Source organism: Quercus lobata, chromosome 3 (assembly GCF_001633185.2).
Source record: "Quercus lobata isolate SW786 chromosome 3, ValleyOak3.0 Primary Assembly, whole genome shotgun sequence".
In the NCBI taxonomy this organism is placed as follows: domain Eukaryota; kingdom Viridiplantae; phylum Streptophyta; class Magnoliopsida; order Fagales; family Fagaceae; genus Quercus; species Quercus lobata.
The window spans coordinates 1,416,265-1,488,353 of NC_044906.1; the positions used below are offsets into that span (position 1 = coordinate 1,416,265).

The following is a 72,089-nucleotide window of genomic DNA, read 5'->3' on the forward strand; positions in this document are numbered from 1 at the left end:
CTATGGCACCTAAATAGCGCAAATCCACTCCGACTCGGAATCCTCTTCAAGGTTCCAGGTCATCTTCTTCTTCTGATCCTCACGTTCCTTTCCACATCTGGTTCCGTGATGAAAAGGCCAAAACGGAAATCTTTGAGAACTTCTAGAAACATGACGTTCATCTAGAACACCAAGTTATTTTGTCGGACTTTGCCGACACTTCTCTCCCCACTGTCATTTGGACTTGGGGTCGGGAATCTCTACTTGAGAAACCCTCGAGGTGTCTCGTCGTGTTTATTCAGGAGTTTTACTCCAACAAACATGGCATTAATACTTCTATACCTTAGTTTGCTACTACATTCAGAGGTACACGTATCGTAGTTACTTTGGATCTTATATCTGAGGTACTACATGTTCCTAAGGTAGCGCATCCTAACTACCCTGGTTGTGATCGTCCATGGTCTATGTCCAGAGATGAGCTTATCTCTCACTTTTGTGAGACTCCTTCCATAAGGGATGGTAAGCTAAACAGCCCACGCTAGGGCTTTGCCAAAGGCCCGAGATTCCTTAACATGGTGATGATATTCACTTTTACACTATTGTCTCACTATATCTCCATCACTAAGCCTTGTGCTCATTTTCTTCTTTCCTTGATAGAGGATCTTTCCCTTGACTTTCCCTCTCACCTCATCACATTTATCATAGATGTGTATCAAGATACCTCCACTCGTGATAAGCTTATCTTTCCTTCAATTATCACGCAGATCCTTCATCTTTTTCACATTCCCATTCCTCTCTCTCCTCTCTTCACCACCATGGATGCCATATGTGCTTGTTCTATCCGGTGGAGCGAGGCCCAGCTTCGATCGAAGCGGCCACAAATGGAGATGACAAATCCTGCAACTTCTGTTGTTTTGCCTTCTTCCTCAGCTCCTTGTACCTCTGCAGCTGGTGGTGTGACCCTCGAGGCCATCATGGCGCAACTTTAATGGATAAAGGCTGACTTTGGTGGTCATCTTGACTATCTCACATATGAGATGTGTCAGATGAACACCCAAGTTGGTCGCATTGCCCGCAGACAGGCTTGCATGGCTGGCTTTACTCCTTCTCCCTCTCTTTCTCCACAGGCCTCAGCTGATGAGGGTGATGATGTTGATGATGAGGAGGATGATGTTAGCTCTTTTGGTGATGATGAGATGATGACCTCTCAGTGACTTCCCCTTTGTCATTCGTGACAAAAAGAGGGAGTAGTTTTGGGGATTGAGAGTAGTCTTGTACTTAAAGGGAGAGTTAGTATAGGACATTTTTTATGAGGGGAGTGTATATAGATTTTGAGGGATGTAGTGAGGTTTATATGTACTTTTCTTTTCTTCTTTTTACATTAGCCTCTTGTATACTGGTCTTGTGACCATTTTATTACATACATTATACTTTGTTTTCATATATATGATGATAATGTATGTTCTTCTTCACCTACCTCTACATGTGTTGTTTCTTTTCTCTCTTTATACACATGTTTCTTTATGTATGCAATCTTTATTTCTGTTTCACGCATGATGCCTTGATGAGTTTTGTTTAAGTGTTTCAGAAAGACAGGGTGTGAAAGTCTATTGTGCCATGAACTCTCTTCTTGCAAAGTTTTTTAAGAGTTTATGTTAGGGTTAGGTTTATTTGTAATCCAAAAAGTGGTTATGAGTTTAGTGATTTAAAACTTCTCTCATGATTCATTTGTTTGTTGTAGTTTTGTCACGGATTGCCAAATGGGAGATTGTTAGGGACATATTTGATGTAATTGGTTAATCCTTTGACAAAATGCACTTTACTTATAATTGGGTAGATCTTGGATGGGTTTAAGACTTCAAGAAACATGTTGTTCAAGTCAGGTTTTAAAAGGAGAGATTGTCAAAAGGAGAGATTGTCACTACAGAACAAGTCCAATTGGGTATTGGGGTAAGGGTTCAACTGTAAGTTGGTATAAGCTACTAGGATTCCTTTACTTGTAACCGCTTGTTGTGATAATAGTGGATTCTCGGGAGTGGTGACCTTAAAATCACCCGGTGGGATTTTTGCCGTGTAGGTTTTCCTCATTCATAGATAAATTACCATGTCAATTTATTTTTTGCTGCATACTTAGTTTAATTGGTGATTTATTTTTGCTATCACGCATTTGAATATTAATTTGATTAATTAAGAAACTTGGCTAATTAATCAATTAATTCATCACAAGGGCCCAATACGTTTTTGGCCTATCAAGTGGTATCAGAGCATCCTGCCATCCATAGCATCTTGTTTCATTATATTCATGCATTTATATGGATTTCTTATGCCCCCTTGATCATGCTTGATCATCTTTATGTTTCTCGGATGAAGCTTTTTAGCTTCTTGTACCCTTTGTCAATCATGACAAGAAGGGGGAGAAATTGTGGAGAATATGTGGTTTCTTTTTGAAGATTCTACATGTTAGGGGTAGAAATACATTCCTTTGTAAGGGGGAGATGTGTTTCATTTTGTTAGGAGGAGTGCTTACTTCCTTCTTCTTGTACACCAGTCTTATGACCATGTTTACATACATTATGCTCATCTTTGATATATATTTATATGTTGATGTCTGTCTTCTTCACCTACCTCTACATGTGTTGTTTCTTTTCTCTCTTTATACACATGCTTCTTTATTTGTATGCAATCTTTTATTTCTGTCTCACATAAGATGCCTTGATGAGTTTTGTTTAAAGTGTTTTAGAAATACAAGTTGTCAAAGTCTTCCTTGCCATGAACTCTCTTCTTGCAAAGTTTTTCAAGAGTTTGTGTTAAGATAGATTTTATTGTATTAAACAAGTGAGTATGAGTTGAGTAATTTATGACTTCTCTCATATGTTCATTTGTTTGTTGTGGTTTTGTCATGGATTGCCAAAGGGGGAGATTGTTAGGACATACATGATTCACTTGTTAGAAACATATGTCACTACTTTATGTAATTGGCTAATCTTTTGACAAAACACACTTCACTTGTATTTAGGTTGATCCAAGATGTGTTTAATACTTCAAGAAACCTTGTTTCAAGTTCAAGTGTTGAAGCCATGCAAGGCTGTCCAAGATTCAAGTGCAAAAAGTGTTGTTCATTAAAGTTCGATAGCTAGCTATCTATCGAGACTTGTAGAGCTATTGAAGCTCATGGCTTGACAATAGCTCGATAGATAGGGTATATGCGAGGTTTATGAAGTTCAGTTTTTCAAGACTGTTTTTCATTCAATCCGTGATTGTATATTTGGATTTTCTTTTCTCACAATCCTAGACAAATAAAAGGATTATTTTAAGGGCCATCAAAGGTAGGAACAAGTTGAGCAAGTGTTGAGCAAATTTTTTTCAAGCAAATTGTGATCAGAGACAGAATTTTTCCTAGTTCATCTTTCTTATGAAGAAGCTGTTGTGTTCATGCACCGTATGGTTTTGTAACCAAAGAGCTTCTCGATCTTCATCGTCTAGATGAACTGAAGAACTTTGCAGCCAATAACCTTCTCTAGTTGGTGATTGAAGTCACGTACTATGAAAGTTCAAAAACGTGTATAAACACCCTTGAACGTTTAGACCCCCAAATTTCAACTTAACCAATTCAAGTAATATGTCAAACAACTAGTGTGCGGAAACTTAACATATGCTATAATATGGAATAGGTTAAAAACTATCTAAGCCATAACAAAATACAATCCACAGCAGATAATAAAAAGGCAAAGATAGAGAGGAAGGAAGATGCAAACACAAAGACAACACGCGATGTGTTATCGAAGAGGAAACCGAAGCCCTCGGCGTAAAACCTCTCCGCCGCCCTCCAAGCGGTAAACAATCCACTAGAAAATACAGTTGGGATACATGCACAGCAATAGACCCTCCAAGCCTAATCTACCCAGTGCACCTAAGCCCTCCAAGCTTCTTGCTCCAACGAGGTTGCGCCGAACCTTTTTCTTTTCTAGCTTCCCGGATTCCGCTACTAGACCGTAGCATCAACCAATGAAGATTGGTTCCTTCCTAACTGCTTCCCAGAAATCCAAACAGCTATCTCACAGTGATGATGATGGTGAGAACCAGGTTTGGTATAATGCCTCTCAAGGATTTGACAATGGAGAGGAAGAGAGTTGAGGAATTTGAAGAGACTCTAATGTATAGATTGTGGGTGAATCAATCTGGTTTTTCTTTAGGGTTTCTCTCTCAAAATTCTCTCTGGAAGCCCTCTCACAATCGTAGGTAAAAGGGGTATTTATACTGGAGTGGGAGAGGAATGTGAAACGTCAGGTTTTACAAAACAGGGGTGGCTCGCGGCTTGACCTCGCGGCTTGACTAAGTCGCGAGATCCAGTCGCAAGATAACCGTATGGCCAGTTGTCCTGTTTTGTCCTGTAGTGCTCCAGCTTGCATGACTGTTCACCTTCCAGCATGCTTGGCACGTGTGCTGCGTCTGGCGGCTTGCAGCCGCGAGTCACCCGCGAGTCCCAGCCGCGAGTCTCTGTTTTCTTGCACACTCTTGAGCAATCTTCACTCTATCTCTCACTACCCTTACATCAAACCCACCTAAATACAGGGTTACTAAATGTTGAATTACAAGCAAATTTGGCACGAAATAAAACCAATTAGATGGTTGAATAAATTCAACCTTACAATCTCCCCCTTTGGCTATTCCGTGACAAAACCCTAAAACAGACTCTAGACTTAACATGTGAGTTGGGAACAGTTGAACAAAACTCACTCACACCTAACTCTAGAAGCTGTGAAGCACTTGAGTCATATGAACATAATACTCCTGAAACACAACAATACACCATGATCATTGTAAAGCAGAAAATCGTAAAATGCATATGAAACAGGTAATATGTGATCAAGCAAAGATGGAGTTAAGAAATAAACCATGGCTTGATCAACCAAGTGAACACCACAAGGTAATGATCACAGTGCTCATTCACACTTGGAATGAACACAAGGACATACAAGTTAACAAGCACAAGGCAAGACACTTGTATGTTCAACACTCAACCAATGCATAGTACACAAGGTATATGCATCTAGGAACAATCCTACAAGGGCACAAGAGTGACAGTACATAAATCAAAATGCAAGACATTTATCATTAAAGTACTGATTTCAACATAGCATAAAGGCTGCAATAAGCAAGGTACATACCATAAAGCCTACAAACTATGCATAAAACATTAACCCTAAAAGCTTACAAAAGCACATGGGTACAAAACATAAAACATCCTGAGTAACATCATCAAAATATATTAAAGATTAAACCAAGAGTATAGGTTAAGAGTTAAAAACAACTATACACCAAAACACAGTGTATCAAACCCATATAAACATTAAATAGCCAAAACATAAGCATATATAAACAAAGTTTCTGATCTTGACAACTCCCCCTCAACACATTACTCCCCCTTAAGAGCTGCTTTTCTGCTTCTCAATCATCAATGTCATTATCAACCAGACAGAAACATCTCCCCCTTTTTGACCGGAATGGCCAAAGGGTCACTGATCAGGCTGGGTGGTGAAGCTGTCAAGTTTTGCAGACAAGACATCAATCTGGTCCTGCATGGCTCTCATCCTCTCAGAGTGCTCAGTCTGGACTTCTCTGATCCCATCAAGTCGTTCCAGAATGATTTGAAAAGTATCTGGAGGTGTATCTGAGGAAGTTGATGCTCTAGACCTTTTGCCACTCCTCCTGGGTGTTGAGATTGATGCATGCCCTGCTGCCTCTGCTTCAGTCTCCATTGGGACACCCTCTCCTTCATCACCTTCATCTTCTTCTCCTGGAAGCCTAACACTTATCCTTTTGCAGGTAAGCTTGTTAATTGCAGAGGGTGTGGACATGGGACTGATGTCTTGAGGGATTGGAACACCCTTCCTTCTAAAAATCCTCATTAGCAAACTGGGAAATATCAATTTTGGCCTAGAGGTTGTTTTTGTCTCATCCACAATGGTGTCATATATGTGGGAACTTATGTCTATGAAATTCTTTTCTTTGAGATCCATCAGAAAAATTGCTCTAGCACAGTTGATTGTAGTCAACTTCTTAATGGGATAGAGGTTAAACATCATGATTATTGTTAGACACCTCATATCCACTGGAAAGGCAGTGGTATTCAAACATTTTCCTTCTCTCTGCCCCCTATCCTTTGTTGAACTGTTTCAATAGAAACACTCCTATCCTTGTAATTGATAAATTCCTGATCTTCTAATCCTTCAAGCCCTAGCACATCATCAATGACATGTGCATCCAAGATGAATTCTTTACCTCTAACCCAGCAACTTAACTCATTCTCTTTTATCACAGCATTTGAATAAAATTCCCTAATCAGGGGTTCACACACTCCAGGGAAATCACTCAGAAGCTTTGCCCATCCTCTTTCTTCAAAACAGCTGGGGAGAAAGGTTTGTCTTAAGTCCTCCAAATCTACAAATCTTTCTTGAATAATTCCTGCTTTCATGAAATTATCCCTGTATCTCTCAAAGTGTTGAACTGACCTAAATAGTTTAGAATCCATTTTCAATCTTTTGTCAGCCTTCTTTGCAGGAGTTTTCTTCTTAGGAGGTGAGGGAGCCATCTGTGAACAATCAGAAGAGGCCACAACAGCATAGAACAATATATGTGTAAACCTAGTCAGTACCATGTAATTAACAAAAAGATTACAGCCACACAGATGAACTTGAACACTTAAACAATAAGCTACTTAGATCAACCACATGGATAAACAAGCCCAAAATAGGAAGCACAAGAACAACATGGAGAATGCAGGAGAGAATAAAATCAGTAGATATAGAAACTATCCTAAAGACAGATATATGTCATTGAGACATGTAATGGAAAAATGATATGACTCACAATCAGCAATTTAAAACTAACAGATGCTCCCAACAAATTAACACAATAGAAAATGCACATTTAGCACAGTAAAACACACATCATCAAACGGAACATTTTGAAACCACTCAGCAGCTCAAGATTAGATACAATAAAAGACACACTTAGCTAAGCACAGGATGAAGACCAAAAAGGAAACAACCAAGATCAACACAAACTTTAGCAACAACATCCGCAAGCTAAGCATGAACAATGAGCAATAGCCAAGCACAGACCCATTTCTAAATCATAAACATATGCGAAAAATCAAAGGGAAAAAACAGAAAAACAAGTAGAAATGAGTACAAAACTGAAAACCCATACCTGTGACTTGAAGAATTTGAGCAGAAAATATGCAACAATGGAGATTGGAAGTGGGAGCACGGAGTGTTTGGGAAGGAGATAGTTTAGAGAGAAGATGAACAGTCACAAATGTTCGAGGGAAAACTAAAAAAGATTTAAAAACTGCTCCTATTTCTGCCAAACACGCGTTTTTCGCGACTTGATTAAGTCGCCACACAGTCGCCAGTTCAAGCCGCCAAAACACTCAAGGACAAAAATTTGAAAAATTTTTCTAAGTGTTTTTCGCGACTGGAAGGTCTACCTGCGAGTGAGTCGCGAGCTGAGCCGCAAAAATCTCTGAGTAAGCCTTGCGACTGGACCTTCCACTGGCGAACAAGTCGCCAAAAATGACCCGCGAGGACGCGACTGAGGCTCGCGACTTGACATACCCGCGACTGAGCCGCCAAAACAGGGCAAAACTGGATTTTTGAAATTTTCAGATTTTTCAAACAAAATACTTTCCAAAAACACCTAAAACACTAAAAAATCTTTTTATGCTTGAATTAACAAAGATTGAGCATGTGAAAACACATTTCATCAAGTACAGTCACACAAATGAATATGACATTTATTGAACATAAACTTGTGTGTTGTGTGTGGATATCAACAATGAGATAGTCCTTAGTCTAATGTGAAGCTTCAATGATCAATTCAACCAAGACATACACAATTAGCACTAGATCATGTGACCCATCTCAATTATAGAAATATGTATATATGACCTCCCACAAAACTTGATAACATAACTTGGAGCTTTATATTTGACTCCACTATTAATCATAACATTTGATCTTTTTGATCTTTTGAGGAAATCACCTCTCATTGTGAGAGTGATATTTGACATTTCACTTTAATGAACAAGCCTTTGGCTTTTTGAATAACCATTTTCTTTAATATAAAGTCACTTACCCTTTTTCCTAGTCGAATACTAGAATGTGCGACAGGCTTTTGCAGCTCAATATCTCTTTTCATTTGGAGATTTACATTTGGTGAGCTCTTTTTAGCAAAACAAAAATAAAGAGTGGGAAGATATATAGACACAAGTCTATGCATGTCTCAAGATCAACAAAACCATTCACTAATCATTCATGACAAGTTTGAAGATCTATTTACAACAATCACATAGATTTCAAGATTTCTCCCACAGAGATATGAGTGCATGAAAACAAGCAATGCTCGAAAATGCACAAAGCCATTAGCACAAAGGTACAAGACAAAACAAGCTTTGAGACAAAAGCTCAACAAAGTCAATCAAGCTTTTTGATTTTCTAATTTTTATGTGATTTTTGGATTTTTGACACCAAAAGCAAAAAGATTGATAAAACAAAATTAAAAATATGCACAAGAAGACAAGCAAACAACCAACAGCAAAAACAGCAAGCAAAACAAACAAACATTGTCACAAAGCATAGGAAGTATTAATGCATGGACATGTTGTAATGCTTATGCATGAGTACCCTTTTTCACCCACACGTCACTTGCGTTTGGGGTGATTTCCTTATAGGATTGGGTACGGGAGTTAGGGCTTTCAAACCTTCGTGAGAAGCTTTCCAAGCAGTTGGTGAATGCACCAATCATCTTCATCACGTTCATCATTCCGGGATCACCATTCTGATCTCTAGACTGATCACCTGCCCAAATTCTTCTATCATTTCTAAGTCCTCCTGACCTTTGAGGAGTTGCACTATTCTTTGCTCTCAGCTTTTGGCAATTTGGTCGAGTATGCCCTTGAAGTCCGCAATAATGACACACATAAGTTGCTCTAGGACCTTTTTGTGGTCGTGGGCGTGACTTGGCACGAGATTCAGACCTGCCCACAGACTGATTACGGGGATTTAACATCCGTTGGTTTACCACATTCTTCTTTTCCTCCACCTTGAGCTTCTCATCAGTAAGGTCATCTACAACTGGATCTTTGGCCTTTACAAACTTCACTTCTTTAGTGACATTTCCAGATGAACTACTTCCTCCGGTATATCCCAATCCGGATTTGTCTGAAAAGCTCTTTTGAGATGAGATAACATCATCTAGCTTCTTGGTGGTGACCCTTTCTATTTTAGCATTTGCTTGCACAACCTCATTCTCAAGAAATCTCACTTTTGTGTAAGCTTCAGACAGCTCACCATTCAATGTTTCTATCTCACATTTGGCCTCCCTATATCGGATTAGGAGACTTTTGTAGTCCTCCTCTGCCTTCTTTATTTTTCTCACAGCAGCCTTGGCCACCCTTGTGTACTCACCCGACTTCTCCAAGAGTGAGTTATAATTCTCTTGAAGATTTGCTGTGCTTTCATCCTCTTCAGCATCTGATTCTTCAACAATTCCTAGTGATTCATCATCACTATGTTCTCCAAGGTCTCGTACAAGCAGATTCAACTCATCTGAAGACTCAATATGAGTAATAGTCATAAAAGCCGAATAGTTCCCCTCTCCATCACAGCTTTCTTCTGATTCTGAGTCAGATGAATCCGAGTCACTCAATGTCGTGGCATACACTTTGCCTTTCGATTTCAAATAATTCGGACATTCCTTTTTAAAGTGTCCATACCCGTTACATTCGAAGCAAGTTACACCTTGTGTAGGTTGGGATTCTTTTCCATCTTTCTTTTTGAATTCCCTTTTCTCCCTTCCAGAACTTTGGAATTTTCTTTTATCATCAAATTTGCCATTATTTTTGAATTTCAAGAACTTTCTGAAATTTTTGACAAGGTATGCAACATCTTTGTCAACTACATCTTCTCCCAATGAGTCTTGATCTTCCACCTTCTCATTAATGGTCTTAAGAGCAAGAGATTTACTCTTCCGTTGATTGGGCAGCGACATCTCATAGGTCTGCAGAGAACCAACCAGCTCCTGTACTTTGATGTCATCAAGGTCCTTGCTCTCTTCAATCGCTGTCACTTTAGCACGAAAACTTTCCGGCAATGATCGAAGGATCTTCCTTACAATTTTTGAATCCTCCGTTTTCTCCCCCAAGTTGAACTTACTGACAACCACCTCATTTAGCTTCCCATAGAAAGAGTCAAAAGACTCATCCTCACTCATTTTGAGCTCCTCAAACCGAGTGGTTAGCATTTGCAACTTGGTGTCTTTCACCTTCTTCGTGCCTTCATAGGTGGTTTCCAAAATCTCCCATGCTTCTTTGGCAATGGTAATGTGAGAAATCCTATGAAATTCATCTGGAGACACACCACAGAAAATAGCATTGAGTGCTTTACTGTTAGCATTAGATGCAGCAAGTGCTGCCTTATCCCAAGTGGATTTAGCTGCCTCAGGTCTGGTCCAACCAATCTCAACAGCATTCCAAACAGATTCATCAATAGAACACAAAAAAGCTCTCATGCGAACCTTCCAAAAAGCATAATTACTACCATCAAAATATGGAGGTGCATTTAGGGATTGAGACCTATCTATCTCAAAAGGGAATCAAGGATCACACAATGGTAATGAAACCAATTAACAGTGTACCCGCTCTGATACCAAATGAAAGTTCAAAAACGTGTATAAACACCCTTGAACGTTTAGACCCCCAAATTTCAACTTAACCAATTCAAGCAATATGTCAAACAACTAGTGTGCGAAAACTTAACATATGCTATAATATGGAATAGGTTAAAAACTATCTAAGCCATAACAAAATACAATCCACAGCAGATAATAAAAAGGCAAAGATAGAGAGGAAGGAAGATGCAAACACAAAGACAACACGCGATGTGTTATCGAAGAGGAAATCGAAACCCTCGGCGTAAAACCTCTCCGCCGCCCTTCAAGCGGTAAACAATCCACTAGAAAATACAGTTGGGATACATGGACAGCAATAGACCCTCCAAGCCTAATCTACCTAGTGCACCTAAGCCCTCCAAGCTTCTTGCTCCAACGAGGTTGCGCCGAACCTTTTTCTTTTCTAGCTTCCCGGATTCCGCTACTAGACCGTAGCATCAACCAATGAAGATTGGTTCCTTCCTAACTGCTTCCCAGAAATCCAAACAGCTGTCTCACAGTGATGATGATGGTGAGAACCAGGTTTGGTATAATGCCTCTCAAGGATTTGACAATGGAGAGGAAGAGAGTTGAGGAAATTTGAAGAGACTCTAATGTATAGATTGTGGGTGAATCAATCTGGTTTTTCTTTAGGGTTTCTCTCTCAAAATTCTCTCTGGAAGCCCTCTCACAATCGTGGGTAAAAGGGGTATTTATACTGGAGTAAGAGAGGAATGTGAAACGTCAGGTTTAACAAAACAGGGGTGGCTCGCGGCTTGACCTCGCGGCTTGACTAAGTCACGAGATCTAGTCGCTAGATAACCGTATGGCCAGTTGTCCTGTTTTGTCCTGTAGTGCTCCAGCTTGCATGACTGTTCACCTTCCAGCATGCTTGGCACGTGTGCTGCGTCTGGCGGCTTGCAGCCGCGAGTCACCCGCGAGTCCCAGCCGCGAGTCTCTGTTTTCTTGCACACTCTTGAGCAATCTTCACTCTATCTTACTCACTACCCTTACATCAAACCCACCTAAATACAGGGTTACTAAATGCTGAATTACAAGCAAATTTGGCACGGAATAAAGCCAATTAGATGGTTGAATAAATTCAACCTTACATACTGGGATCCGCATAATTGGTTAGTCACGTACTGAGAGCCGTGCATCAAAATGAGAGATTGTCACTACAAAACAAGTTCAATTAGGTATCGGGGTAAGGGTTCAACTATAGGTTGTTATAAGATACTGGGATTCCTTTACTTGTAACCACTTGTTGTGATAATAGTGGATTCTCAGGAGTGGTGACCTTAAAATCACCTGGTGGGGTTTTTGCCATGTAGGTTTTCCCCATTCGTAAACAAATCACCGTGTCAATTTATTTTCCACTGCATACTTAGTTTAATTGGTGATTTGTTTGTGCTACCACACATTTGCATGTTAATTTGATTAATTAAGAAACTTGGCTAATTAATCAATTAATTCATCACAAGGGATCAATACGTTTTTGGTCTATCATCAATGAAATCACTAGAGCACAGCCAAAGGAGAGAAATACGATTATTTAAATCACATAATAAACTCCAAGATTGATGTATCATTGTCCCCCCTAAAAACCAATAAATTTCCATGCATCATCGCTCCCTTTATTCACTACGACCCACTACCCCTGTTATTTCTTGGAACATAAAACATATTATCAAAATCCAAAATTTTCTTTATTTTTTTAGCCTTGCTTCATTCGCCCATGTCTCGGCAATGAACACGATGGAAGGATCTTTTGTCTAGACTAATTCACCAAGCTCTTTTCTTTATTCGTAGTTCCCAAGCCCACGATAGTTCCAAACTAGGCAATTCATTGTGTTTGATGAGGCTGATTGTCAGCTTCCGCCAATTCAAAAACGGTCCTGCCATCCTCCTTAGAAACCTGTATTTTTTTTACAAGCAACTTTGGCTGATCTTCATCCATTTTGTCTCCCACTCGTTTCCCTAACACATAGCATACATAGCAAAATCATCTGAGTTATTTTTTTCCATTTGCGTGGAACTAAATTCCCATCCAAGAGAGTATGTGTGCTGGACTCAGAAGGAATACTATGATTAGGATTCTTTGGGTTAACCTTATTAATGCAACTTAAATTTTCTCCATCAAAAGAATTAGCCAAATGGGGAATAGATCCCAAAAATAACTCACCTGGTAAGGAAAGCAATGGGGAGTCAAATTTTTGTAAGCCCAAATCAATCTCCTCTATTTGAATTTCGAAAGTGTCCTTCATTGGGGGGCGAGGGGGGGGGGGGGGGAGTGGGGAAGCCATAGACTTAGGGATATTTGAAATATCTTAAGGTTGGAAAATATTCTGTGTATGGGAAATATGGAGGATATCACCCTTTTCCACCACTATTACCATATTTGTAACCTAGGAAAAATCAAAGCTTAACACACCACCGTGAGCACTAGAAGTGCCACCATTGGGAGTAGGTGGACAACTTATGCCACCCTGAGACCTTGCACTTGACTTCTCTTTCTTCTCCTTCCTCCTAGCTTCATAGTAACTAGGTACTATGGCCACGTTTTTCCTGGACATGGGGTTTGAAGGTGCTCAGATCCATTACCCATACTCCTAGTTCTCTGAGGAAAGAGTTCCATTGCTCTCTATCCAAAGATCATAGTATTTATTGTTGTGGTTTAAGCACCCATACTAGTAGCAGATATCAGGCAAGCGTTTGTATTTAAAAGAGACCCAACACTCGGACCCTTCCTCTAGAGAGATCACCTAACCCAGCACTAAGGGAGATTAAGTTAATTATAATTTTATTTATGAATACTTAGAGTGGAAAACTTAATCCTCTATTGAACTTCCAGTTTTTCTTTTCTCAAAAAAAAAATAAAATTATATCATATTTTTATAGAGGGTTATGCTAATAGGTGCCCTTACGGCAATGGTTAATTAATTTATTTTAGAAAAGTTTTGACACCATTTTTATGGGAAATGGAAAAAATTGTCAAAAAATTAATTGCTTTTTTTTTTCCCATAAAAACTTTATGTAAATGAATTATTAATCATTACCCTAAGGGCATCTGTTAGCATTTCCCTTTTATAAATAATATAAACTAGTTGTTAACTTGTGCCTTGCATGAAAAAATTAAGAAACGTATATATTATATATGATAAATAATAAATATTAACAAATGAAATTTCAAAGAAAATGTGTATAAAAAAATCATATGAAATTTAATTAGTTTGCTTAAAGGTTGATTAACATAATTTATTCAAAATTTACTTAAAATTCATTTGTCTAAATCTAGTGAAACAATGAGTTTTGGTTGTTTTCAACTAACATATAACAATTTAGCACTTGTTATAACTCCAAAATTTAAAACCTAATAGAAATAAATATTATATTTTTAACATAAATGAATGTGAGCTTCTAAGAACTTATTTAATAACTAGCCTCATCAAACACGCTTCGCGCATGCGATGAGACTTTTTTTTTTTTTTTTTTTTAGTATCATAATTTTTCATTCATCTCAATTTAAGGTTTACTTACGCATTTAGAACTACGAATATAACCAGGAATGTCACCAGGCTAGCTTCAAAAAATGAACAAGTATTACGTTTATTTTGTAGCAAAAAAAAAAAAAAAAAAAAAAAAAAACCTATGTTTTGTATTTTATATATATAATTTTTATTTTGAGAATCTAATTTATAAGTGGATAAAGCAATTTGAAAATTAACAGGAAAGTGGCCCTATTTTTTAGGCAATATTTTAATGGGAATCAGAGTTGTATTTTTACTGGATTGTCCTTTAATTTTGTCTCTACTTAAACATAAGGGTATATGGGCATTTTTGAACCAAAAAAAAAATGAGGATCCTAAACAGAGGAAGCCCCTTAAATAGTAGTATAGATATTAAAATTAAAAAAATGAAGTCTTCCAATTTTATTTTTCTTTATCATCGTTTTTTCTTTTTCTTTTTACATGAGATTGATTGGCAACTTCTGCTGCAAGGTATATGCATTCCACTGGCTCATGACACCAATCAAATTCCTATAAGCATCCAAAAATCAGAGATAGAAAAATGCAGTCAAGCAAGAAATATCAGATCAGGTAAATTGTTGTCAATATATATATATATATATATATATATATATTGTTCAATAGGAATTTTGGTCTGTCACAATAAAAATAATATTTTGGAAAATTTTTATTTTTCTCACCTAATAAATAGTAATAGCCTTGTTTTATATCAAAAATATTGTTACAACAACAACAAAGCATTAATCTTAAAATTTGGGGGTCAGCTATAGATCTTCAACAGATTAAATTGGGTCAGCAACATTAATTCTATTCCTCCAATCTATTCTATCTAAAATCATGCTCTCTGTTACTTTCTTAATTGACATGTCCATTTTTGTTACTTCTTACCATCCCTTCGTCTTTGTTTCTACTTTTACTAAAGTTATATTTCATGTACTTTGTTTTAGTTCTACTTAAAAAATATGTAGATCAAAATTATTTTCAGCTTGTAACTATCCCACAAAGTAAGGGAGGAGGTGGTTATGTGTAGGATTTAACTTCTCCATCTTCCATACAATGTGACAAATGTCTTCTTGTTTATTATCTTCTTGACAAGTGTCTTACACATGATATTTGTTCCCAAGGCACATGTTATGCCTACCAAGTCACATATGTCATTCTTTCTACTAATATATGTGGCTTTATGCAGCAAATAATTATACATTAAATTAACAACCATATCTTGGTCTTAAAATTATTTTTATGGTATTAAAACATTATCATCATTCCAGAACCTTCCAACTCCTTGCGTAATGTCTTGTTCCACTCATTGTTTTTAAACCCAGACCAAACTAGCCAGTCTAACCGAGTTAACCAAGAACCGGTCCTTGAACTGGTTTTATAAGAACTTGGTTCATCTATTTCATTATTTTGGTAAAAATTGATGAAAATATGTTGCTGGCAAGACTTGAACTTGCTCTCAACAAGTGAATAACATGTCCAACATGCAAACCATTGGGAGACACACATCTTGTTGGTCAGAAATGAAAAATTAATAAATATAAATCAATTTAAGTATCAAATATATTAAAAATTTAAATGATACATCACAATTTGACCTCGGTTGAACCTCGACCCAACCTCAAAAAACTTGGAACCTCTCCCTTTTTTGGTTCATTAAACGGTCTGGGTTTCAAAACCGTGGTTCCACTACTAGAGTTGTACCACTCTTATCTAGGAGATACTTTTTAGGATTTAGCTGTGTACCATCAATAAAATCGAGCAAGGAGTATGATCAAAGAATGGAAGGTATTATTTGATACTTCCAAAGCACATGGTTAGATCTATCAAGCTTAATATAAATAAGATTTGAAATGTGGGATAGAAATAAATTTGGGGTTTTTAATTGTGGTGGAGAACTTGTGGGATTGAAGTTATTTGTAGCTGATTAACAATCCGATTGAATATAGTTTGAGATCTTAGACGAAAATTTTAAATGGGCCTTTGTATATTTAAATATCACTTCAATAAAATTTATTAACCATTAATTTAGTTAATATTATGCATTATAATTTTCTATTCATTTAAATGCATTATTCTTACTTTTTTATATAACTAATTCACTTGAACGACATTACGAATATAACAAATTTTGTCACATATGCATTACAGACTAAAGCGTCACCAATAAATAAAAAAATTGTTTCAACCATTCATTTATTATGTTATTTAAGTGGTACCAAACTACCTGTCTATTTTAGCCACATCATTTCGTAAGTATTTTTTAGTAGAAATTGTAGTAGTTTTAGCATTTTTTATTTACTCAATGGTGATTTGTTGGATTTCTATTAATCTTTTTTTTTTTTTTTGGGAGAAAATGCTAAAACTACTGCAACCTTTATTACAAAAATGTTACAAAATGATGTGGAAAAGAATGTACTTGGTAGCACTTCAACAAAATAATAAATGAATATATAAATTAGTTCTTATAATTGGTAGTACAATAATTTGTAATTCCCATGCAATAAAATTTGTAGTATTTTCAACATTAATCAAAAAAAAAAAAAATTTGTCATTATTAAAAGGAAAAAAAAATACAAAAATTGTTAGGGTCATATTTTATGAATTGACATATCATATGACAAAACACACTTTACTTCTAATTATGTAGTTCTAAGTGGTTTTAAAAAAAATATGAAGTACTTTGAAGAAGTATAACAAGTGGTATTATTGAAGATATGAAAATTACTCAAGAAACAGTACAAGAAAAGCTGAAATAGGTTGTCTCAATACCTAGCTCAACACCTCCAATCTATCAAGCTTTAATGAATTGCAATACCTAGCTCGACACCTCTCAATCTATTGATGTATCTAGATTCTGAATTTGTAGATCTGTTTTCTGGCCCATGATGACAAGGCTTTTCTAGGGTTTCATGCTCTAGGTCTTTGGAGGATATAAAAGCAATTTTTTTTTTTTTTTTTTTTTTTTTTTTTTTTTTTTTTTTTTTTTTTTTCATCATAAACACAAAGACTGTTATTGAGATACACGCTTTTGTGAAGCTACTGCGACATCTTGTGCATCTTTGGGTTATGTTCCAAGCTTCTTTCAAATCTATAAGCGTGAATTGAAGAAATTTGCATCAAACAAGAAAAATCAAATTGTTGTGCAATTAGTTACAGATTGAGATTCGTGCAAAGGAGAAGTTTCTACAAGATCAAGTCTGATTGGAGATTAGCGTAAGGGTTCAACTGTAAATTGATATTTTGGGATAGGCTAGATAGTGGTAAGATTCCTTATACTTGTAACCACTTATTCTTAATTAGTGGATTCTTCAAGAGTGATGACCTAAAATTCACCCGATAAGGTTTTTACTTGCAAAGGTTTCTCATTCATCAACAAATCATTGTGTCAATTTATATTCCACTGCACTCTAGTTTAGATTGGTGATTTGTTTGTGCCTCCATAATATTTCATGTAATTTGGATAATTAATCAACTTGGATAATTGAATTAATTAACCAGGGTTAATCTATTTTTAACCCAACAGAATTGAACAACTCACATTTTTTTAAAACAAAAAAGTACTTATTCGCCTTGGCATTTGGGGGCAACTTATTTGCCTAAGTTGCCCAGGTCTAGGGTCGGCTAGTGATTAGTTGAAGAAATGGAAAACATTTCTGGTTCTTTCAAGGCAATGGAGATTTGATTCTCTACTCTACATGGATTTTACAGTTCTATGTATACTGTTAAGTACGTCGATAGCTTCCTCTAGGATCTAACAAACTTCTAACTACTCGAATAAATACATTACAAACATACATCAGTAAAACTAATCTTGGTAGCAATGCATAATTTACTAACAGCAACCCTAACTAACTATTCTCTATTTTTTTTAAGTAAGTGTATATGATTTTGTTTTTTGTTTATTCACTTTGTAGCTTGAGGATTTGTTTGGAGTCTCCTTAAATTCCTGGGTATGATACATTTAGTCAATTAATTTCATATCTTACTCATTGATCATTGTGGTCAACTTCTTTTTTCTTCATTTTTTTTTCTCTCTCTCATTTAGTTGACTAAAGATTGTTTTGATTATTGGCTCAGAAATCAATCAAATATATGAATTGAAGATTCTTCACCACCAATCCAAAAAACTTTTACTTTGCATGTGCGAAGTATTACTAGGTTTGAATTTTCAACTAGAAAAAGGTAAGGTTATTAAAGCCATGATCAAAGCTGTCAAGCAAGGGAGAGTTGAGTTTGTTACCGAAATAGTGGTAGCATATCTTGACCTTGTATTGTGTCTTGAAAATTCTACGGATCGAGACTCATTTAAGTTAGCCATTCTTTATCGTCAGGATGAAGTATTTCGCCACCTATGCAGATCTGCAAAGAACATATTACCCTTAACATTTTCTTGGGTAGATAGCGATGGAAATAACTATGAGAGACCACCAAAATTGGGTGCCTTTGTGAAACACCACTATAGGTACTAAAAACACCACTATAGGCCCATTTTGGCTATAGTTACGTTTGCTATAGTGGTGTTTACAAACGCCACTATTGTACCGCTATTATAGACCTATAGTGGCATTTTACAAAAAACGCCACTATATAGCCTTTTTCAAAAAAAAAAAAAAAAAAAAGGGTCTATAGTGGCATTTGTAAATGCCACTATAGGTCTGTCGTGACGATACAATATTGGCGTTTCACAAATGCCACTATAGACTCTAGAAACGCCACTATAGGCAAAAAACACAAAAAAATAAAAAATAAAATTTACTACCAAAATCAAAAGAATTATTTTTGTTGACGTGAAAAAGTTTTTTTTTAATTGAATTAAGATTGAAATTAAATTAATATTACAATTTTAATTAAATTAAAATATACAAAACAAAATACAAACATTATAGCTATCTATCCCGGCAAATTCAAAATGAAACACAAACCCACCTAAAAAAATTCAAAATCAAACACAACATGCTCACATCCAAAAAAAAAAAATGGCAACTCCAAATACAAACACTATAGCTATCCCAGCAAATTCAAAATGAGACACAAACCCACCTAAAAAAATTCAAAATCAAACACAACATGCTCACATCCAAAAAAAAAAAAAAAAAAAAAAAAGGAACTCCATCACCATAGCTATCCCAACAAATTCAAAATGAGACACAAACCCACCTAAAAAAATTCAAGATCAAACACAACATGCTCACACCCAAAAGTTAGATAAAAAAAAAAAAAAAATAAAAAAAAAAAAAAAAAAAGCAACTCCACCCCACAAAGCAAAGTTAACAGCAAACAAGGAATATACCAAAACTATTATAAAAAAAATAAATAGACCAAAACAATCATAAATTTAAAAAAAAAAAAAAAATGCTTACCTGCAACTATACAACCAATGGCTTCAAAATCAGTAAGCTGTAACACCATCTGCAAATCCAAAACCCACAAACATTAACACCACCACAAATAAAACAAAAGAAATAAAATCAAAATGGAAAGGAAGAGAAAAGAATCAATTAGGTGTGAAGTGAAAGAAGAAATATGAGTGGAGATAAGGGAGAAAAAAAAAAAAAAAAAAAAAAAAAGGTCTGAGACTTGGTGTGGGGAGTTAAGGAAAAAAAAAAAAGAGAAAGGAAGTATGAGACTTGGTGTGGAAAGTTAAGGAAAAAAAAAAGAAGAAAGGAAGTCTGAGGCTTTGCGTGGAGATAAGGGAGAGATATGGGAGAGTGGGGGTAGGTGGGGGGTTTCAATGTTTTTTAAAATATATATATATATATATATATATATATATATATATATATATATATATATATATTTATATAAATGATATATCCACAATATTTTTACAATATTTTTATACCAAATTTTAAGTGGTAACTTGTTACTAATTGTTATTGTTGAGGCAAAAAAGTAATCTTAGTGTTAGGTTCAAATTTGAACTAATAACAACTAACCACCTATGATTTGTTGTAAAAATGTTGTGGATGTAGTATCTCTTTTACATAAAAATAATAATATATGTACATATATATAAAAAGAAATGATATATCAACAACATTTTCACAACAAATTTTAAGTGGTAGGTTGTTACTAATTGTTATTGTTGGGGCAAAAACATAATCCAAGTGTTAAGTTCAAATTTGAACCGATAACAACTAACCACTTATGATTTTTTGTCAAAATGTTGTAAAATTATTGTGAACGTAACATCTCTCATTTAAATATAAATATATAATAATATATACATTTAAATAAATATATATTTATATTATATTCAAATATTTTGGAATATGGCATATTCCATTACATACGTTGGAACTCATTCTGTTCAGTTTTTTTTTTTTTTTGGGTTGGGCTATAGTGGCATTTGTCAAATGCCACTATAGATCTTTTTTCTCTTGCTTTATTAAAAAACCAAAAAAAAAAAATCTGAAATACAAAATGCATATAGTGGCATTTGATAAACGCCAGTGTAGGCCCTACCCAACCGGGAAAAAAATAATAGTAAAAAGTGCCTATAGTGGCATTTGACAAACGCCACTATAGGCCTTTGTAAACGCTACTATAGACCCATTTTTTAAAACGCCACTATAGGACACTTCAAATGCCACTATAGGTCTAGTTTTTTGTAATGCGCTACTTATTTTTTATACAATAAATAAATACATGACTGAATAGTTCCTTGCATTAATTGAATAATAAATTACATGTTTGAAAAATTGAAAATTTACATGGCTTTGGGTCCTAGTTACAATCTACCAAATAATTACATGACTTTTTGTCCTAGTTACATTCTACCTAAAATAAATAAAGACAATGCTTAGATCTACTTAGCCAAAGACCTAAATCCGGAGGCTAGGTTACGGAATGGGAAGGTGTTAGGCACCCATTTCGTCCAGATAGAGTCTGGTCTTCTAGACTCTTGTGACCAATGTACCATTTTATGCATGTCATGAATGATATGTTGAACATGTGAAACAAATATCAAATCACACAAATTTATTTATAAATGAAGTCACTTCTTTTGAAAAGAATTAGATTTGTTTTGGTTGGTAAAAAAAATTGATTTTGATTTGTCAAAATACCAGATCTGTTTTGTAGTATGTAGAGAAAAGTGGTTTTTGGAGATAAAAATTTAGATCTGTGTTTATTACATAAAATAAAGTCTTTTAATTTGAAAATGTATTAGATCTTTTTTTTAAGAATTAAAAAAAAGGGTTCTTGATAACAGAAAAATCAAGACTGTTTTTTGATAATAATAAAAAGAGGGTTTTTGAAAACAGAAAAATCAGATTTGTTTTTTATATGTTTTAAAAGAATGAAAATGACTTTTTTAAGAAGAGAGTTTCACTCATAATTCAAATTTATGCAATATGAATTAAACAAACACACACATAATCATGTTTAACCTTTTTCTTATTTCAAAAATCTGTATGCATTAAAAAAATCAGATATGTATCTAAGGAAGATACAAATTAGTTTTTTAATTGAGAAAATTTTAGATCTGCATCTAATGAAGATGTAGATCTATTTTATTTTGAAGAAAAATTCAGATCTACATCTAAGGAAGATGCAAATCTGTTTTATTTTGAAGAAAAATTCAGATCTACATCTAAAGAAGATGCAAATCTGTTTCATTTTAAAGAAAAATTCAGATCTACATCTAAAGAAGATGCAAATCTGTTTTATTTTAAAGAAAAATTCAGATCTACATCTAAGGAAAATGCAAATCTATTTTATTTTAAAGAAAAAATTCAGATCTACATCTAAGGAAGATGCAGATCTGTTTTATTTTGAAGAAAAATTTAGATCTATATCTAAGGAAGATGCAGATTTGTTACATCTAAGGAATATGCAGATTTGTTTTATTTTAAAGAAAAAAAATTAATTACATGCAGATCTTTAGAATTAAGAAACAGATTATAGCAACAATAAAGAAATTAAGAACATATTTTCATAAACAAGATCAACAAGGAAGAATATGAATATGTGAAACAATTAAAGATACAGCATCATCAAAAGAGAAGCATAACAATAAAAGAGTTAGAAAGCAACATCTTGCATGAGCACTCTTCTACTTGAGAGGATGTTTTGGGGTTCAAAGAAACTTATTCAGTTATCCTTGAAACCTAAAAACCTTAGCTTCAACAAAAAATCAAAAAGGAGATCAGAAAATATAAGTTGTTTAGGAGCCCAAAACATGTGCCTCTTAGAGCATAAAAAAAGGTGTTGAATTATGAGATTCAGTCTCTATTTATAGAGGCTAGAAGACTTTAAAAAATAGGTTAAGACAATTAGGATGAGAATCTGGATGCATCCTTTTGCGAAAAGTCCGAAAAGGGTGTGTATCATCATCACCCGAGGGCTATTGGGCCAAAGCCCAACAAAGGAAAATTCGGCCCTTTCGCATCCTTTTGCTGAATTGGCCTTATGGCTCCGAACACTCTTTCGTGTTCGAGTGTCATTTGGACTCCTCTTCTAGGGTTTTTTGGCCGGTCCATGTACCTAGATGTGTTTTCATCCTTCATCTATGATTTTTTTATCTCTTTTTTTGGATAATATAAGCTATTTAAGAATAATTATCTTATAGATAAATACCTTAAAATAAATCTAGATAAAGTTCAGATCATCCACAATTTTATTGTTATCCAATCGTTCCTTTTTTTCCTATGCATGCAATCCTATTTTAAACACTAATTATCAACCAATCACAAAATTATTTAATTAATTTTAATTGTTTAATCAATCAGAATTAATTTAAACTAATCTTGTGTGGTCGACCTTACCTAGACACAATGCATGTTGACCGTGCATACTTAATCATGCGATATCTTTCGATCCGATGTTTCGATTTGAAAACCGAAAACACTGTTGTGACCGTTAGAATCTCAAGATCATTTTTATGATATGCAATGAATGAATTAATGCATATAATGCAAAGACAAATTGATGCATGCTATGCAAGAACAAATTGATGCATGAAATGCAATTATGATTTTTGGGGTACATGGATGGTCATTCAAGTCATTCTCCTTGATTAAATCATGGGTGCAAAATTGAGTGTCTACAATAACATATTACACTTAGCAATGATGTTTGAACCTTCCGCTAGACGTAATTCGGTTCCAGGAGCAGCTTTTCTTATGCAAAGAGAAGTACAATGGTATAAGGTATAATATATTTTGACTTTATCTATTTATATATTTTTAATATAATTTCAATGATGAGTTGTTTTCAGTTCTTTTATGATTAATTTTCTGACACTCTTTGTAAACTCAATTCTAAACTAAAACGTGAGAATGCGTGAGTGAATAGGTGACTAAGGATCCACGTAAATGTCAGAATGTGCAAGGATAACTACGACTTCAATATCCCACCAACAAGATAAAGAAAATGAACGGAAATAAGATAATTAAAAAGGGAGGGAAAATCATAAACTGATAAATAAAATATGGAAGTGAAATGAAATAGAGTAAAAGGTTGGGTGGTTTCATATTCTAATTCCTATAAAAAATAAAAAAAAATAAAAAGTCATTAAATTTCTAAATTAAAATAATAGAACAATTTAATGTACAGAATATAATAATTGGTTATCTTTTATAATATTTAAACTATCTATAACAACGTTTTTATTGATTTGATATATTAACTCTTGTTTTCTATATAATTTTAAAAATTTTGAACATTTTATATAAAAGATAATTACTAATCTTTTATCAATTTGATATTTTACAAGCAAGGAGATATTATGTGATTTAATTAATTCAATTGTGATTTTATAAAAAAAAATGAATAAAAAAAGTTATTAAAGTGCGTAACAAGTAATTAACAAGAGTTCCACTCCATTAAGTTTAAAAGATACAATCTATTGAATAGAATCAAATAATATAAATTAGATGAAGCTATATAAAACGGTGTACAATTTATACCATATTTCATATTATTAGGTCTTAAATTTATAACATTGCTTCGATTAAGGTTTTTGTCCATATCTATTATTTTGGACAGCAACATGACAGATTAAAACATAAAACAAGTGATTAAACTCTACATTTCGCTTAAGATTTGTTTATAAGTCAATTTTGCAATTATTGATTAATAGAAAGCTTGGAGAGAAAACTACATAGAGAGAGAGTCAAAAAAATCAAAATTGATTCCTTAGTAAAAATACAAATTTTATAAATGGCTTCCTTTTTTTTTGTACTCTATTAGTGTCCAAAATAACATATATGAATAAAATATATGAATACAGGCTTCAAATTTAAATGATTTCACAAGTTTATGACTTTAATTAACAAAATTAAAAACTTGAGACATAATCTAAAAAAGTGTGTAAACTCTAGTACTTTTTATGTAATTTCACCTATGAATTACAAGAGATAAAACCTATAGAGTGCCATATTATTATAGTTTATCCTATATACTAGGCCTCTCTCTCCAAAAATTTAAAATAGAAAATAAAAATTCCTAGATACTAGGCCAAATAGGCCTTGGAGCCCAAGGCCAAGTCGTAACTGTCATGATTCAGAGTATCAATACACTTTTTCACTGTACTTTATTATCCTTACATTACAATGTTCTACCTTTATATACTTGCATATCTAGGTATTTTTGTATTTTTGCATTATTTAGTGTGCCTATATAAAAGAGAAAAGTATTCTTTCACACTCATTCACATCCACTATTTTATAGTTATATACATAATTGATGTAAAAATTTCCACATTTTAACATATAAAAGTGAATGTAAAAAAAAAAAAAAAAATGTGAAATAGCACATGTGTGAAAATCAAAAGCCATATAAAAGTAACTCGTATAATGTACACAAAACTCAACATGCTAACTTTCAGGCATTCAATCTTTCTCACTTATTAATCCTATAAACTTTTCATTTATAATAGAAAGAAGCATTCTTAAAAAAAGGAAAAAGATGCAAAGTTACAAAGTATTTAATTTTTTTTTTTTATATATCTTAAGAAATAGTCTTTATGATTTTGTTTAATAAATGCAGGAGGTGGAGAGCATTGTCCATCCTTCCATATTAGAAAGGAAAAACTCAAATGGTAAAAGACCTCGAGAATTGTTTATAGCAAGCCATAAAGAGTTGGTGAAAGGAGAAAAATGGATGAAGGGGACAGCATCTTCTTGTACAGTGGTAGCTGCTCTGATTGTTACCATTATGTTTGCAGCAACAATTACTGTTCCAGGTGGCAACAAACATTATTCAGGCTTTCCAATTTTCTTAAATGAGAAGGTGTTTATGCTCTTTATAATATCTGATGCTTTGTCTCTACTTTCTTCCTCAACTTCATTGTTGATGTTTCTTGGCATTCTCACATCATGTTATGCAGAGGAAGATTTCCTTAGATCCTTATCCATAAAGATGATGATAGGCCTTTCCACCCTTATCCTCTCCATAGCAACCGCGATGATAACACTTTGTGCTTCTCTTTTTATTATTCTACAAGGAAAATCATGGGTGGTCATTCCTGTCATTTGTCTTGCTAGTGTTCCAATTACCCTATTCGCATGGATGCAATTTCACCTTCTTATTGACATGGCCATTTCAACATATGGATCAAGGATCTTAGGCAAGAAAGTGAAGTATGGGTTGTAAGTTATTTGTGGTACAAGGTGATGTTAGAAATTATTATTTTTGCTTTGTTTCAAAAGATAATTGACGAACTTTCCTCTTGTGATGGATACCGTGTGTTTTTATTTTTATTTTTTTTTTCATTTTAGACTTTTTTTTAATCTTAAATCAAATAAATCATAACTCCATTATATATTTTCACTCTTTATATTATCGATTCATTTTCTAATTTAGTTATTTATCTTGAGCAAGGATAGTGTGATTCCTAATTCGAATGTAGATCTTTACCTTTTGAAGCAAAGGTAGTCTAATTAAGATACAAAAGTATCGATATCCATCACTGTCACGACCCAAACCCAAAAGGGTCCAAAGCATGAGAGAAGAACCACTAAGGGTGAGAACATAGGAGATTTTTTGTTTTTTGTTTCTTTTCTTCTCCTTTACACACGATAAAAATAAATAATCATACTAAAATCTCCACCTTACAAGTCGGAGCTCTATAACACATTTACAAACAATAACTAAAATCATGTACCTCCAAATAATACATGAATATATTTCAAAACTCCAAATGAATTAACACAAGGTTATGATCCTTCCTAGAACACGCAACCTAAACTGTAAAATCTAGACCTACTATGCCTAAGGCTAACAAACCTCAAGAGCCCAACCTCTAATAGGATTAGCTATGGCCTCATAAATTTAGCAAGTTGAGTCACTAACCATTTATAGCATAAATCTCCCAATTTAATATAGCATTGCAATCACCCCGACGTGTGGCTAATTTAATTGTAAAACTATTGGAGGGTGGGATTAGCTAAATTTCAATAAGTAGCATAATTAATGGGGGCGGAGGAAAGGCAAGTTTCATGGTGTTATAATTTGGGGATTTCCACGAAAATCAAGAAAATTCATTTTCATTGGTAAAATGACAAGAATGATTGAAATAATACAGCACAAAGCTTTCTCAAAATATTTCAACATGAAATTACATATTATATATTGCGAGCTATCAAAACACTATTCCAAAGCCTGAAAATCCAACCCAAGGCCACATGACAAGCCAACATAAAGACATTAGGTATGCCACGAAGACATCAAGTTATGCCACAAAGACATCAAATATGCTACGAAGACATCAATTATGCCACAAAGGCATCAATCCGCCACAAAGATAGGGTGCCAAGATACCATTGTCACAAAGACTGCAGCATCTGGCTAGGTAATCACACTTGTCATGGCACAAGGGTAAAAACAACACAAAGCTCATAATTAAATGAAATTGAAACTCGTAGTTTGTTTCCAAGTAGTTTCATAAAACCTTTGAATATCCAAGCATTTCACAAAGTCCTCAAATTTTCTCAAATCATTTCTTGTCAATAAGATTTTCTATCAATTTTCCAAATATCACAAGTCAAGATAAAACATCTTTAGAATTTGCAAATAATGCAATAAATCCATAAAATCCATTCCCAAGAATTATATAAAAGATGCTTATCTTTTCCATGCTAACAAATCATGCATTTCCCCATATGCATTGACAATTATGATGCACCTTCAAGGCTTTATCCGTTTTCCATAATTTCTTAACTAACAATAATAGTACACATAGTATGCTTTTGGAAACCATGATTAATGCTTCAAAATGGGTTTAACCATAAAAATGCTAGAGTGCAATAATGAGTCTTTTTATTTCTTTAAAAAAAAAAAAAAAAAAATCTCATTTAGAAGCCACTTACCTTGAGAAGCCAACCAATTTTACCTCAACCGAGCACCACCTAATCAAGCAATCCAATCACTAGGTCCATCACCAAGATTCTTGAAACCTAGAAATACAATGATCAAGCCTATCAATAACAAGGCCTATTGCAAAGTACCATCAAACTTTTCTCCATAGGTCGAAAATAGTCCCCTAAAATCAAATCGAGGGACTAAAGCCTAACTTGACTATCCCAAGGCATCTATTCCCAAAGGATATCAAACAAGCATACAAGTGATCCAAAGGATCATAACACAACCAAAGCATTTTAATATACTACAGTAAACAATGTGCATTTATTAGATAACATTAAAAAAAAATAAAAATAAAAAAATCACTTCAAAATAAAGGTAGTATGTCTCAAGAGTTTCCTTCTGGACACCAATTGATTAAACCAAATCATTATTGAAATTAACTAAGGCACATGTCACGGATTTACAAGCCAATCCACTTAACAAAGGTTTGAAGTAAATTCCACAAAATCTCAGAGTTTTCATCGCACTTTCTGATTCACTATATAGCAAGCTAGCCACTTTGTGAAAATCATTAGGTCCATGAAAAATTATTCAATTAACTTAAAATTAAATAGGGATAAGCTCTTAAATGTTTAGTATATACCATCAAAAATTCGGCTCAAAATAATTTTTATATAATTTACTAGAATTCACTGAATGTGGCTGACTCAAATCTGTCCCTGACAGGTTTAGGGTCTCAAAAGAAGAATCATTATAATTATTCTACTTAACCAAATGCTTTGAGAGCTGAATCAAGTAAAAGATATATGAATTAGCTTTCATTATAGCCATCTTAGGCTTCCAAATTCAATCTATGGTGGTTATTATGAACTTTTAACTACAACTTGTGCGGAGTTTCTATAGAAAATAAATTGCGTATTAAGTGTGGTCAAATGGTCTTTTTGAACACCAAACTCCATATCCCCTTTCAAGAAATATCATATGTTCATCTTCAACAAACCTTTATATCATTGGTGCTATACATAAACACCAGAATTTTAAGAAATTAACACAATAAGTGACCACAAAACGAAGTTTAGTAGAACTCATACAAAACCATAAATCGAACAAAACTAAAAGAAGCATCTCACACAACCCAAAATCTGAAGCTTGCACTACCCATTTTTGGAACATATTCAAGAAGAAATACCCATATCAAAATATCATCCCTGCCCAAGAGATTGACTCTATAGAAGTGTTAGACCATAACCAAAATAATAAGGAAGTGGATATAAGAAAATTTCACCTTTACACCACTGTTTCAGCAACTCAAGGAGAAAAGCACTTGCTGCCTCCATTAAAATGGAGTAGTGCTGGTGTGGTTTAGGTTGCTTTAAGTGGTGATAATGGGTGGTTGTGAGTAGAGGAGGCTTGCAATGGGTCAGCCATGAGGTGGAGAAAACAGGAAGAGAAGAAGAAGCTAGAGAAGAACATAAGAGCATCAATATCCGGCATGCTAAAATTTAGCGTCAAACCCCATAAATCTTACATTACGCACACTTCCAATTCTAAAAAATTTTACGCTACAGTACCATCCTACTTTTATGATGATACTGTAGCAAGATGGTATTTTTTAAAAATAATATTTTATTGGGTTTTGGGTTTTTATTTGGGTATTAAATTTTATTTGGGTATTGGGTTATATTATTTTATTGTGTATATATATTATTTTAATGTGTTGTATGGTAAAATAAAAGTTGGGATGTTGGGTGTATTGTAAAGTGATATAGTATAATAGATAAAGCAGTTTTTCAGAACGTAAAATTGAATATTTTTTAGAAATCAGATGCTAATGCTTTAAGAAGCTGGAGAAAACCGTATGGATCCAAGGAGGAGGCTGTGCCAATTGTGGACCATTAACTACAAGTATCTTGAGAAGGCATTTACCACTTTACCCTTAATTTTCTTCACTTCCTTAATTTTCACTAAGCCCATTGCCACAAATCACATAAATGTCATTACAAGCTTTAGACACTCAAAAGACCTCTGCAAAATAATTAACCACCTTAATGAAAAAAAAAAAATCACTTGATATATTAATCACATGTAAAATTGCTTAAGAAAAAGGCTTGGGTGTTACAGTCACTAGATATTATAAAGGACAAACTATTCTATACTATATTAATTCCTATCTAAATTCAAAGTTATGGTGACATTCAGCATTTTATTCTGTATAAAAATCGAAGAAAGTAATTTTTTTTTTTTTTTTTTTTTACAAACAAGGGTGTATAGATCTCTTTCAATATCTTACTATTTCTTTGGGGATATACAGTTTCCCCATCCCACATACATCAGGTTATTGTAGATAAGAATCTCATGAAGTGGTCCCAAGATATTGACAAGAGGTTTCAAACCCCGAGTCTCATTATGGATTTATAGTCTTTTTTAGATCTTAAATATATACCATTTAGTCCTCTATTCCTTTATATGGATTGCTTATGTGAATAATGAAGGGCCTATAAGATTTTTTTTTTTTTTTTTTTTTTTTTTTTTTTTTTTTTTTAATGTGCGAAATTATGCATGTGTTTCCTAAATTTTGGTTCAGATTCTATTTTATTCCATGAAATTTTTTTTTCTTATAATCCTCATAAAATATAATATAAGAGACATACCCTTTTTTTACCCAAAGAAAAAAAAAAAAGAAAAAAAAAAGACATACCTAATTTATCTTTTCGTTCCCTTCCCATTATCATATGGCTAACGGAGTGCTGATATAACCTCTTGTTTACTTGGTTTTGACCATAAATGGTAGGGCAAAATGCGGCCAAACAAATTTCATGTGTTACACTTGGATCCCACAAACAAGAGCGAGACTCTTTGAAAAAAAAAAAAAAACAACAAAAATGCATGAACATGATGAAAATCAAAAGCCACAATAATCTTCTATATATTTCCAATAAACATAAACAAAAGAAATTAAAATTAAAAAGGCAATTAATAATTCGTTGAGAAAACAAACAATTAGAGGAAATTTTGATCTCCAACAACAATCACTCTTTCTCTCTTTTAGTCTTAGATTGAGAGAGAGATGATTGCAGGATCGAATTTTGTAAGCAAGTAATATAATGGAAAAGAAACAAAAAGACTAACTTGAGCACTAAATTATTTTAGGAATAAAAATCACATAACCAAGAATAAAGCTAAAATATTTTAGGAATAAAATAATTTTATATACAATTTTTTTTTTTTTTGAAGTGATATACAAATTTTTTTTAAATATGGTACATGTTTTATTTTATTCCTTATATATATATATATATATATATATATATATATATAAAGTTCTATTCTCATACTTGAAATTCCACTTTCGTCGATGTCTCTAAATAAAATACATATTTTAGGGGTGAAAATAGAACTTAAAGTTCTAAACTATTATTTAGGGACAAAAGGATATAGTTAGGTTTTATTTCTATCTCAAAATATCAATTAAATCTGAATCTTAACAAGAGTGGACAAAAGGACCAAATGTATAGTATTGGTCGACTACGGATTTTATGGGACAAACCTAACCTTTGTTTTGGGGCCATAGCGACATGTGTGCAAAAGGGAGGTGCTTTATTTTATTTTTCCATTTTAGGAGTAGTTGTCATCATAGAATTCTAGGTGTAATTGGTCACCTTTTGCCGCACATCAAGAATACATAGAGAACTATGTCAATGGTGATTTCAGAAAATTTCTTCTAGTTGATGATGAACCTTTGGATATAATGGGCAAGGGTGATTTTTGAATCATACTCTTGAGTGGAGCTATATGGAAAATGCAGAATATTAGGCCAGACCCAGATTTGAAGAGAAATTTGATTTCTGTTGGATAGCTTAATAAGAAAGGCAAGTACTTTTGTGGGTGGTAATTAAATAGAAAGTCACCATATATAACATGGTCATGGCTCGTGGAAAGAAGATGTGCACTCTCAATATGATGACCAAAAAACAAGAGGTTCAAGTATGAGCATATATAGTAGGATTATACTCTTAATCATTTGAGTAAGAAAGAGATGAAGATATTCTTGTAAATATTTTGAGAGGATTTTTTTTTTTTTTTTTTTTTTTTTTTTTTATACAAGATAGAATTTCTACTCCAGTCTAATCTAAATGTATATGTATGTAAAGCTCCCTCCTAGAGACTTGAACCTCGACCCTTGTCCCCCACACCCCACAAGCACTTATACTTGTGGAGAGATTTTGAGAGGATTTAATGTCTTGGATGTGTCAGTTGGGTCAAATATCATGGGAAAGGATGAAGTGTTAACATGACAAGCAAAATAAAGAAAAATATTTTGATTTCTAGGACTATAACTTAGTTTAATTTAACCTTATAAAATATGTTTGGCGGTAATATAAGTTATTAAATTATTATGAAATATGATTGAAGGTGATTAGGAAGTAAACTAAAAATTAAAATAGATCATGATGGTGTCAAGTGGCCATTCTCCCCTTGCTCCAATTAGCTATCCTTTATTAAAGACTTTAATAAATTATATAATTTTCTTTACTCGGAATATGATCCTTTGAACAAACGCATTTTTTATTCTACCCTTTTATCCTCTCCATTGTATACTCTGATTCTTTATAAATACATTTTCTTGTTTTAAATTTTAAAAAATAAATCTTCAATTAATAAATAGTTCAATTAATGCCATGAACTTTTCCAAACATTTTAATTCATGGCCCTTAAGTGCCACAATAACCAAAAATCACATAAATTGTGACTAAAAGCCTAAAATCCACACATATATATTTGATGTGCAATTATAAGAACTCTAGTACACTATATGATAAGTGTGAAATTATATAATAATTAGTAATTTATGTACTCTCACTGAAATATTTATAATAAATATAAATATTACAATTTTTTTGTTGAGTAAATATTTAAATGATTAATATGTTTTACTTTAAGATACAGAAGTATTTTATATATTAAAAATACTACTCTAAACTCAAAAATAAAGATTTAAAAAAAATTAAAATACTACTCTAACTAAAATTGGTTTTTTCTACATTTTTTTTTTTTTTTTTTTTTTTGAGGAACTGGTTTTTTTTTTTTGGCATAACTAAATTAGTTAAAACTCTTTTTTTTTTTTTAAGTCCAAAATACTTAAACGTTAAAACTTTTCCAATCATTTGTAATTAAAATATGAAAAGACTTGAGAGCCGAGGTGGCTATTCTATTTCTATAGCGTAATTATGATTTAAGTTGTGTTAATTTCTATGATTAAACGCTCTTTGTCTCAATGTGAAAGAAGTCTGGACTTGCATTGCACCTATTGCTTGGTTCTCTCTTTGTTTCAAAAATTCATTTTCATTATCAAAACACAAAGCAACAGAGAGAAAGTAAAGCTTGAATTTCAAGTTTGTAACTGAAATTTTCTATTTATCAGAGTCTTCTATTTCGACCTGTAAAGCTTACCTGTTCTGGCTTCTTTGAATAACATCACTATCATCATAGAAACAAATTCTGAGAACTGAGTTTTTTATTTCTGTACTTATTGAACTAGATTTCAGGGTTTGATTGCAAATTCGTTTTACACCAAAAAAAAAAAAAAAAAAAAAAAAAAAAATGTAAATGGCTTATCATAAATTTATAAAGCAATGAAATTTGACTACTGGGCTATTTTATTTTATTATTGATTTGAAGTTGAATGGTTTATGTTATTTTACTTTCAGGTTTGGTTATATTTTGAAGCATCAGAAATATTAATAGAAAATCTTAGGTGTTACTGAGTATTGGGTTTTTGGTTGCAAGTTCTAAGGGTGTGGGTAAGTTGCTTATCTGAGAATTCAAGTTTAAGAATTGTGAAATAGTAGTTTGAGCATGAGTTATATCATTACCAAAAAGAAATCATTCAAGTGTCGAACTCAATATTGGATTTTGGGTTCTAGAGGGAAGGAGTGGTGGTTTGAAACTAGTGTGTATTATTTTCAGTGGCTTTGATTTCTATGTATTTAATGTTAAGTAAAAGATGTATAGCAATTTTAAGGAGCACGCAATAAAGTACATGAAGAATGTAGTTTAGGAGGATGATGATGCCGGAAACTATAGCAAAGCATTTCCGCTCTATATGAATGCATTAGAGTACTTTAGGACCCATTTGAAGTATGAGAAGAATCCAAAGATTAAGGAAGCGATTACCCAGAAATGTATGGAAAATTTGAAGAGGGTAGAGGAGATAAGGACCATTCTTGATAATGGGGGGAGTGGGCCTTCCCCTAGTGGTGATGCAACAATTGCTAGCCAACCAAAGACAAAGTCAAAGGGAGGAGTGGGGAAAGACGAAGAGGATCTAGAGCAAGCAAAGCTTAGGGCTAGCCTTGATAATCAACCAAACATGAAGTGGAGTGACGTGGCCGGGCTTGAGAGTGCCAAACAGGCATTGCAAGAGGCTGTAATACTGCCTTTTAAGTTTCCCCAATTTTTTACTGGTTAGTTCCTTAATCATTATTTTTAAGTTTTGGGCTAATTTGCTTTTAGTTTGGCAGCTTTCAATGTGAAAAAGCCTGATTTGGTTTATGGTGACACTTGATACCTATGAACATTGAAAAATATGCCACTGGTACCATATATTCAAGTTAATCAGTTAGTCGAGATCGTATTACTTAAATTTATGACTTTCAAGTTTTGCTTTTGCCATGGAAAATATACAAATAAATCCCACCAGAAACAACTGAAAATATGTATGGAGAAGACAATACAATCAACAGCTCATGTCAAACGACAAAGCAAAATTCTTATAGTTAATTGGGCTTATATTCTGTCAGTTGAATTCAAAAAGGCTCAAATATTGGCCTCTGATGGCCCAGATTATCAGCCCAATTCTTTTCTTTTTTTTCTAATGAAAAGAGTATCAGCCTAATTATGAACATGAAAGAATCAGCTGAGTTTAGAGAAAGGTAAAAAGGATATTTTGAGAGCTATTGCCATTGCTTCACTAATTTTTTAGATTTTGGACAGTGTATCTTCCAATTATTATTATCTATATATATATATATATATATATATAAAACTGAAACTTTTGAAGCTCCCATAGTTTTCCACGTCAGCATTTATTTATTTATTTATTCTATTTTTTAAATTTCAATTTTTTTTTTTCAATCTTTTATGCGACTGACTCTCTCTAACTATATGCATTCTTAAAACCCAAAACCCTAACCTTTGACCCCTCTCTCTCTTCGCTTTGTCTTGGGTCCTGTCGTTTCCCCTTTCTCTCTTTATTCCTCAAACCTCTCTCTTACAGGCCATCCTCATTCACTCATTCTCTCTTGCTTTGCTCGCTCTTCGCTGATTTAAGCGTATTTTCAGGTAATCTATACGGTTTCACATTGGATCTGAAATTTTCTGCTTTTTTTCATTAAAAAATATACAGATTGCATTAGACGGTTGAATTAGAACTTTGTTTCAGAAAATTAGGGTTCGTTTTCTTATTCTTCTATTTCTTATTTTTTGAGATTTTCGATCAAAATCGCATAAAGTTGAGGAAATACTCAAAAAGTTTCTAATGGCTATCCATGATGTTACGAGCAAAGGAAAAAATATAGTACTTTTGGCAGCGAGAGTAGACAACCCCAAGTATATCAGCTATTGCTTGAAAGCAAGTTACTCAAAGATACAATGCTTCAAAAATTGGATGATAAAGGGAACAATGCATTGCATCTTGCAGCCAAGCTAGGAAAGAATAAGTCCTGCTAGTTAATTCCAGGGGCCGCATTACAAATGCAATGGGAACTCAAGTGGTATGAGGTATGAACTCAAAGCCAACTTGACCTTGATTTTTATCAAATAGCTTAACAATGCATTCACAAGCTTACCTGAAATATTACGTGTTAGAAAATAATGTTGGCGTGCTACTACAGATTAGTCTGTTAGTGGACAAATCACTTCCTCTAATATAAATTAAAAGTAGAGATCTTTACATAGATCTTTACATATATGCAATTCTACACATATTTGTGTAATATCAAGGTGGTGGAGGTGTTCAATATGTGCCGGTCAGTTTATACTTTATAAGTCATGCCTTTCAATTAATTGAAGCACACTGTCAACATCTTTTCTCCATGTGTTGGACTAGAAATTTAACTAGGGTTTTGTAAATTTTGTTCAGTTATTGTTCGGCTTTGATTCTGATTTGATCATTTTTTTGTTGGATTTTTTTCGATGAACCGTTTGGTCTTCAGTACTCATTTGATCTGTTGAGTTGATTTTGCTTTTGAATCCGTTTGATCTATATGTATATCTATGTTCTGTTTGTGTGTATGTGTACATACTATGTTTGCATTTAAGCTTCGTTGAAATTAATGCTACGTGTTTCATATTGTTCTGTCGGTTTTGTATTCTGTGACTAGGTTTCTGCATTTGTATGGTTGGCTTCAATGTTTTGCTTAATGAAATGATTTGATATTTTCTGAACTCTGTTTTTAGTTTTTAACTACCTTGATTTAAAGCTTTGAGAACTTCTGATTTGTTCACTTGATTGTGGTTTACTTTTATGCCAAAATGAGTTGTGCTTAGAAAAGATGTATTTTCTTTTGGGGAAAACAGAGATTCTAATGTAAAGTTCACATCGTTTGTAAATCTCTGTAAGCTGAAAAATTATAATTTGATTCAAAAAATTATTTGCTAAGATGTAGAAGAATGGTAATAATTTGAAATACTTTAGGGGAAGTCTCAAACTTGACCACAGGGTAGGGTGTTTCTAAATAATGTCATTGGAAGAACCAATGTGGATTCTCTTTGAAAAAAATAGAAATAAATTCATATGGTGTGTAATTGTATGGAACTTGCTATTTAAGTGAGTCTCTATTTTAATTTGTTTTAATAGTTGGGAGTTAAATTCAGTTTCATTTTATTATTATTATTATTATTTGATTGAAAAGGCAGAAATTGTATTACTATCAAAAAGAAAGTTTGAAAAGTATAACCTGGGAATGATCCAAGCCAACGCAGTGGCTTAGGTTCCAGGAAAAAAAAAATATACAGGGAAATAGATAGTATGACCATGTCAACCAGTGGTTAGATGAACTCCAGTATGCATATATTTATATATTTTGTTTATATTCATATTTTTTATTGAAAGTTGAATCTCAGGTTTGTGTTTTCCTATCAAATTGAGATAGATGTCTACTTCTTTAGTACTTTCCACTCTTCTGACAATGGGCTCTTCCTCCTCATATAAATGGATAGTGAGTAGGAAATTTTTACATTTAAGTATAATATGATTGGACATTTACACTATTGCACATTCTGAGTCTAATAGAAATTCTTACTCTCCCATCCCATATACCAATTTTACTATTTATTTATTTTGTTATTAAATTGTTTGCTTTCTTACAAATAAACAATATTGGATATGATATTGATAGTTTGCTATTTCAGTAAAGCACTGATTCATCGCTTTCATATATATGAATGCATGCTAATTATTGGATTAAATCTTAAATAATTGTTGATGCATTTGTGTCACTTGGATTGAAGGTTCAGAAAAGTACATTTTCGAGGTATGACTTCTTTGGGTGTATATTTTAAATTTTTGAGAAGATAATCATATTGACAGATTGATAAGAATATATTAGGAAGTGCATTTTTCCATAGAGGATGTATTATGTATATTGGAAGCTTCAAGGAGGCTGAAAATAATTATAAATGAATCGTTACAATTCCATTAGTCAATTTGTGTTTACAAATCAATACATTTTTCAAGTGTTTGAGAAAATTATGATCTATGTTCAATTGAGATGAAGATTATGAATAAATTGAGCATCCCATTTTAGAAATTGAGCCAACATGTATTTGCTTCTGATAATAATCTCTCCTTCTTTTCAGGTTTTTGTTTCTTTGTTGAGAAACCTCCCCCTTTGCAGTTGGTTGACCAATCATTAATACTATTAATGATGGATTTAGAATGTTAGGTTAGTTGGGTGATAACATGGTTTTAGGTTGCAGAAGTATCTAACAATGATTTATCATATATATTTTGAATTTGAGGTATTGCAATTGCTACAAATGCTTAGTCACATAAAAAGATTAATAGAGAAAGACAAGGACATGTAGTATGTTATTCAACTAAAGATATGGCTGATAGAGTAAATCATGCAAGTTATTCTTTTTGGCAAATTGTCACTTGAGCCAAAAGCAATTTCTAAATTGAGTTCTATTTGCAATATTGTACTTTATGTCTATACTAATGTTTCTCCTGTAATTTTCAATTCCAATTTAGTAAAAATTAATTTGCTAACATCTCTTATACAAGTTCTCTTAAATGATAAGCCACCATGTTCAGTCTTGATTTCCTCTTATGTGACTCCTATGAATTTGTTGTGCTAGAGAGAAATCATGGTTCAGTCCCAATAATTTGTGATCATGGTTTAGTGTCTCAAAAGTTTTTTTTTTTTTTTTTTTCGTATTTATCATTAATATTTTTTGCAGCACATTTGCATCAAGTAGAATTCATGTTTGTGATTTCAGCCAATCTGATGTAGATATGGGAATAAGGAAAAGATATACCACTAATGATTGGGAAGCCTAAGTATACCATTGATAATTGTCAATTATCATTGTTGCATATGTTATGTGCTAAACTGAAGTATTAAATCTATAAAGACCGTATGAGTTTTTAGGTTTCATTTTTTTTTTCTTTGCTTCAGACTTGAGATAATGAGTTCATTTCCAAAGTAGTATTGTTAATTATAAATTAAAAATTTTCATAATTGTTCTTCTTTTCCTTCTTTTTATTATTATTATTTTTATTTTTACTATAAACAAAATGCAAGTATATTTTCAGTTATTGAATAATTAATGTTCTGTTGTAGGTTATTGAATTATTTCTGTCTCATATTATCAATGTAAGCTGTTTTCAAAGTTTTAACAAAAAACAATCCCCTCCAGATTTGCATCCCTTAGTGACAATGGGGCAAGTTGCTAATTGTGATTTAAATTGCATCCCTTGGGATTTCCTACAGATAACCATTTGAAATGCTATTTTTCTACATTGTTATTCTAATCTATATGTTAAAAGTTTACTTTTTATAGTTACATATAGTCAATCAGGAAATGGACCTATATCTTCAATCTCTTTTTACCATTCTATGGTCCTTATGGAACCATAGAAATCAAGTGGTTCATGATGGGAAGACCCCAAATCTGATAAATGTTGTTCTCACTCACTGCCAAATCTCTTTTATGCAGGTACCAGGAGGCTTTTAGAAATGGACAATCCTAATATCAAGATCACAGCATACCAACTCATAAAGATGTCTCCAATAGGGATTGGCAACTCATTATCAAAGTAGTTTGTTGAAGGAAAAGGAAATTGAAATAGAGTGGCTATGCATATGAAGCAAAGGACTTGAAGAGAGATCTAATATTAGTGGGGGAGCCTAGCAGTCTGTCAACATCTTACCCAGCAGCATTTCAGGATGCAATCGTGGAGGTTGCAATAAAAGCTAGAGACCTTGGATTTAGACTAATTTTGTTTTTTAGTGGTTGCAAAAGGATTGAATAGGTTTGCAATGGAAGAAGTTAACCAAGATTGCAGGAACAACCTATGAAAACAGACTTGCATTTTCTAACTTAATAAGGTTTAATTTTTCACACCATTTTTGTACCAAAAACTATCATGTGTAATGTGTTAGAAGTAGCTTCAATTCTCTAGCAGTTCATTATTCGACCCAATTACTGTTGAATCTCTCCAAATCTTATGTTATATAACTTGTGTCCTGTAACTTTTTTCTATGGTATCAAAAAAAAAAAAAAAAAAAAAAAAGGAGTTACATATAGTCTTCAACTATGTTAATTAGAACTATTTAGAATTTAATAAAGGGATCCAAAAATAAATAAAAATTCTAACTAAATTAGGTAAGCTATTTTTTTACAAATAGTCCAATTTCATTTTTTATTTATTCATACTTATTAACCATCAGTTATCTATAAATATATATTTTCACAACTAGCCCCTGCATTGCACGGATTAACGACTAGTTATTATTACTATTATAGAGAAAGGAATATCTTCCAATCTTAAAGATACATATCAAATAATAATAATATAAACTATTTTAAGTTTTAAGACCCAATTGAAAACCTTTTTCATATCAAGTTTCATTCTATAAAAATAAAAAATAAAAAAAGTTTCATTCTCTAAGGGTTTGAGGGGTTGATAGTGCTTCCATACCTGAAGGCTTAATTAGATCATCCCTTGCCCCTGGCAATGAATTAGAAATTGTTTTTTTTTTTTTTTTTTTGGAGGAAAAATTAGAAAATGATTTAATTCTATCTTTCTAGCAAGGGAAGATAAAAGTTCTATTTTTTAAAAATAATTATTTTGGCACAGCTGCTATTTGATACACTACCAAATATATATATGCTGAAATCTTTTTATTTTTATGTGGAATCTCACCAAGGTAGACCCTTTTAGACCCATTCTTACAGAGTAAACCACAAATATATGACTTCACTCGCCAGACCTTGCGTTAGGCTGAATCATGTAAATCTTGTGTTCTCCACTTCACTTCCCCCTCTACTCTCTATCTCCATATTTTCATAATATTTAACATTCCAAGTTCTCCAAAATCAAAATAAGAGCTCATTACAAATAACGAAAATTATTACTACTACATAGTACAATATTTCCATAGTACAATGCCCTTAGTGTACTTTTGACTAATTAAACCCCACTATTTGCCTTTTGACCAGACAGTCAAGCACACATTTTCAGCCAAAGTAATGTTATAAATAAAACATATTTGACAATAGTTGAATTGGTAAGTTTTAATTAATTTATATCTAAAGTCATTATTAATATCACTTTATTGTATATTATTAACAACTTGCCATCCCAAAAACTATGAAATATTTTAAAGTATTTGTAGCTCTAGAGTTATTATTTCAAGTTATACTATAGATACAATATTTTTCACAAAAATTAAATAATTAATAAACTTTGCAGCCATACATGAGATACAAGAGTTTAGCATTCACTACTTTGTCATGTGATCTCATACTCATACCACTCCTTTAGGTGAGTTAGAAAATGAATTCCATCTTTTCGCTTGACAACAAAATTTGTGTTCATGTGATATTTAAGAATAAATAAATAAATTCTTTTTGACACATGACATGAACACTAAACAGTCGATACGATTTCAACATCTAATTGCTTATTGCTCCCCTTTTGACAAAATCCATTATCTCAAATTATGGGGTCATGTTAGACTGGCTGGCCAAGCTTATCCAGTTGTGGCGTCATTTGTCATGGTTAGCCATGTGAGCAAATTACTTATCCACAGCCATTGAATAAAATAAATAATTCTTCAATGGCTGGCTCAATAATCAACCTTCTCACTCAGGCGTGACCCCCTATTATTTGTCTTCGTAGTTGGGTTGAAGGTAATTAATCCAAAATCCGATACAATTGGGCATGCAATTTTCAAATCCCTCTATTTAGCGTTATCCACTCTTCTTATTTTTGTGATTAGCCCCACTCGATAGAATATACATCCCAAAATTCATGTGTTACTTTGTGGACAATGTTCGGCAGTAATGTACCCAAATGGCCAAATTAGTCATGGGTGGCTAACCACAGCTCAGTTTTTTTATCAACATCTTACAACTTTTAGAAATCTGTCCTACTGTTGAAGATAATCAAGATATGTGACAGCGATAATAACATGGATGAGTAATAAGAGGAACTAAACCAGCTTATTTAGTCATCCAGAAGGGCCGTATTATGTGGATTAGTATTTGGAGCTAGAGTTGATAATAGTGCAAGTCAAAGTTTAATAAGCTGGCAAGGAAGATTCTATTGGGAAATTGCTATAGTAGAAACCTGATGAAGTAAATACTGCTGAAGGCTTTGTAATCTGACGCTCGGCATCGAGGTAAGTCAGTCGGTTGATCAAAATGTCGTTGTCATTTGGTTTCAAACATAGAGACAAACAAGACAGAGAATGTATCAGTGTATGAGCGTAGACCATATGTTCTATTCAGAAATCTCACATGATCATCAAAAACTGGAAGCCAGAATAAACTGTCCATGAACTGGATATATTTTTCCACTACAAATTTACATGTGGGTCCAAATTAATTTCATGTGGCTTACCACTTTAAACACAGTCAATGTATACGTGCAAAAGGTGTTGAAAATTGCAACAAGGCTTTTCAGTGTCGGATTCATCACTAGCCAGTGGTCAAATAACTTTTCTCCTTTTCCCCTCTTTCTTCAGCACAATGATTAAAGCTACCAGTCCCACAGTCATTCACTCCACATCCTCATCTTCCTTGCTCTCACATACAGAAACCTCACTCAAGGAACAGCGGAGTACTCTTAGCCACAAATCACACACACACACATTCTTCGAAACCCATATCTCAGCACACTACCATCATCAATGGCTGCCACAAACTCGAAAGTCACTTGAACAAACCACTACTCAAAAGTCAAAGCCCACCCAAGTTTCAAGAAGAGTCCAATAGCCCTAATCCGATGGAAATAAGATAATCCACACTGATCCTGGTCCAAATTCGAAACCCAGAAGCACGCCTAAACCTAATTCCCAAATTAAGGTATAGATGTTCCTAAAATAGATAAGTATGTGTCAACGACTAATGCATTATTTTTATTTACTATTACTCTTACATTATAGGTGATGACTAATTAAAGCAAAGTAATATATATATATATATATATATATATATATATATATATATATATATATAAGACAAAACTTAAGTACAATACCTTAGATGTTGTTCCTTAGATTCTCATTTTAAGATTCTGCCATGTGGCTATTTAACTAAAAAATACACTTTCATCCCATGAGAAAAAATCCACATCGTAGAATCTTAAGAGAGGAATCTAAAGAACAGCACTTAAGTACTATACTTAAGTCTTGCCTATATAAATAAATAAATATATATATATATATATGTTCTTAGAGAAAAATGGGCTTTGGCCCTAAAATTTTAAACTATGTAGCAATTTATCCCTGTTTTCAAACTATTTAGCATCGTGTTCTTGTTTTGGAACTCGAATTTTTGAAAATTGAGTTCCCCGTATAACTCGATTTTACCATTTCCAAGTTATGTGAAAATTTTGCCACATGGACTAACAAGAGATGGCTTTACCCATTTTTTAAAAATCCAGCTGGAACTCAATTTCCTTAAAATCGAGTTCCATGGAGATTTTTTTTTTTTTTTTTTAATCATTATTCACTATTAGCGAGTTCTTCATAATTTTGGGGGAAAAAATGTGTAACTCAATATTAAACATATTGAGTTTGAGTTAAACCCTTGAACCGGCCCACACATTTCTTCCTTTCTGTCAGCCACATCACATATCTCCCTTTCTTCATCCTTCAGTCACGTCTCAGCCCTATGTTAAGTTGCCATGAAATCCCCAAATCAAAACCAAAATCCCCAAATCCTAACAGGTGAAGCCCTAATTGAAATAGGGAGATTGAAATCCAACTTGACATCCATAATCCCATCTGTGTTTCTTCTCATCGGAGAAGTCAAGGTAATGTATTCTGCTATTTTTGTTGGCAATAGAAACTTTAAAAGCTATAGAGTTTGTATGTTTTTAGACCCTTTAAAAGCACAAGTTGATTAACCTAGTTATTTAGCCAAGTGATTACTTAGGTAAATTATTCAAAACTAGGTTAACACAAGTAAATCATATTAAGTAAACGATGCGAAAAATAAAGAACACAACGATATGATAACCCAGGAAAACCAAACCAATAAAACTTAGGGAGGATTTAACCTAACTATTCTCAAGGTAAAACAGATCCACTATGAAAGAATTGAAGTTTTACAATAGCGACTTAGATCACTAACATCCTATTGCTACCTCAAGTAGAAAACTTACTACCACGACCATGTGACAACTCCAAATCCATAGACTACTTCTTTCTTTGATCCAGAACAACCGCAAGTACTCCCACTTGTGTTTTTCTTTAAGCTCTTTATGCAGCAACTGAAATGATCACCAAGTTCTCGAAGTATGTATGAAGGCAAACACCTCTAGATCTCATAAGAGATTCACACATACAGCATAAACAACAACTTCAAAACGTGGTTATGGTTTTTCCTTTTATACTTAAGACAAAACATAAAACCCTACACATCATATGGGCTTGGGCTAAGTTGGAAAGTTCTACAGAAAAACATTCTGCACTAGCTTCGATTGATCGAGTCTAATTTTCGATCGATCGAGCCTTGCAGAAAGTGAACAGTAATTTTCTACAATTACTCAATTCCAACTTCACAATAAACATACTTTGAGCAGCCTAAATCTAAACTCTAAGTTTTGATCATGGTTTGCCAACATTGCGTATTGAAGTTCTAAAACATTTAGATCCTAAATCCTTAGAACCTAACAAATTCCCCCTTTGGCAATCTGTGACAAAACACATAATAAAACAAAAATGCTCAAAGTTACAAAACAGCCCATTACAATAAATTGCCCAAAAATAGTTCAACCTAACTACCATCTATCAGTTGCAAGTGTAGACAGCAGCATGACTGAATCAACCTGTATATTTCTAAAACACTCAACAAACACATAAATGCATGTGTGGAATATACAAGTAAAACAAAATAAATTCTTAATTTCACAAAAACATAAAATAAAATACATATATCATGAATAACCTCATAACATAAATCAATAACCAATGTAGCACAATGTGAAACAAGAAACAAAAATAAATAAATAAGTAAAATAATATCTTCCCCTAACCTATACAAACCATGAGTCAAAAAATGAATACAACACGAAGCACCTAGATACAATCTAAAGCTCCAAAAACTCAAAAAAAAAAAAAAAAATCTTCCTATCTCCATCCATATATACTTCCCCTTTTTATGACGAATTGCCAAAGAGCAATCAAGACTCATCATCAAAAGGTAGTGGTGGAGAAGACCGCCAAATTTGCATGCAATGCCTGAAGCTCCGTGAGCACATTCACCAAAAGCTGACCATGAGCCGCCTGAACGGTAATGACAGTGTCCAACATACTCTGAATGCTAGAACCACCCGAAATAGGAGGTGAAGGATCAACAATGGCCATCAGATCAACATACTCCTCAACTGTAGGATCACCTGAAGAAGAAGGAGGAGGAGGAGGAGGTGCAACACCCGAAGAAGACTCTACACGAGGGCGTTTAGAACTAGTTCTCATCTGAGCAGTTCTCTGCCAAAGAAAGGTGGCACCTATAGGAGCTATAATGTGGATGAGCTCAAATGCAGGAAAATCCTCTAATCCTAAATGTAACAAAATCCAATGAATAAAAACAAGGAAGAAAGAGCATGTGCAGTAGAACTACTCCTATGAACCTCAACTAAGGATCAAATGAAAAGAGTAGGAAAACTCATAGGAGCATCTATCACAAGGGCATACAAAAATGCACATCTCTCAAGACGAATGGTGTGCAAGTGAGAGATGGGCCAAATGGAATGACAAGAAATCCGAAAAAACAAGTAATGAATCTCAATCAACTTTTGAGAGGTAATCCGAGGATTAGTAACCCACTGAATGGAAGTACCGGTGAGATATGAAATAATGTCATCAAGAGGAGGGGTCTTATCATAAGGATAGATAGGCTGCTGTACCTTAAGCACTCCAAGAGCAGAGGCCACTATCAAAGGAGTAATGACATACTCTTCACCTCGTATCCAACTCATCACATACTGAGTATTGGAATCATTGGAGTGGACAGAGAGATTCGAGTAGAACTCTCTAATCAAGGTAGCTGGAGGAGGATGATCTATATCCAACAAAGGTAACTAGCCCTTATGCTCAAAGTTCCTCCTAATTTCTGAATCTAGCTCATCTAACATTACCTTCCTTTCAGCCCAAACAGACCTATGTATGTTTAACTTCTCATAGGTTTCTTGGTTTTTCTCAGTTTGAAACCTATCACTCTCAAAGGCTGGGGTAGAAGAGGAGGTGGTATTCCTATAGGCTCTAGTCTTCCTAACCATGATGCTAAGGATTGGAAAGGATAGACAAAAAAGAGACCAAAGAAAGAAAACAAAGAAAACCAAGGGTAGACTGCATCAGACAAGGTTAAAGAGAAAACAACAATTGAAAATATCACTCTATATGATGCATGAACAGAATAATCACATGATGCATGCTCTAATGCATTTAGAACAATCCCACTATACTTTAAAAACCAAGAATTGACTTGAACATAGAGTTTATAACAAAAACCCCAAATTTTGAAAACCCACTTTCAAAAAAAAATATAACCAAATTGAGTAATTAATCATTACACTAGATAGAAATCATCATATAATGACATAATTAATCAATTTCACAAGTCAATTTGACCAAATTAAGCCCAATTGAACAAAATCCCCAAATTCGTGTAGTTACAAGCCCTAGAATTTCAAAATGTTCTCAAATCACCAATTTAATCAAATTAAAGCATGGTAAACATGTTTACATCATCTTAGGACAAAAACCCATTGATCAATTTGGACAGAAACCAACTCAAAAATCAATAACCCTAAATTCCTATAGGTCCAAAAATTTCCCTAAAAATGCATGAAAAATGCATGAAATATGTGAATAAAATGAAAAATAAAGGGTAGAAAGGTCTTACCAGCACAAGAAGACAAAAACCTTGAGAAAAATTTGGGAGAAAACAACAAAAATATGACTTGAATCTAGATCGGTCGAAGAGAGAGAGAGAGAAAAGCCTTTTTAAAAGTTTTGAAAAAGTTAAGAACACGTGAAAAAGCTTGTTTAAAAAAATTGCTCAGAATGATTTTCGATCGTTCGAAAAATAGATTTAATCGATCGAAAATCACATTCGATCCAACATCAATCAAGCAGCGATCGAGCCAGACAGATTCAAACCAAGCTTTTTATCGCATTTTCAATCAATCGAGAAACAACTTCGATCGATCAAAAATTTGGAAAAATCAATTTTTGAAAAATAGAGCATTGTAATGCAGAAACTCCTCAAAACACAGTGTTTTATGAAAGAAATGCATGAGTATAAGATGAAAAGTCTTTTCGAAAACCCTTGAATTCAACCCAGATCTTCCAAAAACAAGATTTTCAATCAATTTATCTTCAAACTCAAACATTAAATCATATTTTGCATCAAAATCAAGAAACTTTTAATCTTGGATGGCCACAACAAGATCACACACAATAACATGTACTAAGTTTAGCAAAGAGTAACTTGTGTAGTGTGTACAACTAGCAATAGCATGAGATACATGTGAGGTGATAAGTAAATAGAAATCAATCACAATTTCTACAAAATTCATCACATAAGTTTGAAAGTGACTATCACCTAAAGAGTTACATCATATAACTCTCACATCTCCTAGAAAACAAGCTTGCAATCATGTAAGTTTCTTGTTTTTGCCTCATAATGTGCACACCAATTTCATTTAATTTGAATTCATTATAGCCCAATAATGTACACACCAATTTTATTTAATTTAAACCAAGGCTATACCTTATGTTCTTTTTGTGCATGTGCTACACTTTCTCAAGTACAAAATCTTACGATATACACTAAGGTGTTCATGATTGACTAGTAAATAGTGGTGAGATCATTATTTATGCTTTTCTCTTAGGATTTTTTAGTCCTTACAATCAAAAGCATGTAACTTCAAGATCAAGATCAAGTGAAACACTCTCACACAACATGCACTACAAAGCTAAAACTAGCAAGGTACAATAAAATAAGCTTATCCAAGCTAAATAAAGTACATAAACATGTTATGTAAAGATAATATGGCCATCCTTGATTTCAAATTCAAAAAAAATAATACAAAACACATTTTTCCTTCCTTTTCCTCACTTTTTTTTTATTTAAAAAAAAAAAAACAAAAACAACCTATCATGAAATGCATGAATGTTATGCAATGCAAATCCTAGAAACAAAAAAAGGAAACCAAAACAACAAAAGTAGAATGGTCACAAAGAATAAAGAGAAGAAGCATAAGGATAGAGAAAGCCAGAGATGACTAGGGACACAAAATCACACCAATTACTTGACAAAGTGCCTCAAACTTACTTCTATCAGGAGGTTTGGTGAAGATGTTAGCATTTTGACTTTCAGTAGGAATATATTCAAGAGCCACAATCTTCCTTTCAACCAGATCCCTAATAAAGTGATATATAATCTCTATGTGCTTAGTCTTTGAGTGTTGAACAAGATTCTTAGAGATATTGATAGCACTAGAATTATCACAATAGACAATCATGGTGTCTTGTGATATTCCATAATCACTCAAAAGCTTTTTCATCCAAAGAAGCTATGAACAACAACTTCCAACGATAATATATTCTACTTCTACAGTAAACAGAGAGATAGAATTTTTCTTTTTACTCATCCAAGCAACAAGATTGGCTCCAAAATAAAAACACCTGCCAATAGTGCTTTTTCTGTCATCGGCATTGTCGGCCCAATCTGAGTCTGAAAATCCAACAAGAGACAAATTTGACTCTTTGCTATAAAACAATCCATAATCACAAGTTCCACTAACATATTTTATGATTCTTTCAACAACATTCAAATGTGGAATCTTAGGATTAGATTGAAACCTAAAAAATACACCAACAATGAAAGCAATATCAGGACGACTAGCAATTAAATACAAAAGACAACTAATCATGCTTCTATATAAAGTAACATCAACAAACTCATCTGATGGATCATTAGTTAACTTTGCATTAGTAGCCATTGGTGTTCTAGTATGTGTAGCCTTGTCAAGTCCAAATCTCTTAACTAGATTTCTAGCATACTTTGATTGGTTGATGTAAATTTCAAAATCCATTTGCTTCACCTGCAATCCCAAGAAATAAGTTAGTTCATCAACCATACTCATTTCAAACATCTTCTTCATTTCAGCTGCAAAAGATTGAGCAAGAGAATCATTAGTAGCACCAAAAACAATATCATCAACATAAATTTGAGCTACTACAAAATAATTCTTATCCTTCCATATGAAGAAAGTAGTATCTGCAAATCCTCTTTTGAATCCATGCTCAATGAGATATGTAGTTAACCTATCATACCATGTCCTGGGAGCTTGTTTCAAATTGTAGAGGGCTTTCTTCAACTTGTAGACATCATCTGGTCTGTGAGGATCAACAAAACCCTTTGGTTGTTCAACATATTCCTCTTCTTACAACATCCCATTCAAGAATGCACTCTTGACATCCATTTGATACAGCTTGAAGTTCAAATGACTTGCTATGGCCAAAAGTATCCTAATGGATTCCAGTCTTGCTACCGGTGCAAAAGTCTCATCAAAATCAATCCCTTCCACTTGTGTGTATCCTTGAGCAACAAGCCTTGATTTGTTTCTAACAACAGTACCATGTTCATCTGACTTGTTCTTAAAAATCCACTTAGTTCCAATCACATTTACTCCCTTTGGTCTAGGAACTAATTCCCACATATCATTCCAAACAAATTGATGAAGTTCTTCATGCATAGGATTAACCCAATCAACGTCTTAAAGTGCTTCATCCACCTTTTTCGGTTCAAATTGGGATAGATAGCATGAGTGAGTAATTACATTCAAGGATTTAGATCTCAATCTCTTAGATCTCAATCTCATGTTATCATTCAAGCTACCCAATATGTTTATGGCAGGGTGATTTTGCTTTACTCTAGAAGATGTACCTTTGACCAGAGATGTGGAGGTACCTTTTTGTTCTGATAAAGGACTAGACTCACTTTGTTCTTGTTGAGTTTCATGAACCGGTGTGGATGGTTCTGAACTTGATGGTACTAAAACAGCATCATTCAACAACAATAATTCTTCATCACTATGCTTCCCAACATAGTCATCAAGAATAGGATCATCAACCTCCACAGTCTTTTCTTGAACCGAAGGAGTGTTTTCTGAGTGAGTTTCTAAACACAATTCATCATTGATCACCACATTTGAAGACTTCATGACCATTTTAGTTCTCAGGTTGTATACTCTATATGCTCTACTACTGGAAGAGTATCCCAGAAAGTATCCCTTGTCACTCTTTGCATCAAACTTTTCTAGGTTCTCCCTATCACAAAAAATATAACAGTCACTGCCAAATATCCTGAAGCATTTGACAATAGGCTTCTTTCCTCTCCAGAGTTCATACGGAGTTTTCTTGGAATCAGATCTGAAATACACCCGGTTGAGTGTATGGCAAGCAGCATTAACTACTTCTCCCCAGAAGGACTTGGGCATCTTTTTGTTGTGTAGCATGACATGAGCCATCTCTTGAACAACCCTATTCTTTCGTTCCACTATTCCATTATGTTATGGTGTCTTGGGTGAAGAGAGCTCTTGATCATTGCAAAAGGTAGCCAGCTTTGTGTTTTCAAATTCCCTTCCATAATCACTTCAAATTCTGGCTATCACAGTACCTTTCTCAACTTGCAATTTCTTGCACAAGTGTATCATCTTTTTAGGAGCCTCAACTTTATCTCTCAAAAGAACAACCCAAGTATATCTAGTGAAATCATCCACAACAACTAGAATATAATTCTTTCCACCTAAACTTTGAACTCTGGCAGGACCCATGAGATCAATGTGCAACAACTCTAGAGGTCTTGAAGTTTGAACTTCAGTCACAGACGGATGTTTGGACTTCACTTGTTTACCCATCTGACATGGTCCACATATGCACTTTTCTATCTTTTCAAACTTGGGCAAACCAATAACTGCATCACACTTGGAAATCTTCTCTAATTGCTTGTGACTTGCATGTCCTAACCATTGATGTCATAAGTCTACTTGATTGATCTTTGCACTAAAACACTTGTTGCTTATACTTGGTGTGATACCATAACAGTTGTCAGCTGTTCTAACATCAATACACATGCAGTCACCTCCTCCATCAAGTATCTCACATTCATACTTGGTGAAGAGAACATTCAGTCCATTGTCACAAATCTGACTGATGCTGAGTAAGTTAGCCTTCAGCCCATCAACATACTAGACATCTTCAAAAATCGACAATCCTAGAATATCCACAGTTCCAATGCCTCTAATCACAGATTTGCTTCCATCTCCAAACGTGACTGTCACAATCTTTCCTTCAAAGAGTGTCTTGAATAGAGCTTTATTTCTTCTCATATGCCTGGAACAACCATTATCCAAATACCAAAGACAAGAATCACATGCCTTTAAGGCGGTCAAAGCAGTATAACACACATAATTATTATCACATGTAATTATACCAAGATACTCAAAGAAAGACTTAACAGAAGCAACAAGAGACATAAACCAAAAGTAGACAAGTTGAAATTTTAGCAATAAGAACTCCCAAGAATCCATGACAGTAGGGGTCAAGGATCAACTCTTAGATCAAAGAATCTAAATGCTAGAGCTAACCCACTCTGATACCACTTGTACGTTTTTAGACCCCTTAAAAACACAAGTTGATTAACCTAGTTATTTAGCCAAGTGATTACTTAGGTAAATTATTCAAAACTAGGTTAACAAAAGTAAATCATATCAAGTAAACGATGCGGAAAATAAAAAACACAACAATATGATAACCCAGGAAAACCAAACCAGTAAAAAACCTGATGAGGATTTAACCTAGCTATCCTCAAGGTAAAATAGATCCACTATGAAAGAATTGAAGTTTTACAATAGCGACTTAGACCACTAACATCCTATTACTACCTTAAGTAGAAAACTTACTACCACGACCACGTGACAGCTCTGAGTCCATGACTACTTCTTTCTTTGATCCACAGCAACCACAAGTACTCCCACTTGTGTTTTTCTTTAAGCTCTTTATCCAGCAACTGAAACGATCACCAAGCTCTCGACATCAATCTCAATCTTGATAACCCTAAGTATGTATGAAGGCAAACACCTCTAGATCTCACAAGAGATTCACACATACAGCATAAACAACAACTTCAAAACGTGGCTAGGGTTTTTCCTTTTATACTTAAGACAAAATATAAAACCCTACACATCATATGTGTTTGGGCTAAGTTGGAAAATTCTGCAGAAAAACATTCTACACGAGCTTTGATCGATCGAGTCTAATTTTCAATTAATCAAGCCTTGCAGAAAGTGAACAGTAACTTTCTGCAATTACTCAATTCCAACTTCACAATAAACATACTTTGAGCAGCTTAAATCTAGACTCTAAGTTTTGATCATGGTTTGTCAACATTACATATTGAAGTTCTAAAACATTTAGATCCTAAATCCTTGAACCTAACAGAGTTGATTTAGAGCAATATGTGACTCAAAAAAGAACAATAATTGTTGATTTACAAAATTGTTGAATGTACTTTCTAGATGGGTTTGCTTGATTTTAATTTTACCTCTAAATTACTAGTCTAGCTTTGAATTTTGCACAATTAAACCTATTTTCTTTTTTCTTTTTTCTTTTTTCTTTATTTTTTTGTAATTTGTATTAGTTTTACTTGCACTTAGTGAAGTTTCAATGCAGTTTTTTAAGAAATCAGTAGAACATAAATGTAAATATGTATAAAATCGAATTTAATAGCCAAAAGTTGTATCCGAATTGAGTTTTGGGTTAAACATCAGGTTTTGGATTGGTTGTATTGTTAGTAGTATTTATTTCCTTGTTATCCCGTTACTTGTTAAATTTAGGGGTTGTATGGTTCATATTTTAAAGCTTGTTCTAAAAATAGCTGAAAACTTGTTTTGAGAATTCATTCTTAGAATTGGTTTTCTAAGCATTTAAATTTTGAATAACATATTTGGTTTTGCTTTCTTGATGTTCCAGGAATGCATGCAGGCTCATAGTGGTGCCTAATTCTGGCCGAAAGTTGGAACAACCTTGGTGAAAATGGTCAACTAATTTACTATTATTACTCGTCTTAGATATGTTTTGTCACTCTCAAAAATTTGATTGCTCTAACTTCTAAATTATTCATTGTTTTTCAAAAAAATAGTTTGCAAGTTGCAAGTATTAAAAGGCCACTACTTCCATAAGTATCCCTGCAATACTAACTACTAAGTTCCATATATTATTTAACTCCTTTTGAGGAGAATTTTGGTTCGTCTAGACTATTTGAGTAATTCAATCCTGCATAAAGTCCGGATTAGCATCATGAGATTTTCTCACAAATGCCAAGAAATGGCCTAAATATTGGTTCCATGCTTGTCATAGTGCCTAACAAGAAATAACTGAAGGGTGGTGCACCTCAATCTTACAAGAACAGAGCGCAAACGATTAATATTTTCCCAATATACTCACATAACGCTCATTCAACCAAATAGCTTTAGCACAAACAGTACAACATATCAACTGAAAATACTTTCCTAATATGTAAATACATTTTGGCTAATAAACCTAGACATGGCAAAACGGTTCAGAATTTTCTAACCCGACCCAACCCAACCTAAAAAATACCTGACCCGAATCCGATTTTTTTGACTTAAAGCAAAAACAGGTTGACCCATGACTCGACCCAATTTTTTTACGGGTCAACCCGATCCGACCCGGATAATGTGTGACCCGACTCGTTAAAAAATTTTCGCTAAAAAAATATTCAAACTACGTCCTAATACTAATTACATAAAGAACAAAGCACTAGAACCAACCCAATGCAATAGTCAATAAAGCATTAAAGCTTCACGAATCACAACCAATAAAGCATTAAAGCTTCAACTCTCCACTGCCTCCACAGCCATGACAAATTGACAAGAGAGAATGAGAAAACTAGTCTCTAGACAAGACAACACAAGTTACAGTGTTACACAACACAACCATTAAAAAAAGAAAAAATCTAATGAGCTTGACTAGCTTAGCTGTAGTCCAAACTTCCAAAGCCAATTATGGAATTACCAAAGGCACAATTCAATCACAGACTCACAAACATGAAAGAGTGAAAGTGTGAAACACTAAAGTCTGAAACATGACAGCCCCATCCACAAGGGCCAAAGCGTCAAAGCCTCCTCAGTGAGTCAGTTCCTCACTTCCTCTGCTCGTCTCTTGCGCTGCACCTCTAGCCCTTTGCCCTTCATTTCACACTTCCACACTTTTTCAGTTTCAAGCTTGCGCCTCTCTACCTCTACACTTTCAGCTCCGCCTCTGCCCTCTACTCTTTTCTTCTTAGTTCTTTCAATCCTTAAGAGGAGCACGAATTGTGCTTTTGATGTGTTCACATCAGCACCGTAATGTCTTTTGGCTTTGGTGAGGACTGAGGAAGAACAAGGGAAATCCCAATTCTTTAATATTAGTGTACAATGCATATGCATGTTATACGTGGTGGTAAATTACTAAATTGGATGTATACATCAACTTGTTGTACTCCATTATAGTTTGTCATTCTTTACTTGCCACTTTCATTTTCTCTTCCTACTTTAAACAAATCGAAGATTATACCAAGATTAGCTTCTAGAAAGCTGGAACAAGAGTTGCACCAAATTTGGGTATCAAGCGTCTAGTGGTAATTGGTAACAGTATCACCAATGAGAATCTAATCACAATTGAGGACCTCATAAACGATTGACAAATTGCATCTATTTCACCCAAAAAAAAAAAAAAACTTGTTTGAAAAATACGGGTCAACCAACTCGACCCGCGACCCAATTGACCCATTTAAAAATAACCTGTTTTGACTCACGACCCGATTGACTCGACCCAAATCCGACCCGACCCACCCGTTTTGCCATGTCTAGATAAACCTTTGCAATTTCTAAAACTATTCCTCACCTACTTTAGAAAATTTTCAATGTGCATCAAATTATGATATCGGTTTTGTACTTGAGATGATAGAGAGTTGATCGCTAGAGAGAGAACACCGAATCTAGGAATGTATAGCTAAGGAGCTGTACATAAAAAACGCAAAAGTGAAGGATACGAAAACGCTGATTCTGAACCATCTGGTCTAGACATAGCTTCAGTAAAACTCAATTTTCTTAAAATCGAGTTCACTTTTTAAAAAATTCCAACATAACTCGATACCATAAAAATCGAGTTACATACAAATTTTTAGTGGAACTCGGTATTTGTGATATCAAGTTACACATCTTTTTTTTTTTTTTTTTTTTCAAAATTGTGAAGAACTCGATCATACTAATATTGAGTTTTGCTATAAAAAAATTGTGGAACTCAATTTTCTTAAAATCAAGTTCCTTAAACACATAACTGAAATGGTAAAATCGAGTTATATGGGGAACTCAATTTTCAAACAATTGAGTTCCACAATAAGGACACAAAGCTAAATAGTTTGACAATTAGGCTCTGCATCTTTAAATCTCTCATATTACAGATTTATCTCATCTTAATAAAAATATTATGACACTAAATCCAAAATAAATAAATAAAAGTCTCATCATGCATGTGATGAGACCAGTTATTATTATGTTGGAGATTTCAAATTAGCATACCATACTTTTATTTTTAGAAGAAAAGAAAATTATTGATTTTTTGGTTAAGAGTTAGAGATCCTTATTACACTTGTTATCTGTTGTTCAGGCCCATTTTGGCAAAAAGGGAAAGGCCCAATGGCAAGAAGAAGCCCAATAATATAACAAGGGGTGAAGAAAGGAGAATTAGAAAGTAAGAAAAACCATTAGGCCTGAATGGGAGGAACAATGGTACACAGGCCCACAAAATAGTAAAAAAGCCCCAAAGAAAGCAAATAGGCCCAAGGGAGCCCCAAAGAAGGAAGTAGTAAGCCCATAGAAATCGTAAGAAGTAGAAAGCAAGCAAAGATGGGTCAGATGAGCCCAAAGAAAGGAATTAGTAAATGAGATTGGTGCAAAGGCCAACAAACCCCAAAAGTAAAGGATATGGTAATTGGGCCAAGGAAGCCCAAAAAATTTAGCAAAAGCCTATGGGAATGCAAGAATGAGATAGGCCAAGGATGCCTAAAGGAATGAAGCAGACCAAGGATGTCCAAAGGAATAAAATGAGCCGAGGAAGCCCAAGATGATATGAAAACTAACCCAACAAAAATACTGGGCGACGTGAACTAAGAGAATGAATAATACATGGCAGGCCCAAAGGAGGTCCAGTGAGCACAAGTTAAGCAATACCATGACAGAAGCAGTGCAGCTGCGTTGCAAGAATATCAATTAACCCACAAAACAAAAGTAAAAGTAACATGGGCTGAATTAAAGAAGAAAAGGCTCATGCCCAAGCAATACCCAACCCAAAGAAGAAACGAGATACAAAGAATAAAGACCTAATGACCCATTCATGCCACAAAGAGTTAAAAATAAGCAGCAAAACGCGTAGCAAGACTAGACAAACCCGCAGGCAATGGCAAACGCATGAGCAGTAGACAAGTCATGGACTCATATGGGAATGGAGCACGCATAAGGCCTAGGCACCACCCATTTGTACCCAACCAATACAGGGGCGGTGGGCCATGGGTCAAAGGTAAAAGAGGGTATGGTCTGGCGATGGGGAGAATGGGGAAGTCTATTTTGGGATTCTCGCTCAAGCTCTTTTGGGGGAGATGTCCTATTGGGATGACATACCATCCAAAAGAGAGAAAAATGAGCTAGAATCACTAGGTGCATGCCACAGGAGTTAGTAAGAGAGAATATCCAACCCTTATCCAGATGGGAATGCTACAGAAAGAAAGAAAATAAAACAAAACTCCCTTTGTCTGGGAATGGAATGTGGCGCAGCCAACACAGGGTAGTGGTGGTGGTTGGGCGGCCAGCAGACCAGTTGGTGGCCAGGGAAGGACACCCACAACAGGCCAAAAGCAGTTGAAGGGTAAACTAGTAAATCTTATCACGGCAGGTAGTATAGAAAGGCCTTAGCTGTTCACAATAAACAACAACGGGAGAACAAGGAAGAATAGCAAGAAACATAGAAAGAAGAGAGAAATAGAAAGCAGAGAAAAGAAAAAAAAGACAAAGACAATAAACAACAAGAAAGAAAAGAAGAGAGTAGGAAGTGAAGTGAGAAAAACAAAAGTGCGATAAGGCATGCACCAATAGGCTACTCCCTTCTCTCCCTCTCAATAGCCTACTCTCTAACAAGTTAAAGGATTCGAGATTAAGCCACTTAGGTCTATTCTTTCAAAGTAGGCAATTTTCATGGCAAGATTTCCCTGTGAGATTGTCCACATTGGAGACTGGTTCCCTTCTTAGACCTAAATCTGCCAAGGAGCCAAGTTTAGCAAACTAATCCCCTTCCCCTCTTTTATCATGATTGTTTAAGCATTAACATTATTCTTTTCATTATTGCTAACTTATTTCTACCATACACATATTACCGTCTTTTTCCTGTTGTTTAAATATTATCTTTGGTTGGTAGCAAGCATTTTAGTTAGAATACCTCTTTTTTACTAACATGTTATGTTATGTCTCTCCTGCTGTAACATTTTTATGACAGCATCGCCTGCCGTGGACACATGATCAAGATCTATATAAAGGAGTCCTGGCTTGCGCATAAGCTAGCTTAAGGTGGGTTTCAGTTAAGCCAGTCCCGACTCTCTTACCCCAGAACTATTAGGTCACAGTACGGTAGGAACAATCCAACCCAGAACACAAAAAGGCCCACCATGTCTGTTAAAATGAAAAATGAAGGTGGTTAATCTCTAAAGAATAGAGTGACATTTATTATTTAAATTATTTCAAATTTGTCAAATTTATACATGTTTCATAATTTTTTTAAATATCAGTATACTTTAACTGTGTAACCCTAGTTTATTCAACAACAAAAATCTTGTTCTAAAATGTTCAAAGAATATTATTTCTAATTAATATGATTTAAAAAATAGTTCACAAATTACAACTTACAACTTACCATTTGACTAAATGAAAAGATTATCATAATATTTTTGGACTAATGTAAAAATAAATTTGATTTATGTTATATATAAGAAAATAAGATATTTTATATCAAATTAGCATGTTACAAACATACTTTATATATATATATATATAGAGAGAGAGAGAGAGGTTATTTTTGGATTGAAAATCTTAGCCCCTGGAATAAAATTTTAAATTTTCTAATCCTATATTTAGATCTATAATATAAAATAAAAAGCCTTTAATTTTTCATTAACTTCTTCTAATTGTGCTGAATTTAGGGAAAAAAAATTATAAGATTTAAAATTTTTATTTGCACATTCAAAAATTTGACCACTAATAAAGATATTATGTCATTTAATTAAGTAAGTCTTTTTTCTTTACCATTATGTAGTCCATATAGTGAAGTGAAGTCCTAGGTTTAAAGCCTGTGCTATATATCTAAGAGTTAGACCCTTCTGAATATACATCACTATTAGTTTTTTTAAGACCTTCTCCCTTCTCCCTATGTGTGTGTGTTAAATATTTAGAATTCTAAAAAAAAAAATAAAAAAAAAAAATAAAAAAAAAGGTGAATTGAAGTCCTATTTAGCAAAGGAGGTTACAATAGACTCAACTTTCTTCATACATTCAAAACAATGTGGTGTCTTGGCGGCTCGATGTTCATATCAATTACTTGCAAAATATATATATATATATATATATATATACTAAATTAATCTATTTTGATCATCCTAAAAAATATATATTAAACACCCTCACTTAAGAATCATAAGAATTATGGTTCAACAAATTAATATAGAGTAATACTGCATCCACAACATTTTTACAATAATTTCATAACAAATTCTAGGTGATAAGTTAGTACCAATTCTAATTTGAACCAAAATTGACATCACTTTTTTACCCACTATTAATAGAATATCATATAAAATTTATTGTGAAAATTTTGTGTACGTAACATTACTCCAAAAATAATTATGGCCACCCAAACATAATCCTTAACACATTAAACTAAAAAATAAGCTCAAATAATAAGAATTGAAATTAGATAACAACAAAAATAACCCAAACAAAAACAAGACTAAACAAAACAATAACAAATGAACAAATTATTCAACAGAAAGTCTAAAAAAAATAAAGAAATAAATCTCTAATCATGTTCAACCCATTACATAAAAATAATACATGATTTCATTTTCCTAAAAGATAGTACCAAGAGAAATATTGTGATCATGAGTTTTTCTTCCTTGGCAACATCAACAACTCTGCTTTTTTCGGCTTTGCAAAAAAGTGTAAATTGTTTGAAAAATATGTAAAGTTGTGATTTCTAACTATGTTGTGTTGGCTTTAATTCCGTGCCAAATTTGATTGTAATTTCTTCAATCATTTTTCCTGTATGTATGTGGGATTAATTGTAAAGGATGAGTGTGAGGGATCGGTGAAGAGTCAAGCTTCAAAGAGTGTACAAGTGGATTTTGTGACTGTCTAACGAGAAGTTTACCCATGAAAAGAGTCACATATAGAGCACATGACTGGAAGATGAAGAGTCGCACTAGGTTGTACTTTTTCGCTAGTGTCTCACGGGTAAGGCCAACTCACAAAGGACCCGCAAAACATTCTGTTTGGCAAAAAGTTATGTTTTGCTTTTCCATGTCTTTACACACACTATATATACCCTCATTACCCACAAATTGAAAGAAGTGCATTTTAGAGAGAAACCCCTAGAAAACACACTTGAGAGTTAGAGATTGTCACACCTACAATCATCTACACATTTCCTTGTGGTTTTCCTCAACTCCTATCTCTCCATCTCTATATCTTTGAGAGGTTGTTAGCCCAACCACTTACCACACCCATACTGAGTGTAAAGTGAGATTTTGGTACTACTGAAAAGTATTGGAAGGAGCTATTCATTAGCGGATGCAATCGGGCTGAATTACGGAATCTGAAAAGCTAGAGAAGATAAGGCTCCGAGAAGTCAGTTGGTAGCAGGAGCTTGGAGGGCTCAAGTACATGGGGTAGACTAGGCTTGTAGGGTCTTTTGTTATTCATGTACTCAAACTTTATTCTCTAGTGGACTGATTTCAACTTGGAAGGTCGCAGAAAGGTTTTTCGCCGAGTTCTTTGGTTTTCCTCTTCGATAATTACAGAATCTGAGCAAAAGAGAAAGATCCTAATTACTCAATTTAGTTACATTATGACTAGCCGTTAGAATCAGTTAAAAACTGATTCCACCATTTATGAGTTCTGAGAGTGTTTATGAAAGTTTAATGAAACGGCATCGTCTAGTAGATTAGAATTGGGCTTGGGCTGTGTATGACACGAATCCAATATGTTGACAGCCTAAGCTTGAAACGGCTATGTTTAAGTCATCACTGTTATGCGTCAGGACTCAAGAGTATTCAAATATTCTTAATTTGGAATATTAGCACGGTGCATTTGTGACAACATTTAATAACACTACTAGTGTGAATCAAATTTTCTGTTTTCATGAGATATTTGGATTCAAGAAAAATATTTGATCGAGAATTTGTGGTTTCATTTATATATATATATATATATATATATATATATATATATATATATATATATATATTGTGGAAAAAACTACATTTTTTCACTCTAAATTATATATCATTTTACATTTTATCTCATAGATGATCAAAATGCGTGATTGAACCCAAAATTATAATTTTGTAACAATTAACCCCTGCCATTTTTTTTGGGGATTAAGTCTAAATAAATTTAGTATTAAAAGACTAATTTACCCCTTCTTCCAAAACAAAACAATTTTCTTAATATTTTGTACAACAATAGAGTTGGGTTAGTTTCTACTGGTTTTTATCTAAGCCCATTACTTTTTTACTTACTATATCGACAATTGTGAATTCTTTTATGAAATTTTTGTCTCTAAAGTTATTGTATTAGAATTAGGTTTTGTAGATCAAAGTTTCTGTTCCTATAATTATTCAAGTAGCATGATTTTCTTTTTCCTTTTACTAACAACAAATAACTTAGGGCAAATTTTTATAAACCCACTTGTGGTTTGGCTTATTTTCACTCTACCTACATTTAATTCAAAACTTGACACTTTGTTCAATTGAGATTACTTCTATTTGTCTTCTACAACCCACCTCATCACTTCTACCGTTAAATACACAAAAAAAAAAAAAAAAAACAAAAACAAAAAAAAACAAAACAAACAAAATAAAAACCAAAAAAAAAAAAAACAAAACAACACAAAACAAAAAAACAAAACAAAACAAAAAAACAAAATTATATAAAATAAAAATAAAAACAAAAAAAAAAAAAAAGATAAAAAATTGATTTTTGTAAAAATATTTGGAAGCTTCAAGAGCTTCAATGAGAAGTCTTTTTTTCATTTGTGCATAGGGAGTAGTTGTGATTCCCCGTTATCCATTCCATTAGATTTTTTCCCAAAGCTTAGAAGTCTTTTTCTCTGAAATTGTGCAAATATGCATTCCCTGCTGGAATTCAGAAAAAATCTCACATCTCTTTAAGGCCTTGGATAAGGGATTGTCCTAATTAGCTAGTATCTTCTCCCAAAGGTGGATTGCCACCCCAAACCGACATCCATTTTGGTTCTTCAATTGCAAGAATCTTAAGGAACTGCCTCATTAGTTGCACACGCTCAATTCTTTGCATTCAATGTTTATAAATAATTGTCCAAAAGTTGTATCATTTTCAGAAAGAAGGTTTGCCTTCGAAACTTTTTTGCAACAAACTAATGCTCAGCAAGGAGTGGGGTTTGCATGAGCTTGCATGTCTTAGTTGGTTGGAGATTGAAGGCGGATGTAAAAACGTGGTGTCATTTCCAGAAGAGAATTTACTACTGAACAATCTCGAATATCTGAACTACAATGGGCTTCAAGTCATTGGAGATTAACTGCTGTAACAAACTTTGATCCTTGCTAGAAGAGGGTCTTCCATCCTCCCTGTCTTTTCTCTGCATCAAATAGTGTTCTTTGTTGAAACCAAAACTCCAAAATAAGACTGAAAATGATTGGTCCAATATATCTCACATTGCTCATATAGAAATTGATGAGGAAATAATCTTATTAGCAAGTCTTTCAGCAAGGTATACCTTTTCTACATTTAAATTGATGACAATTTGAATTGCTAGACATCAATTCAATTTACTGTAAATTGTGAAATAGTTATTGCACTTACTAATAATCTTTTCTTTCTATGCTGCATATTCTTGGGCTATTTTGAAGACCAGTTAGGCCAACAACATTGCCCAAGTTTCTACATTGAGTTCATCTTCAATTATTCATGTTCCTTTGTTTTGAGATCAATCAATAGTACATTGTTGCGGGCTTCAAACTCTAATTTTTTCTGAACATGTTTGAAGAATTTATTACTATTTCTGAGGATTAAGTGCCTTCAGATCAAAGCGGTGTTTCTTTGAAGAACTGGTTTGTGCTATATCTTGGAATTGAAAGATGCACATGTATATAAGTTTTTTTTTTTTTTTTTTTAATGGGAATACATATATATATATATTTGTGGTATATCTTAGAATTGAAGAATTAGTTTTTCATATAATTTCCACAAACACTAAAAAATATTTTCACAATATTTTCATATCCGCAATCAAACTCAGTAAAATGAAAACGTTTTACTGGGCTTATTAGTTAATTAAGATGCTATTTTTTGTGATTCGGTAAATGACTTTCTTATACTCTTACGAAGAAAAATTTGCATGATTACATGTGTGTTCCTACACTTTCTTTTAAACATTTTTTTCAATCTGTTTCTCAAAAAAAAAAAAAAAATTTCAAACTCTGTCATCAACGTCACACATGAACCAAGTTCACGTAGCCCATTTAAAGTAATTGGGTCACGAAAATATTCTTTATAGTCCAATCAGCCTGTAACCCCAACAGCCAATTTCAACATATATGACTTGGGCCTAGTCACAGCAACAACACGCTTGTAGCCCAGGTCAGCAAGCCCAAGTTGTTGTTACTATTATTTTTTTTTTTTAGTAAGGGTAACACTACAACCACAAACTATTTTACAATATTTTTACAAATTTTTGATGTGATCAACTTCTTATTGGTTTTCATTTAGGCTTACCATTAATATCATTTTTTCATTTATTAATAACTTCTCGGTTGTTTGTAAAAACTTTTGTTAAAATATTTGTATCTCTAGCATTACTCTTCTAGTAAACCATGATAATACGTAGGGATTTGGATCCAAATTGGAACAATTTAGGTTCTAGATCTTGACAACTCATTTAAAATTTAATTATGGTTAAATTAAACTAGAGTTAGTGAGTTGACAAAACTTATGCCCAAGATTTATTCTATTTTGAATCATGGTCATTAATAGACCCTCTTGAAATGGAGATGATCCAAATCCGTATTATAGGTATCCGTTTCACGTCATGAGTCAGGAGTCGTGCTCGTTAGGGTGCACTTATGAAGGAAATCAAGAAGTCCCTCGTACGTTAACTATTAATTGAAAGATTAAAAAGTTTATAACATTAGACAACCCGTCTTCATTGGATTGTCATTTTGTGCTCACAAGTTTTGCCCTCGCAAAACTTGTGTAAGAGCGTGGTGCAGTCCTATATTTTCATATCATATGGCTGCTACAAAATTATCTCATTTTATCATTTACTTTTGGTAACCAGCTGACGGTGGCGGATGGTCGTTGATGATAGTGACAGAGCCACATGCATGCTTGGGGGGCCTTGACCCCTCCAAAATTTTCAAATTTTTTTTTTTACAATATAGGTATGTTTTATAAATATTTAAAGGTTATATGAATATATATATATATATATATATATATATATATATAGGAATTGGCCCCCAGCCCAAAAGAAAACGTTGATCAACCAATCTAGTAATCCTTCCCAAAAAAGAAAATCTAGAGTTGATAAACAATTGCAATAGAATGAAATAATTATGTAGTAAGTTTTGTGAGTAAATAGTGGAACCCCTAATTTTTAACTCAATTTCAAATCCTATTAATGCATTCAAATCATTCAACATTAATAATATATGCAATTTGGTTGAAATTTTCTATTCTTAAGATTTTATCAAAAAATAAAAAATAAAATAAAAAGCTCATATGAGACTTCAATTATAACATTATAATTTTGATTTATCAAACATGGATGAAGTTTTGCTAACAATTTTTATATTAAAAAGGAAATTATGAACAATTTTGCTATAAAAATAATAATTGATGAAGTTTATTACGTGAAGTATTATTGTTGAGCATGACTTTGATGGAAGATACTATATTCATTTTTTTTTTTTTTTTTTTGGATTCTATAGATTTGTATGTTGTATACCCAATTATACGATGTTTATATACTTATTAGAGCTTAAGAAGATTATAGGTTTCTCTTATAATAAAGATCTTGAGTCTAGGTGTGTGTATATATATATATATATATATATTAAAATTGATAATATTGTGTATATGTATATAACTTACTTTAGAATAAGAAAATTAAAATTTATATTTTCATACACACACATATATTATGTGGATTTTTTTAAGCTAGTGTCTATTTATAATTTGAGTTTATCTTGACACAATAGTTCGGCCCCTCCAACTCAAAATTCCTAATTCTACCACTGGTTGATGATGTTGACGATCTATTCCTAATAGTGTCGGCAAACATATGGCAATTGTAGGTTTCTTAGTTAAGAGTTAGGGGTCTTTTATTACAGTTGTCATATATGAAAAATAAAAAATAAAATTTTTTTACTTTTATTATTGTTATAATTTCTTTATATTGACTTGTATAAATTAGACAAATGTTATAGGTTTCATAATTTTCGAAACTGTTAGTATCATCTAACTGTATAACCTCTAAAATTATTTAACAAAAAATCTTGATATAAAATGTTTAAAAGAATATTAATTATGATCCATATGATTTAAAAGATAATTGATAGCTTAAAACAAACTAGATGATTTTTTTTTTTTTTTTTTTTTTTGAGTTAGGTAAAGACTTGCTTGATATGACCATATTCCTTGTTAAGTATGATAAAATAGCTTTCTATAAATCATAGTACAGATATATTGTGTATCTATATAATTAATAGGCAATACTATAATTTTGATTAAAAATTTTTTTGGCCTATTTAACAATTGACCCCGATGGGGAAAAAAAAGTCTGACTTTGCCACTGAAACCATTGCCCCTACGATAATGTTATAATGTTAAAACCTATAGCACAACACGACATCTGGGGGTGTACGTAGACTTAGTACAATAAAGGGAGAAGACAATGAAGATTTTCTTCAACATTGCGTGGCTCATATGGCACGATGGAAAACTACAGCAAGGAGAGCTATAGATTTATTAAACTGAGTACATTATAATGCAAAGATCGGATCGATGGTGCAACTAGAAGTCTAAAACATTATTTTTGACAGTCTGATCTCTCTTCTAGAAGGAGGTATAATAGGCTTTCAAGTATAGTATTTCTAGAAGGAGGTATAATAGACTTTCAACGAAAACATTCCATATATTTTAGCATAAAAACCTATTTTTTTTTATTTTACATACTCACTTTTCAAAATACCTCATATCAAATTATCTATTTTACACTACATTAAATATCAATTTTTCTTTATTTTTTTTAATTGTTTCTTTTTTTCACAAATAATAATCATCATTCACTCTCTTCTTTTACCCTCGTAATATGGAAAGAGAGAAAAAAAAAATTACATGAAAAATGAATATTGTCAATTTAATTTTACACAATTGCTGTAGAAACTTTGCGAATTTACACATTTGAACTTGCAACTGATATGGGTGATTTTGAATATTGTATAAAATTGATACATTTTTTTTTTTTTTTTTTAAGATTTTGCATTGATTGATGCAAATGCTCTCAGATATGAACACAATGCGGCAGAGCATAGAATATGCTTTCAGGGTAATGGACTATTTGAGGTCTGCTTTGAAAACGTAATAAGAAAATAACGGAGGGGAAATGTTGGACAAAATGTAATGGAAAACTATTTAAGAGGTCATGAGTCATGACTCATGAATGAGAGAATTGAAGAATGTATTAAGTGAATGAATTGCAGATAAAATAAAACAAAGAGAATGAATTTGAAAAGTCGAATGTTACAGAAAAATTGGAGAGGAAAAGAGGCTACTGATTAAGAAGTTATGGAGAGAATTGAATAATTATTAATGTTTTTTTATAAGAAAATATTTTTTCTTAAGTGGTAGTCCCGTAGTGCAATAGTTCAGGGCCTGTTTTTTCGATTACAAACTAAAAGGGTTAAAGGCAATATCAATGCTAGTGATAAAAGTCCAAGGCCCAAGGCCCAAGTTTAACAGTCCAAGGCCCAAGTTTTTAAAGCCTAGTCAGCCTGTAAGCCCAGTAGCCAGCTTCAAAATACATGACTTGCCTGGTCACAGCAACAACCAGCTTATAGCCCAGGTCAACAAAATAGCTTTCTATAAATCATATTACAGATTTTTTTATGTACATATATAATTAAATTAATACGTTATGCTTTTGATTTAAACTTGAACGCGGACAAGGAACTTTTTTTTTTTTTTTTTGAAGGCACACGGACAAGGACTTGAAACTTGAAAGTTGGAACAATAATAAAGAGTTTGTTTGAATTGAACTTATTTTAGTTAAAATTGAAAATATCGTAATAAAATAATTTTTAAATATGTGAATAGTATTTTAAGATTTATAAATAATGTGTGAATAGTATATAAACAATATATAAACAGTATTTTTTTTTTTGTCTCCTATTTAATAAAATTATGTGATATTACTTTTCACACGAAAAAAAAAAAAAATCTGAATACGCAAAACATAAACACACTTTCAGTTGAATTTATACAGATACAAAATAGACTTATATTATCGTACTTGTTCAAAATAATTTCGCCATGAAGACAGCTGGAGAGGGTACTATGGAGCTAGCCTGGAATGTTGTTAAGGCTTAAAAGCATAACACGACATCTGGGAGTAGTACAAGAAAGGAACAAGATAATGGAGATTTCCTTCAACATTGCGTGGCTCATATGGCACCATAGAGAGTTAAAAACATATGTCAGACACGAGACAAAGAACTCGAAACCCGAAACAAAGAGCTAGGAGAGCAGTCGGCATCAGCGGTAGAGTTATTATTAGCTAGACAGTAGTCAGTCAATGCGAGACTGGAACGAGCTAGCTAGGTACAACTAATGAAAGTCTAAAACACTATTCTCTGATCTGTCAAGTCTGTTCAGTAGAAAAGTCTTAGTAGCGTTATTTGTAGTTATTTAAAATATGTGCAGGTGGAAAAATATGTAAAAATATGTATAATATTGTTTAAAGAAAAATGTTAATAAGTGTTCTTAGGTTGAAAGTTGAAATGATGATAAAGAATTTGTTTGGATTAAACTTATTTTTGTTGAAACTGAAAATATTATAGTAAAATAATTTTTAAATATATAAATAATATCATGGATCCGTGTACAGTGAGTTGAATAATATATAAACAGAGCATAAATAGTATTTTTTTTTTTGTCTTCTGTACAATAAAATTATATGATATTACTGTTCACATTAAAAAAAAAAAAATCTGAAAACGCAAAACATAAACACACTTTCAGTTGAATCTATACAGATACAAAATAGACTGATATTATCGTACTATGTTCAAAATAATTTCGCCATGAAGACAGCTGGAGAGGGTACTATGGAGCTAGCTTGGAATGTTGTTAAAGCTTAAAAGCATAACACGACATCTGGGAGTAGTACAAGAAAGGAACAAGATAATGGAGATTTTCTTCAACATTGCGTGGCTCATATGGCACCATAGAAAGTTAAAAACATATGTCAGACACGAGACAAAGAACTCGAAACCCGAAACAGATAGCTAGGAGAGCAGTCAGCATCAGCGGTAGAGTTATTATTAGGTAGATAGTAGTCAGTCAATGCGAGACTGGAACGAGCTAGCTAGGTACAACTAATGAAAGTCTAAAACACTATTCTCTGATCTGTCAAGTCTGTTTAGCAGAAAAGTCTTAGTAATGTTATTGGTAGTTATTTGAAATATATGGAGTTGAAAAAGTGTGCAAAAATATGCGTAATATTGTTTAAAGAGAAATGTTAATGAGTATTTTTAGGATATTGATTAAGAATTCAGTTAAAAAAAGTTTTATAGAAAAAAATAATAATTAATACTTTGACAGTTTTTTACATTTCTCATAAAAATGATGTCAAAACTTTCTTTAAATGGATTCTTAATCAGTGTCTTGAGAATACTTGTTAACATGACCCTTATTTAAAAACTAAAAATATGTTATTTAGCTACCCTACGAAACAGTACCTCCATTATTAAGGAAGATTAAGACTCATACACAGTAGCAAGGATATTTAGAGCATAGTTTTTCATAGTTTTCCAAATTTTACTTAATTTAGGATATGTTTTGATAGAATTTATTTTACTGAAATTGAAAACTGAAAATTGAAAGTATTGTAACAAAATAATTTTTAAATGTGTAAATAGTATTGTGGGACTCATTTTTAATGAAAAAGTGACTGAAAAGTAGAATTTGTGGATCTGTAAACAGTACATCTGTGCACTGTTCACGGTTGACTTGATCAAATAATGCGGCTGAAAAAAGAAAAAGAAAAAAAAAGCCACTTATAATTCGAATCCAAACTCCCTCTTAGTTAACAAAATGGAAAAATAAAAACCTTAAAAGCTTCATCAAAATCATATATGCAACACAACAATGTGGAATCAAGCTATCAAAGTACAAATCAATATATATATATATATAAAAAAGAAGAGATTTTGCCAAATGACGCTTTAATTTTGCATTTAGCATTTTTTTTTACCTCTTTCATTAAGTTTTTCTATGTCAATATGTACTATGATAGTCCCAAGCATTTTCACTTTTCTGTTTTCTATTTAAAAGTGAGAATACACAATTTGACCGATTCGTTAATATTTCATACTTTTTATTTTTTGATGAAATTTCATACTTTTCTCACAATCCATAATTTTGAGAAAAGTTTGTGTTCTAGATATTTTCTTAGCACAATCCTTCAAATGGTCCAATTATTAGCACAATTCTTCAAATTGTATTAATGCAATCCTTCTATGTACAACTCTCTCTTCTTCTCTTTCCCTTCCCTTACTTTTTCCTCTCTTCTTTCCTTTTCATCTCCCTTACAACCAAATTGGATGTTAGTTTCCAAATTTAGCTAATAAAAAAAAGTGTTTTGAGGATATTAATAAAGAGTCTAAATTTGGTAAGAATGGGGGTGTAAAATTCATGTTTTACACTATCTAATAAAAGATGTCGCATTAGCTTTTTATCTTCTTTTTTTTTTTTTTTTTACAAGATAGAATTTATACTCTATTCTAATTTAAATGTATATGTGTGTAAAGCTCCCTCCTAGAGACTTGAACTCCGACTCTTATCCCTCACACCCCACAAGCATTTATACTTGTGGAGTGACCACCGCACCAAGGGTACATGGTGGTCACATCAGTTTTTTACTTAAAACTCAATACATCATACCACAATTAATAACATCTTAATAAAATCCAAATTTGGTTGAATTTTCAGATGAGTATTATAATGGAATGAGTGTGGTTGTGTTTATTCTTTAATATGTGATGAGATAATGTGACATATTGTGATTGAAAGGAGTAAAAATTAAGTTTTAAACCACATCGTTACAGAATTTAATCTTTAATAAAAATATGTAAAAAACATGTTTGATAACTGTTTTAGTCTTTAACACTTGTACTATGTATCAAAATAGTTTTTAACATCTTAAACGTGTCAATTTTGTTTATAAATTTTTGGTATTATGTCAAAATAATCCTTATTATTAAGCGGTACATGAAAAGAATTGATTTATCTAACATTAATATCAAAATAAAATTTTTATGCCATCTACGCTATCCTTTGAATTATCACGTGTCCTTAATTAGAAAATAAAAATAAAATATTTGAAAATATATTAAATGCATCTCCATAAGTAAATGAGATGTCATTTTATTAGCAGAAATTGAAAATTTATATTCTTTTTTTTCCTCTGCTTTCTCAACAACCAAATGGGGTTTAAGTCTTGACTTTTTCATTAAAGTGATCATGAACATCATCTAAAAAACATACTATTTACCTAATTTTAAAATGAAAATTAAAAATTAAAAAAAAAAAAAAAGCCAAATGTCAATTTTTTGCATTATCATTTTTTTAGAAGTTCAAGTTATTACCAATTATATTATAAAAAATCTTGTAGACTAACATGGTAATGAATATAATTAGTGTCATGTCAACAAGGTAATAAATCAATTTCCTAATTATTTTTCTATTTCATGTTTAAAAATTGATACATTCATTTAATAAAAGAAATGTGTAATCCCGTGCATATACACATGTACATTTAAAAACAATCACAATTATATATATATATATATATATATGATTTAGAATCTAATTGGATCTAGACTCTTCGAATTTTGTACCAAATAATTCACTTGCAACAAAAATTAAAAAATTAGATGGGACACATGGCACAAAATTGAACTCCAATTAAAATTCAATTTAAAATCTAATTGAATTTAGACTCTTTGATTTTTGCACCTAATAATTCATTTAACACACAAATTTAAAAATTAAATGAGACACATGGCGCAAAATTAGACTCCAATATATAAATGTATAGCAACCTACCATCACTCTATTTAAAATTACATGTTGTTCATGAAATCATAGTCTCATATATGGCCCTTTTTTAGGTGCCAATATCTCATCAAAAACACTATCTCATCAAAAAAAAAAAAAAAAAAAGTTAGTATATTGCAATGTATTTGGAATGGTTAGTCCATGGTATTTGGAATCAATTTTTTTTTAAGGAAAAAAAAAAAAAAAACTTAAATTGGACATGTGGTGTAAAATTAAACAATAATTAGAATTTAATTTAGAATGTAATTAGATTTTCTTTCAATTTTGACTTTAATTATACATATATATATACTGGTTATTGGCCCATGCGTTGCACCATTTTAATTGTATGTTTTTAGGCCCCTTAAAACACAATTGGATTAACCTTAAGCCAAGTTATTACTTAGTCCAAATTCCAAATCTAAGTTATCACAATCAAACACTCATATCATGCAAAGCAGCGGAAAGATAAATAACACAATGATATGATGACCTAAGAAACCAAACCAATAAAAACCTGGGGAGGATTTAACCTAGCTATCCTCAAGGTAAACCCGAATCCACTATGAAAGAATTGAAGTTTTACAATAGGACTTAGACCGCTAACATTCTATTACTACCCACCAATAGAAATTTACTGACACAACCACGTGCAAACTCCGAGACCATGGACTCCTTTCTTGGATTCTCCAGCAAGTACAAGCACACCTGCTTGTGTTTCTTTAAGCTTCTATGGCAGCAACTGAACGATCATCAAGTTCTTGAATGAATCTCCTCTTGATAACCCTAAGCTTGTGTAAAGGAAAGCTACTCACAGATCTCACAAGAGATTTACACAAATAGTAATATGAGCAACATCTAAAACGTGACTAGGGTTTGCCTTATATACCTAGGGCAAAAACATAAAACCCTAAACGTTTTAATAAACTATGGCTGAGTTGTAATTCTGCAAAAAAATGCATTCTGCCCGATTTTCGATTGATCGAGCCTAAACTTCGATCGATCGAACCAGGCCGAAATGCACTATTAATTCTGCATCAGCTTGAATCCAACTTTACATAAAAGACACAACTTTGAGCAAGTCTAAACAAGACTAAACAACTTGTTTTGATTATGATTTGCCAACAATACACATTAGAGTTCTAAATACATTAGTTCCTAAGTCTTTAGAACCTAACATTAATATTAAAAAAAAAAAAAAAAAAAATAATAATTAAGGACTAATAGTAATAACTAACCAGATAAGGCCTTGGAAAGAGATAGAGAGATACAAAAAATATTGTGAATTGTTAAATAAAATGCATGGTTTCACTACATATTACCAAAATAAAATACCTGAGATTGACAAAACATTTGAAAGAGAGAAAAAGAGAAATCTAAGGGGCCACCGCCTCCGTCATATTGGCCTCCCACCACCATTAAGACGCCGAAACCCCTATGGGTATTTTTTTTTTCTTTTTAAATTAGGGGATTAAATATGATTTAGGTTTGAGTCATTTGGTTGGATAGTTTTTCTTTTGAGTATATAAGTAGAGAGAATACTTGGTACGCAATGTAAAGCCATATTATGCTATGGTTTTAAATCATCTATATGACACATGCATACACACTTGCCCACACCATGTTTTAATGTCGCACTATCGATGAGTGGAAGAAAGTGAGAGAGTTGAACATACTTTTATTTCATAGTATTAAATATGTGAATGCAACACAAATTAGTTGATTTTTATAGTCCCATTACTCTTTTGCCTTTATTTTTAGTTTCATGATTTAAAAAAAGAATAATAATCTTACCTTGTAAAGGCTATAAATATGTAGTGAAACTACTAAATTAATTTTTAATATCTCAAAATGTATATGTTTCTTTACTCTAATTTAGTTTACCTTTTTTAAAATATATATATATATATATATATATATATATATATATATATATATATATATATATATATATATATGTACAACACTATTCAAAACCGTCTTTTATAAAATATTACAAAATTAACCATTTATTGCATTGGCAATTTGCTAGTAAATGATAACTATTAACTATCAAAACAAATTACCCAATAGCA

The 72,089-nt window shown here is 32.9% G+C and overlaps 1 protein-coding gene and 1 pseudogene across 1 annotated transcript; both read left to right on the plus strand.

Moving 5' to 3' along the window:
• The first annotated feature begins 23,248 nt into the window (after window positions 1-23,248).
• On the plus strand, window positions 23,249-25,820 carry LOC115979737 (ankyrin repeat-containing protein ITN1-like). The gene is made up of 2 exons (XM_031101802.1): window positions 23,249-23,374; window positions 25,215-25,820. Exons 1-2 carry the CDS (start codon window positions 23,249-23,251, stop codon window positions 25,818-25,820), a joined length of 732 nt encoding a protein of 243 aa, XP_030957662.1.
• Window positions 25,821-33,595: 7,775 nt separating this feature from the next.
• Window positions 33,596-34,020, plus strand: LOC115979739 (annotated as a pseudogene).
• Window positions 34,021-72,089: the final 38,069 nt, after the last annotated feature.

Bases quoted from the DNA above. Each gene is read 5' to 3' on its own strand.
- LOC115979737 (XM_031101802.1), top strand. From the start codon at position 23,249: ATGGGTGCAAAATTGAGTGTCTACAATAACATATTACACTTAGCAATG. The intron at 23,375-25,214 runs GTATAATATATT...TAATAAATGCAG, and splicing joins GAGAAGTACAATGGTATAAG to GAGGTGGAGAGCATTGTCCA.